This window comes from Alligator mississippiensis, chromosome 1, assembly GCF_030867095.1.
Source record: "Alligator mississippiensis isolate rAllMis1 chromosome 1, rAllMis1, whole genome shotgun sequence".
NCBI classification, from domain to species: Eukaryota; Metazoa; Chordata; order Crocodylia; family Alligatoridae; genus Alligator; species Alligator mississippiensis.
The window spans coordinates 372,161,361-372,233,449 of NC_081824.1; the positions used below are offsets into that span (position 1 = coordinate 372,161,361).

A 72,089-nucleotide genomic window follows, 5' to 3' on the forward strand; every position below is an offset into this window, starting at 1 on the left:
GGTTATAGGTGCAGGGGTTTCTGGGAAACTGCACCTCAAACTTCTGACAAGCAAAACTTATAACGTAGGTGACATTGTGTGTGTTAAGACACAGGGCAGTAAAAACTGCAGGTCTGCTAGGGCCTGCTGCAGCCACAAAGCTTGCCAGATGTCAAGGAGATAGGTGCAGGGGGAGTCTGGGTTTTGAGGCCCTGCACCTTTGGCTGCATGCAGGCAAAACTTGTGACATGGGTGCTTGTGGGACTGTGTGTATTTTTAGGTGCACCCTTCCTAGCACTGGGGCCTCTGCACAAAATGGCAGTGTGCCCCCATGAGGTCTCCTCCTCCCCTATAGCCTCAGCCTGGTCCACCACTGTAAATGACGGCAGGTCAAAATAACTTAGCTGGATCAACACCAATAGCACCAGCAGCATCAAAAGTACCCAGATGAAACTGTTACAGAGCCTTTCTTTTTATAAAGGAATTAACAGCAAGAAGTAAAGATGTTGTGTTGGATATATGTTACTCATGGTATGTGATGGCTTATCTTGTGTTTTTATGTTCATATGTTTATTATGAAAAAAAATTAAAAAAATATATCTTAGGAAGCTTTCGTGTTCAAAAACCCTTTGTCAGAGTGAGGAAGTACCTGCAGTTGGTGTGTCTCCTGGTCCTGGATGGAAGGAATAGTAAAGAAGCCAGAGGCTGTCCTGGCACTCAATACAGTCAAGAAAGCCAGTCAGTGAAAATGGAAATGGAGGCGTCAGGGGGTGAGGGAAAGGGTGGGGTGGAGGGTGGGGGGGAAAGAGATATAACAGCACAAGTAAAAGTGCAGAGGTACCTGGGGAGTCAGATGTCCAGCAGGTTGCAGTGTGTCAGAATTCCACTGTGTATATTGAGTCCATGAGTTTGTGAGGGAGGAGGCCTCCTGGGGTTACACTGCTCTGTTGTGCAGAGGCCCCAGCACCAGGAAGGGCACACCTGAACATGCACACAGTCCCACAAGCACCCATGTCATGAGTTTTGCCTGCCTGCGGCCAGAGGTGCAGGCCCCAGAACCCAGACTCCCTCTGCACCTATCTCCTTGACAGCTGGCAGGCTTTGTGGCCTCAGCAGGCCCTAGCAGGCCTGCAGTTTTCACTGCCCTGTACCTTAACACATACAGTGTCACCTATGTCATGAGTTTTGCTTGTCAGCAGTTTGGGGTGCAGTTCCCCAGAAACCCCTGCACCTATCTCCTTGAAACTTGGCAGGCTTTGTGGCCTCAGCAAGAGCTACCACTCTGCAGTTTTCACCCTGCTGTGGCTTAACACACACGAGACGTGAGTTTTACACTCACGGCTTTGAGGTGCAATTTCCCAGAAACCCCTGCACCTATCACCTTGAAACTTGGCAGGATTTATGCCCTTATCAGTGGCTACTACTCTTGCAAGTTTCATCCAAATCAGCCAAAAACAACAAAGTTGTTCATTGATTCAAATTGTTCATTTTTTTTCATTGATTCGTCATTATACCCTATGGCGAAATCTCTGAATCTCTCCAAATCAGCTCCAAATCTTTTCCGAATCAATTCATCCACATCAAATTAGAAAAACAATTTAAATCTCTGAATCAAATTGGCCGTATCTGAATCGGACAAATCCAAATCTTAATCAAATAGTCTCCTATTCGCATAGGCCTACCGAGCAACAAAGAAAAAAAAGGTGATGACCGGTCCTAATGAAGAGTCAGGTTAGTCTGAAGACAAAAAAGGCAGATGTAGAGGGTTTGGGATTTGCTTAGTTCAAATAGTTTGTAAATGCAGCTCATCAAGCAGTGACTCACAGTCTTGGGGTCTCTTTCCAGCCCCTGAGAAGGTTCTGTAAGCTTTGTGCTGTGTCTTCAGTGCCACAGTCCAGTTGTAGTATGGATTTTTGCATATTATATATCATGCTTAAATGATAATAATATTGAATTGATCAACCTCTATAATTGTTCTTTAATTGTTCTTTATTATTCTTTGTCTTTTATGAACAATTTTATGAACAACTAAAATGCCAGTTTGTGCTTGTTCCCTGCTTGACATAAGTAGATGAGCTTTGTATGCCCTGTGTATGTGAGTGTCCTTGTGAGAGGGTGAATGGTGAAAGAATGGTAACTATTTGCATGAAAACAGAAGATTTACCTGATTGTGTAAGCAACAAGGTGCCAACATATGAGTTACCAGACAGTAAACTAATTAAGCTACTTAATGTATGGCTGAAGAACTTGTCTGTGATCAGGTGCAAAGAAGAAGGGATTTTGAATATCCTGCTATTTGAACCCCACAATACTTCAAGGCAGAGATACCAACTACAATGCTTCAAGGACACAATGCTTCAAGGCAGAGATCAAGATTGAAATACCAACTCTGAAATACCAACTTTACTGGAATGACCTTAAGTTGATATAACCAGAAGAAACAACCTCTAATTAAAAACAGAGCATGGAATAACCCCAACGTTGAACAAAGACTTGAAATCCCTATAAAAGTGGGATGCAGACAAGCCAAGATGGGGAATCCACTCTCTGCAACGTCATGGAGCACAGGCATGCATGCCTGTTCTTCCCCCACTTCTATCACCCTCAATAAGCCTGGACCCAGCCATCCAGTACTAACATTGGGTATCTTCTGCTGGTAACTAGTACATCTTACTGGAGTGGTTTTATCTGTATGTCTGTCTAGGTCTGTTTGTATGTATGCTTGTGTATGTCTGTTTGCATGACAGGTGTGTCCAAGCTTATGTATCTGCTTCATATAACCAACAAACAAGGCATTTTGCCTTATCCCCCTTTATAAGGTCTTGCTCTTAATCTGAGCAACTGGCAATTTTAAGTAACATAGTCTCTCCCCAAATCCATTTTTCCATGATTTAAATGAAAATCACTAATATATACATATATGAAGAGTGGTGTTTCATTTTAATGACAAAAAATGTGGATTTTGGGTTACTTTTTTTTAACCAAAAATTGGGGATTTTTTAAAGCAGGGAAAAACCAGGATACTTGCTGATAACCAGCTGTCTCTGACCCAAGCTTGGTCATTGTGGCCCTCCATGCTGGAAAATATTACCGACCTCTGTATTAAGAGATCTGTGTTCTAGACCATCCTAAAGGAGAAATTCATGAGTTTGCTTATTAGAATACTGTGTGGGACAGTGATTAAAAACCCTTACCAAAGTCAAGCATCATGACTATTGTCCCCCTTCACCCTGTATCCTACCAAAGTAGTAAATTAGATTGGTTTACCATATTGTATTCTTGACACATCCATGTTCATTTTTTAATCATTTTTTCATCCACTAAGTAACTACAGATTGAATGATCAATACTTTTTTTTCCAATTTACTAATTGACAAATGATATATTTTATTTCCTCTTTCTTATATTGTATTTATAGAGTCTTTTCTTGTACTAATTGAAGCTAAGTTGGGGTTTTACCTTTCAAATTTTATCCTTACATGTTTCTTTGCTGTTCTTTTTTATTTATCTTTAGACATGTGCTCTTGTTTTCACACATTTTATATGATTCATTTTTGATTTTCAAGGCATCAAAAAGGTCCTGATACATCCAAAATGACCTACATTTTCTATCTGTCCTTCACATAAGGATAATTTGCTGTTGTGCATTAAATATAGTCTATTTCAGTAACTGCTGACTTTCCTGCTCTCTTTTATCCCTTACATTGTCTTCTCAAGGGACTCTCCCAGCCAGTTCCTTGAGTTAGCTGAAATCTGATTTTTGAGACCAATTAGCGTACTCTGTTGCTCTCAAAGTTTTCTTTCCTTTGAATAGGGAACTCTGATCACTTAGGTTCATCTGAGAATATTTAAAATTGTTCATTTGGTTAATTCATTAATTTCCTGCCACAATAGTACCAAGACATTCGTAGTGCTCCTGCTTTTTACCTGTTGCATGTTGTAAAGGTTTTCATACAGTGCTTTGAGGTTGGGATATGTGAAAATGATTTGAGTAAATGCTTTTGTGGCTTCTTTTGGAAAACTGGTTATCTGTAAACACAAGGGACTGAACTCAGTAGTCTAGGGTGCTTCTCCTAGTGTTCAGTTCCTATATTCACAAGCAAGTCACTTGTTACCTTCCACCTGTATATTCATAGGCAGAGCCCATCAACATGTAAGAACCAACTTAAAATTGGTAGCAACTCCCCCACTAGCTTCCTACACTTTTTGAAACAAAAGAGTCATCCTCAAATTATTCCAAGAACTTGTTGGACAGACTATGTCTTGCTGGACTTTTTCCAACAACTACCTGGGAAATTAAAGCCCTTCATTACCATCCTCATTCTCACTAAATCTTGTCCTTTGGATGTTTGTGATTGTTACTCAAGGAAAAAAAAACAAACAACTTCTTCCACCTCTTGCTCCTTTCAGATGGTAAAAAAAATACCCCATTATATAATATTGCCTTTATTCTTTTTAGCTTAAGACACTGAATAATATGCCTGTAACCTCTTCCTGAAATTCAAAGCAAGCATAAACATTTTTAATGCATAATCCCTACTTTTCCTTTACCTGTACTTACTAGGCAAGAAATACCCTTCTATACTAATATTTCCATCCCATAAATGCCATTTTAAAGTTCTGGTTGTGTAAGAAAATATCTGTTTCTTCCTGGTTCATGTTGTTTTCTATTATATTTCTTTGATCCAGCCACCTTCCAGGGTGGTTCTTCTCTCCCCGCAACTACTATCCCTCCTGGCTTCCCATCCAGGCTTCTTTTTCTCTTCTAGCATTTGGGAATCTTTTTTTTTCTGGCCCTGGGCCCTCCACCTTTCCAGTCACCTAATCCCCCTCCATTCAGGCCCACCTAGGAGGTCTTCATTAACAGCTTGCTTCCACCAGAATGGGTGGGTCCATGGCTTATCCTCAGCTGTCCCCTTCACCCCTTCTGTCTCTAAAGGCATTTATACACATTTAATTTATTCATCAAATGAGATTTTGTTAAAGCACCCCCACTACCATTTTTCAGTGGGGGGCCACTGATACACATGACACTGGAGTCTGCTGGAGCACAGTAATTTCCATGTTTCAGCAGGCTGAGTCTGGTCCAACATGTTGTATTTGTAGCATGTTGGAGCAGCCTCACTGCACATGTATAGGCACCCTTAAAGTCCTTGTCTTAAAGGGGCTTAGCCCGGTGGTCTCATCCCATGCTGCCCCCTCAGTAGCACGGGTGTGCACCCTCCTACTGAACTGTTGAACACATGCTAAGTGGGTAGCCAAGCATGGATGATTGTCAAGCTAATAGGATAGCCCCTCTAGCCTAGTGGTTATAGCACACACGGGAGTTGAAAGTTCTGGCATAAACCACCTGCTTTAGTGTTATTTTACCTTTCTTAATAAATCTATAATCAGTCAGCAGGGATCCTGGTTTTCCATGATAAAAAATCACAAATTCTCTGATAAAAAATTTCAAATTTTCTGTTGAAATCCTAAATTCCATGGTTAAAATTAAATGCCCCCCATAGCCCTTCTGGTGTTCCTCACTCCTCCCCCACACAGCCCCAAAGCCCTGATTGTGCCCCTAGCTCCCTATGCACAGACCCTGCACCCCAGACCTGCTGAACGGGGCCCCCAGCTGCCAGGTCCATGGGACCAGGGACCCAGGTCCACAGCCCCTTGCCCCCAATGGAAGGCAGTGGCTGCTACAGCAGGAGCATGAGCTGGCTTCCCCACCCCCATAAACTGCCTGCTGCAGGCTTGGGCAGGGCCAGCTTCCAGGGGCAGCATGCACTCCTGGGGGATGGGGGGTCCTGCGCCCCCCAGATCTGTGTGGGGGTGGGGGCAGGGCAGATGTTCACCGCCCCCTTGCACACAGAGGAAGTGTGGTCAGGATGGCATGGAGCTTTCAGTGGCAGGAAGCATTCATACATGGCCTTGCTGTGCCCTGCCATGCCAGTCACACATGTTGCGCTCTGGAGAGCCTGGGGGAGGGCAGCAGGGCGGAGAGCACAGTGTTTGTGACCCAGAGTTTGTAGCTGGCCAGGCACTCTGGCTGGGAGGGGGTTTCCGACCAGCCGAGCACTCCAACAGGGAGGGGGGGGGCTGTAAACCCCGTCCTGGCTGCAGTGTCTGGCTGGCTGCAAACCTCCTTGTTCCCTCAACCCATAGCCAGCTTCCCCTCCAGCCCTGCCCCAAACTCTCCAAGTCCCACTTACATCCAGCAAGAAGAGTGAGCCAGAAGCAGCCTCTGATAAGTGTGAGTGTCAAACCCTTCCCTTCACCCCTTCCTTCCCCTTCTAGCAGGGTTGAGGGTTTCCCTGCCCCTTTTGCAAACAGCTCCTGGAGGCTGGAACTCAGCCAGCCTGCAGAGATCTTTGTAAAAGGGGGAAATCCATGGACTTCTCTTCTAAAAGGGAAAATCTGTGTTTTCTTTGATAAAAATGGGAAATCCATGGTTTTCTCTGTTTTTTTCCGTGGGAAACGGAAAACCAGGATCCCTAAAAATCGGAAAGCAAACAATACAGAGCACAGCTATACCTTAATAGTTGGTGCATTCAACTGTGAGGGTAGAATCCAGGATTTTAAGTCAATCACAGTATAATCATTCATTTACTCTAATATTGTCCTTTGAGAGCATTGGAAATGTAATACATTTCAACAAGTCATCACAATTTTTTTGGAAACTAAGGAAAGGTAATATTGTTGAGTGTCACCAAATTGTGCTAGCTGACTTTGTGGGCAATTTGACTTTAAAAGTAGCACAATTGTTTTTAGACGCCATCTACATACATATGTAAGTTGAAGGTGAATGTCTGGCTCCATTGAAACTAAAAGAATTTTTGCTATTGACGGCAATGAAACCAGAATCTGTGTCCCTGTGATTGGATTATTTTTAGATGCAGAGAACTTGTCTACAGAATATACCCACAAAACCAAAATAGGTGCATTATTTGGTGTCAGAAACATGAAAAATATGTTAAAATACCTCTTTAATTTCTTTTCTCAAAGTTGAGGGCTTTATGGATATGTTGCGCACATTTTCTCTTTCACATACAGAAGACAGATACATTCTGATAAGGATCACAGTACTTATGTGACTTATTTCAAGTATAGTTGAGGTTTTTATGCTTCACATATGAAGGTACTTCATTGGAGAGGTAACACACAGATATATAATCTTAATAATGACTCTCTCCATTATTAAGCCCAGTGAATTAAGAGCATGGTGGCCTCACTGCTATTGATATCTTTTCAGAACCAACACTTAGACGCTCATAAAATAAACATAGATCATTATTAAACAGTATTGCTCTTTTAATTAGCAATGACTTAAAAAAATAGGGGTAGTGTAAATATTGATTTTAATACTGATTTTTAAGTATAGTATAATTCTGACAATGATAGTCATGTAGTATTTTTCCTCAGAATAATCTCTAGAGATAAATTCCTTGACCTCTAGTCTAATTTTTTATCCACCTCCAAACTGAAATATTGCTGATTTAGAAAAAGCAGAAGGTTAGTATTATCTTTAATCATATCACTGATATGCCAGATCCTGTTATGTTATAGTCAGTGTGTCATCACATGCCATACAGTACATAGCTTCAGCTGGTAGATTCTTTTATGGCATCTGGCAGTTTATAAAACCAATAACATTCTGTCCTTGATGATCTAGATGTCATCCCTTTCCAATACATTCTTTTCAACAAAATAATTCCTTGGACATGAACAATTTTCTACACCTCTTTCTTGATTAGATGATGAAAGCACATTTCAGATAATGTTCCAAAATGCTGCTTTTAATATGAGGATAACTGTATATTTCCATTTAATAAAATTGTAGATGAAAATAAACTACCATCTTACTTAGGACATCATAATTAGAAAATAGACGCCTTGAAATAAGACTTTAGTTTTGAGTAAAAGACAGGGCTCAAAATCACACACACAGATTGAATACATTTGGTCCAAACTACATTTTATTGTTCTCAAACTGAGAGTCACTTTTCAGTATCAGTGGGTGCTGTGTCTACATGGATGCTATCTGTGCAGTAGCCAAATAATATAGTAGCATATCACAGCACCAACAGTGCTAATACATTACTGCACAGTATTATTAGCCTACTGAGCAGTAGCATTACTTAAAAGGTGTTTGCTGGTGCTATTGCACAGTAACTCTGGTTACTAGAACCTTTATAATCAGGGATCCTGGTTTTCTCTAATAAAAAAAATCTCCAATTTTCAGATTTAAAAAAGTAACCCTAAATTATAGGGTTACTTTTTTAACCCCCCTAGACCAGTGCCCGATAGAGGCATTACTTTTTTAACCCCCTTAGACCAGCGCCCGATAGAGGGAAAGTATCACCACCCCTATTGGGAGGGTGATACTTCCCCTCTATCGGGCGCTGGTCAGACCTCAGTTGGAATACTATGTGCAATTTTGGGTGCCACACTTCAAGAGAGATGTGGATAACCTGGAGGGGGTCCAAAGAAGGGCCACTCATATGGTTAAGGGCTTTCAGGCCAAGCCCTATGAGGAGAGACTAGGGCACCTGGACCTCTTCAGCCTCCGCAAGAGACGGTTGAGAGGTGACCATGTGGCTGCCTATAAGTTAATCATGGGGGCACAGAAAGGAATTGGTGAGGCTTTACTCACCAAGGCGCCCCTGGGGGCTACAAGAAATAATGGCCATAAGCTAGCAGAGAGCAGATTTAGACTAGATATTAGGAGGAACTTCTTCACAGTTAGAGTGGCCAAAGTCTGAAATGGGCTCCCAAGGGAGGTGGTGCTCTCCCCTACCCTGGGGGTCTTCAAGAGGAGGTTAGATAGGCATCTAGCTGGGGTCATCTAAGCCCAGCACTCTTTCCTGCCTATTCAGGGGGTCAGATTCAATGATCTATTGAGGTCCCTTCCAATCCTAACAACATCTATGAATCTATGAATCATGTGGGAGCTGGTGATGATGTTTCAGGTCCACTTCATGGGGATGATGGACAAGAATGGGCCAGTGGGAAGGTGACAGTGCTGAATTTGGAGCTTTCCTGGATATTGCTGGCCTGGGCATTACTTGCAGATACCTTAGCCATGTTAGCATGGGAATGGTTATTTGTATGTTGCCAACATGTAGATGCCACTGGAAATTTCATGGCTTGGAAAGGCTTGGCCAAATGAGTTGTTGCTGGCACCTGGATGCCCCTGGAAAATTCAGGCTTGGAGGGCCAAGTGAGGTGAAGCCAGCAAGTGGATGGCCCTGGAAGGTTTTTGACTGGGGAGGGGCATGACCAGCCATCTTACAGGTATCGGAAGCCCCTGGAAAGTCCAGGACTTGAGGGAGAACTGGGGTTACAGCACAAGAGGGCCAAGAGGGGACAGGAAGCAGCTTTTGCTGGTCACCAGCATTACAGGAAAACCAGGGTTACAATGCTGGTCCCTGGAGACAAAAAGGAACTAAGTGCGCAGGTGCAGCTGGAGATGGACTATAGTCCCTTGAACTCTTCCAGGAAGGAAATAGGCATGTTCAGCTCACAGAAAAGAAGTGCTGAAGAAGGAACATAACAGCAGCCCTCAAATACCTAAAGGGCTGCCATAAAAAAGAGGGAAAGCACCTTTCCTCTCTTGTTGTAGAGTAGGACACGGACCAACAGCTGAAAGTTGCAGCAAAGCAGGTTTAGATTGTGTATTAGGAAAAAAACACTTCTTCACTGTTAGAATAGTAAGGCAATGGAATGGATATAGACTGCCTATGTAAATTGTGGCCTCACCATCTTTTGAGATGTTCATGTATGTGTATGTATGTGTATATACACATACATGCATATATACATGTCTATGTATGTGTGTGTGTGTATATAGATATGTACATAGTAGTGTTTCATTTTGACCACAGAAAAAAGTGGATTTTGGGTTACTTTTTAAAAATTAATTCCACCAATGTCAGTGATTCCACTAAATTCAGTGATTCCACTGATGTCAGTGGTTCCTATCACTGTGACTAAGCCAGATTTATTTTCATTCTTGTTGGCTGAGGAAGGTTTATATACATACATATATGTATGTATATAAGCCATATATATATATATATATATATATATATATATACATATGTATATATATATATATATACATATGTATATATATATATATATACCTTCCTCAGCCAACAAGAAGGTTTATATATATATATATATATATATATATATATATAGAAGCTTTATATAAAAATCCACTTTTTTCTGTGATCAAAATGAAACACCACTATGTACATATCTATATATTAGTGGTGTTTTATTTTAATCAAGAAAAATGTGGATTCGGGGTTTCTTTTTTAATCCAAAAATTGGGGATTTTCTTTTATCAGAGAATACCAGGATCCTTGCTCATGAAACCCCCAGCAAAAGAGTGTCTCCATGAACTCTAGAGAAAAGAAAACGGAGGCAGAAGCCACATGGTGGACAGGTCCCCCTATCAAGGGTGGAGCTTAGCAAGCTAGGTTTTTAAGCCTCATTATGATCTCAGGCGCTACTTCTCTGGGGATCACCACAGGCAGTCCAGAAAATAATCCACCATGGCTTCCTTGATCAGGACTCCCTGCCATCTGGGAAATATTGAGTATGCATATTCTAGCAATTGCATGTTATGACTTTCCCCTGAGTGCCACACATCATTGGTATACCACACTTTGTCAGTACACTATGCCTCCTCCACCAAGACTTTCTCCCTCAATGACCCTGGCCTTGCAGATGTTCAGGATGCAGGTAACTGATATAGTATAGCAAGTACTCCTCCGGCATGTTAAAGTGCATGCTTAGAGCCATCTAGCATGCCTTCAGGTTGCTGAAGATGCACTCAATACTTGTGTAGCACCTGCTGAGGCAGAAGTTAAAGTGTTCCTTCTTGTGCTCTACATTCCCCATGCAAGTCTTCATGAGCCACAGGAGGAGAGGGTAGGTCATGTCTCTGATGATGAGGGATGGGATGACAACTCCACTGACTTTGATGCTCAGGGCTCCAGGGGCATAGCATCTATCCCCCATCATCTGGGGGGAAGGTGGAGTTGTAGAAGACCCTGGCATCATGGGCTCTTCCCACCCAGCTGGCAAAGATGTGGGTAAAGTATCCAAGATGGTTGATAATGCCCTGTATCATGACAGAAAATAATCCCTTATGGTTGATGAACTCCATGGTGCCTTGGGATGAATAGAGGATTGTGATGTGGGCACTACTTACAGCCCTGCCACAGTTGAACAAACCTCTTTGATGAAAGACAGCTATGAACTCCTCTGGGTTGACAAAACACATGAAGCAGTTCTCTTAGACTGCAGCCACTGCTGTGGACTTGCCCATGCTGACCTTGGTGATAGAGCAGAGACTGTGAAGGGTAGTGAGTTGGCAAATGGTGATAACATTTTACTTCTCCGGACACAGGTGTCAGTTTATGTTGATGCCCTGCTGCTTGATGTGGATGGCCAGTTAGGTGACAATGTCTGGCACATGGAATATGTGGATTGGCCTGGCATATGCATAAGTTCTGCAGCCCCTGCTTGTCTTCCCAGATTGTGGCAGGGCACTTGATGTGCTTGTCACTTTAAGAGGTCAGGCAGCCTGTTGCACCACTGGCAGGTGAGAGTCAGGGCTAATTGTTGAGTCAGCTGACCTAGGGGTGGATGTGGCTAGGCCTCATCAAAGGAATCACCTAATTGAAGGGAATTATCTGATTGGAGGAGGGCTGAGTGTAGACAAAGAATAACCCCAGATCTTGAGAGTAGGGCTGGAAGTAACATCTTGGGAGTTATTGTAGGAATATCACTGAATGCCAGCAAGAAGAATAACGCCTGGAGGTTTGGGTAGTAACTAAGGGGATGGGGGTGTTTACTGGGGATCAAATGTGGGCCTAGAGCCTGAAGAAGGAGGCTGATACTCTGTGGGCCTGTTGAGGGGCAAGGAGAGCCCTGAGAGAAGGGCTGACAATCCCAGATAGAGGCCGGACAAGCCCAGATAAAGAGAAAGGCTGGGTGCACAAGGGCCTAGTAAAAGATCAGGTGAGCCCTGAGAGAGGGGCTGAGAGTCTGTGGACCTATTTAGGGGCCAGGTGAGCTATGGGAAAGGGTCTGAATGCCTGGGCCCTGTTGAGAAGCCAGACATTCCCAGAGAAGTAAGGACAAGTACACAACGGCATAATGAGAGACCAGACAAGTCCTGGGAGAGGGTTTGAGAGTTGGTGGGCCTATTGAGAGTCTAAGTTGTGCTCAGAAAAGAAAGGGGCTGTATAGCAAGACCTATGGAAGGCTCTGAACTCACAGAGAGTGAGAGAGAGTGACCCATGGAGGGGCCTGAATTGGTGGATTCAAAGATACAAGGGGGCTGACAGCCAGAGGACTGAACCTGGGAATCTCAACTGGCCTGTGCAGGGGACTGGCAGAGATGGGTAGGTCTGGAGTTCTTGACTGCCCTTGAGGTGGGACCAGGGTCTAGGAGAGGGTAAAGTTTCTGGCATGGGGGGGTGGGGCACAGCTGAGAGAGGAAGGGGTCAAGGGGCATGCAGCCCAAGATAATAATGGCTGGTGGCCACAGTGGGGCTGAGAGAGGCCAAGGGGCTGGGAGGCCTAAAGAGGGACTGCATCAGCAATTAGCAGAACATCTGAAAAGATGCCATCTATCAGGCATAGGGCATGGTGTAGTGGAAGTACAGAGCCATGCAGTTGGCCCACAAGTCTATTACCATTATAGTAAGATGAGGGCAGCCTTCCTCACTCTGTATATTTAATAACATCAAGGCATGGCATGGCAGGAAAGATAGAAAGGTGGAGTGGGCATGGTTGTGAAGCTACCAGGGGGCTTCATGGCCACCTCTGGGAGCCTCACATTGTGACACAGATGCATAGGACAATCCAATCCCACCAGTTGCTGTTGGTTATTTGGACCCAAAACTGCTGGTCTGTAAGTGGTGCCAGAGCATCCTGTAATCAATGGTATCCAGGGGGTCCTCTGTTTCCTCATCCAGGTGGAAGTAGTCAGCTGATTCCAGGATGCTGGATTGCCATCAATTCCTTTAAGTTGCTCCACATGGGACACTAGGATCCTTGGTCCTAGGCAAGGAGCATGCCATTGTAAACATCTGCAGAATCATCTAAAAATGGAAATGTAATTTCCCACAGCCTCTGGTGGGTCATGTAGGGTGACAAAAAGGATATGCCACATTTCATGGGTTCCTTGACACAGAGTAGGAATCCATGGTAGGGTGATGACAGAGATCCTGACATACTTGCAATTAAGAGGAAAGGGGACTTCTGGCTTTCTTATTAAATCTTCTGGACTAGTTGGGAGGTCACTGTGAAAAGGAGTTCCTTAGGAGTGTGTGGTCCCTAGTGGCAGCTGGCCAGTCAGGATTGCCCTCCATGCTCAGCTGCAATAAGCAATCTCCAGGTCAGGGAAGAGAGGGCTATTGCTAGGGGCCAGGAGGTAGATTCTCCTCCCTCCTGGATGTAACAGTGAGATTCTGTTTGGTCTTGGGGATCATTGTAACTCATAACACTTCCTGCAGAGCATTTTCAGTCACATTGGGGAGCTGCATTTCTGTCTGCATCGCATCTGAGCAACACCTCTTCCAAGTGCCAAACACCTGCATGCTGTTCTATCAATAGGGGTTTAGGCTGCTCTACCTAGCCCGTGCCATTTTGACCCGTTCATTTGAGCACCTGCATGCACCCTATGTGGCTTAAGAACATAAGCCCCACTGGAGATCATTTAGTCGTTCTTGGAAATCCCCTCCCCATATCAATTATGGTGATATGATTTTAATGACCTCTTACTAGCAGTGTGCACAAAAGATGGGTTTCCCAGTGGGCGGGAAGACTAATTCGGAGGCTCAAGTCAATCTGATTAAACTTCTGACACACTATAGTGCTCTTAACTCTTTGTTATACATTCCTCTTTTTCCATGACCCCTACTTTTTGTGAGAGGGTGAAAAATATTCTCATTTTTCCACTTCAAGCATTTAAAGAAAGGTTATATGTTATAGTGGCTGTTCTTGGCAGCTATAATGCATTTGTTTCCTATTCTTTTCTATAATTAGTTGTTACAGACCACCCTAAACATTCTAATTAAACACACATGTGGGCTGATCTAGCAATTTGAAAAAAAAGCGTGTGGGTGATGCAACCAGTGCTTATGACATTTTGGAGTTTCCAAAGTTGGTAAGATTTCCCCCACCACTCTTGGACCCCTCTCCTCTCCAGTGCAGCATGTCCCCTCCCCTCCTTTCTCCTCCTACTTTCACCTCCATCTTCCTATCTTCCTAGGTCTTCTCCTGCCCTACTCCAGTCAGGGGCTCCTGCTCCCTGCCTGCCCCCTTCCCACTCCCTGGGTGCTCCTGCGGTACAGGATTAACCATGAGAATGGAGGGGATTGCCCACTGACACTGCTGTCCCCATCCTTGCCTGGACCTTCAAGAACCTGCTTCCCACAGCTGGAGCTCTTTGGTCAGTGAGGAAAATGTGGAGAGAGAGGGAATAGGAACCTGGAACCCTATGCAGCTGCTCTCAGTCCCTGGCAAGAGTGGGGCAGAAGCAGCCCTTGGGTTTTCCTGACCCTCAGGTCAGCTGGGAACAGCAGCGACAACTGTTGGGTTCCCACTTCTTTTCTGTTCCCCTTTGGTGTTCCTTTTCAGCCCAAGGCTCTAGCTATGCCTTAGAGATACTGCAGGAGACACAAGTATATAGGGGCCTGGGGAAACAGAGGCTGTAGAAGCATGGAAGCACAACTGCATCACCATATTCTCCAGATCTACCCTGGCCCCACATCATTATTTATTTTGGAACCAACCAAAAATCATCTCCTGCGCACCAACTTAAATTGGGGGTGCCATTTTTTGGCTAAATTAAACTCTCTGCACACATACACAAGTGGGTGTTTAGATTGACCTAACCCTGGCTAGTTTGATCTGAATGTAATGCCTGTACATACCCACTATTTAGCAAGACAAGAAATTATTTTTAATTACCATTTACTTTTTTCCTGGGAAACAAAATGGGCTGTATTCGATTTGGATTTGCCTGAATCAGGGACAGTGATTCAATTAGTTGATTTAGATTACTGTCCCTGATAAGATTTGGTTGAATCCGAATCTGAAGATTTGATGCTGATTCGGAGAATCAGCAATTCAGCCATAGACACAGCTTTAAATGTTTTTTCTACATACCTCAAGGTACCAGGCACAGCTCACGAACACTGTGATGCTGGGCAGATGGAGCATCCCACAGGAGCATGGGGGGGGAGGGGGGCGTTCCCCAGTGTGCTCAGCAGCAGATCTGGAAGTGGACCAGAAGCACTTCCGCTCCACTTCTGGGTCTGCCAGAGAGTGCACTGGGGGCCCCATCCATGCCCCTCCATTTCAACGATCAACCACTGTGGACCCTGGGTACCCACCCCCAGACCCAGGTGGCACCAGTCACTGAGCCAGTCAGTATGGGGGGGGGCCCATGCACTCCCTGGCCGAGAAGTGGACCAGGAGTGCTTCTGGTCCACTTCCGGGTCTGCTGCTGAGCACACTGGGAAGTGCCCCTGTGCTCCTGTGGGATGCCCCAACATCATAGCATTCACCAGCCTCCTGCTACCTTGATGTATCTAGAAAAAACATTTAAAGCTGTGTCTATGTCCACATCACTGAATCTTTCTGAATCTCTCTGAATTGATTCGGAGGGTTCTGATTCAATTCAGACAGATTAAAGGGTCTCCTGATTCAATTTGGATTCAGAGATTTGGCCACTAAATCAAGCCAAATCTCTGCTGCATCGAATCAGGAACCAAAACTGCACACGGCCCTAGTGCTCTTACACAAACTCCTAGGTTAGGGTGAATAAAAATGCTTTCTGAATGGGCTTGTCTTTTATTCTTCTTACATTCCTTTCTCATACTATCTGGCCTCCAGTAAAAACAGATACTGAAACTGCTTTAACTATTCCATTGAATATTGAACTTCCGATACTTAAGTGCTCTCTCTTTAATTTTGTTTTAGTTCCCTAGGCAACAAGTTAGAGTGAATAGATTATTTAACACTGCCTGTATCTCATAGCTATGATTTGCAAGATCAGCCTTTAATACTCTTTTTATAGCAAACATCCACTTAGTAATTCCTGTGAGATTTTAGTTAACATTTTCCTCATAATTTTTCCACACTTAATTCTATGAATGCCCTCTACTTTCTATTTATTTCTTAACTCCCTGTATCATATTTTATTTGTCTATAGATTTTATCTTTGAGATTTGAGCTTTAGCTTTTATCTTAAGTAGACATCATTCATGCAGGATTCTGTAAATCTATATAAATTACTATCAGTCTTGCTTATAAATGCTGGGAAAAGCTGTAGGCCTGTTAGGCAGAATTTTCTTTTTTCTTAATCTATTATAGCTAATAACTATAAGATTTTGTTACACCAATCCCTGCCCAACATCTCTATTCCTACCAGAATCATCCAACAACCAATGAGCTCTTTCTTTAATCTTTTCTTACTCAGAACTCTCCTAGGTCACATGATTGCAAGTTGGAGGGGAATGTTGCTGTCTAAAGGAAGAAGGCATTTCTTAAGATACCTGGGAGTGAGGCATACTTCCTAAGTCTTGATTAGGCTGAAGTGTTCTGGACTTTATTATGTTTTTTTCTTTTTCTTTTGTTATATATCCAGAAAAGAATGTGTTCAGTGAGTGCAGCTGCAAAACCATTCTCACCAGTTTGAAGACTATATTTGGCTGTTGGACAGAACAGAGAGTATGATTTGTTCCTTGAAAGGTGGGTGGGTTAACAAAACTATAAAGGATTTATTTGTCTCCATTGAATTAGATAAAGTATACTTACTTATTAAAGTATGCTTAAGAACCTTTTTTATTGTTTTAATCTTTAAATTTATATAAAGATGATGTTTATTTCCATATATTTTAGATAATAAAACATTGCAGCATTTAGTTGTACTCCTGGATACTTATTATTAGATCTGTAATCTGCATTTATAATTCAACTATTTACCTGCCATGTCATAGTTTACTTTTTGTTGCATGTGCCTCCAATTTCAATAATATATTCCTAATACTCTTTATGAATGAACTCTAATAACTTTCCCACCTCTGCTTTCTTTCCTTTACAAGTCAAAATAACTAATTTTGTTTAACATATGTCTTTAACACTGATCTGATTGCTTTATGCATTGCAGATTGAAACAAAAAGAATGCATTCGTATTAACTACAAAGGAGCAAAATACTAGCAAAATATATTATCATCATGCTTGTTTTCCTTCTAGCTGAACTGAGGAGACGCTAATGCAGATTAAACTACTTTGTCCTCCCCTGAACTTAATCATGACTATGTCTTCTCTCTGCAGGAAGAATAGTAGACAAGTAATTAAAAATATAGATAAAGAAAGAATATTTCAGACTTCTGAATCTTTTTCTCTACCTCTTAAATTTGACTAATCTTTTAATTTTTAATTATCATATTGACTTGGGGGGAAAAGTCCAAGGCTAGAGTAACCATGAGGTCTGGATAAAGTGTAAAGGATTGACAGATGTTCACTCCACTGCTCCAAAGTAAAAACCAGTGAAGAAAATTGGCTAGTGTCCTTGCAGCTGCTGTCCCACACCACAAGCAACTCAGGCTTTCTACAGGAGAAGTGCTGAAACCACCTCCAGATCACTGTCATCATAGCCTTCTGCAGGGGGGATCCAGAGAGGTTGCAGTGGTAAAGCTGCCCTCCATTTTCAGACTGAACTATGGTGCTGAAGCCTCTGAGGACTATTTTTAAGAACTCTCCTTCACCTCCGTCATCAGAGGCAAGTCCCTTCTCTCCCCTACCCCTGCCCCACCTGCCACAGCTGCTTTCCACACTTTCCTGGGAGCATGGGAATGTTTGGAGCTGTTCCAGCCCACTCCAGCTGGGCTGCACAGTGACTGGGCTTAGCTAGGGCCGCAACAGTGGCAGCAGCTCCCTGCACCTGCTCCTGGGATACCAGACAGGGTGGGTGAACCCACCCACTTCCCATTGCTGCTGCTTCTGTGGCTGCCCAAGCCCCCATGTAGCCCAGCTGGAACAGGCAGAAGCAACTCTGAAGCTTCCTCTGCTCCCAGAACAGCTGGAAATGCAGCAGCAGCAAGAGGAAGAGGGGGAGGGAAAGGGAATCTGACCTTGGGGGGGAAGTCAGAAATGCTTACCTGCTTTGAGAACTTTAAAAAGTTTCCAGAGGCTCACTCAGCATGATCTGCCCACACAAAATGATCCGTAGAGGGAGGAAGCTGGGAGTATGGGGTACAGCCACCCTTGCAGCCCCACTTTGCCAAATCCTGAAACTACCTCTGGTCTTCTCTTCTGCGTCATTCTATGCTTACTTGCCATGAAGATCTCCATGGCATTTGCAGGCCTACAGATAACTGCTGGGTTCAAAAACCCCTCAAATTAGAATTGGCCTTCCATATCATTGGTAAATGCTACCCTTTACATAGAGCAAGTATAAGAAGGTAGTAATGAAAGAAAGGGTCCATAGGGAATGCAGGCTTAACCTTTTTCATGACATTAATTCTGCCCCTCTCCCTCTCATGCATATGTGATCCCTCTAATTTGCAAACAATTCTTGAGATTGGAGAGTAAAAGTTTTAAAGGGGAGTCTGCAAAGAATCTCAGCTTTTATTCTGACTGAGCTATAAGGAATACCTGTACAAAAACTCCTGATTAGGAGAAGAAAGAGAGCTCAGGTCTGGAACTTTCACTACTTCTACAGAGCAGTGGGTCACCATGGGCTAGCTCTGCTGTTTTTACTTCTACTAAGTAATGACTTATGCTCCCAATTCAGTAAACCACTTAAGCACATGTTCAGATCCATCTCCACATTGGAAAGTATTCATGCACATCCTATTGATTAAGCATATGCTTAAAGCTAAGCCTTGCTTTCAGTAGTTTCCTAAATGCAAATAGACAGTGCAAGTAATTCTATAAAAAAAACAATGTGTTGGCTTGCATACTAAGGGTGAGATTACACATTACAATTAGACCATGATAAGAGCACTTAAAACTTGTTTGATCACAGGGTGAAGCTATACATTAAGGTTAACTGGTGCTAGTGACTAGTCAAACATTTGGGAGATAATGTGCATTGCACAGACTAGCTGCTACAGTGCTGGTGAGAAGGGAAATGGCTAGGAGATGCTAATCTACTCCATGCCTGCCCAGCTTGCCAGTTCTATAGCCACAGTATAGGCCAGAGAAGGGGAAGGGAACCATCTATCCCATACCTCCATGCCTCTTGAATCATCCCATCAGCTCCCTAAAATAAACCCACTGCTCCCCACTGGATCCCCTTCCACCTTGTGATTGCACCCCTCACCTCCATTTATGATTATTAAGTTTTAAGTGGTCTTAATATGATCTAATTTTAATATGTAATGTCACCCATACATTAAGACTCATTAACAAACCTAGGTGTCTTAAAGTTATGACACTTTGGGCAAGGATTTTCCTAGAACTGTGTTACCTAGCTTGAGTTAAATTCTGGGTGTTTACCTGGGACAAAACCACCAATTTGCAGGCCTCCAGCAATTTGCAGCAATTTGCAGTCCTCCAGCATCTCAGGAGACACTGCTTCCAGGTGGACTAGCTATCATCCATGACTCTATAGCCTTGGACTGACTGTTGGAACCACCTGGACAACAGATGGGTGGGGATGGGGTAAGCAGCAAGAGAAGGAAAAGGGGTGAAGGGAAGAGGTAGAGGACAGAATTGGAAGGGGGAAGAGGGAAAGAACAAGTAGGCAGGAAGCTAGTGCATAAAGAGCTGCTGGGTTTGTTTGGGACTGTTTGGGGAGAGAGGTGGAAGATGGATCTGAGGGCCAATGTGGGGCAGAAGGACAATTTTGGAGGTGGAGTGGGTGTTCCAAGCAGAATGGATGGCCTTTTCTCCCCTTTTGTCCAGCCTATGTTGTGCCTAGGGGCCTGGCAAGCAGAGAAACCATGGAGCAGACGTGCATCCCTTAGCCATGCTCCTGCTCATCATCCAGGAGCATGTGTGGCAAGTTTGAGCAGTGCACATTAGAGACAGTATTAACTGCAGGCTGATCACTAGCATTTGTTAACCTTAACACAGACTAATATTCCTTAAGAACTATTACCTGCTAACTTGAACATGTAATCTCACCCAAAGATTCTACTAACTATAAATAAGGGTGGTAGAATGGAGCTTTAAAATACATAGGACAGATTGTTTTCATTGGCACAATGGCTATTTTCGCCATCTGAGAATCTGCTCTCTGTATAAAATGTTGATTGTATTTTGAAATTAAAATGTGGGCACCAATTGCTTCTTCAGAAATAGCAACAAAATATGCCTTAAAAAATATAAACGGCACTGTTGTCATTGGTTTCCTCAGCAGCAGCAAGAAATTGGAAGTGAAAGCAGGTTATGTGACTCAGTTGACTTTAGGGCTTTTCTGTTTTACCAGAGCAAAAAGGAAATAAGTATTCAGCTAATCAGCATTCCATCAGGGCTAAGAAATTATCTTACAGCTATACCAAAATCTCACATTTCCTACTTTGCATCACTTTTATTTATGTATTTATTGGAAATGCTGAGAAAAGCATTATAGTTCAATACAGAAACTTTAATATCTGTTGAAATTAATTTATATGGGTCATTCATGAGTTGTCTTAACAAACTTTTAAAGGTAACCATGGGTGTCACTTATCCATGCCATTCACCTGGTCCATAGGGCAGGATCAGTTTGACTTCCCTGATGCAAACAATCAGATTAGACATTAGGTCCAGGTCCACAAAGGGATTTACTTGAGGGAATAGTTGATATCATTGTGCCTCACATTTAGGCCTCTGAGTCTACATGTTGACTTTGAAAACCGGACTTAGACTACAGATAAATATAACATTTAGAATGTTTCTAAATATGAGCACACAGATGTGTATGGTAGATAAAATGCTCCAGAAGTTGTTGAGAAAGCATGTAAGACATGTTTCTGAAGGAGCAAATACTAATTTTTCACGTGAGTATCTTTTTATTTGTGTACATTAGACTACAACACCACTCCAGCCCTCAGAGTAGTACAGGTAATTAATCAAGTGCTCTAGAATCTTGGAGTGTTGAATAAGGTAACAAGTTTTCATGGCCCTGTATTCGTTTTTTCTTTATTGTTGAATTTGAGCTGTATTACAGAGTGAAGTATCAGAGTTCTAGACTAAAATCCAACATTTTATGGTCATTGGTAGCTTTGCCAGTAACTTCAATGTGGCCATTTTTGGCCTATGATATGCACGTTGAATGTTAAGGCAGGTGTGATCATATTATTTTTGCTGACTTACTGTGATTGGTTTTAGTTGGTTTGTCTCACTCGATTTGTTACTAAAGGTTGGAAGAGTATCATTGCTTTTCTTTCCCAATTTCAATTTTCTAGAACCATGGTATTATAAAGGGAGGCAGAACAATAGTTAGAATGATAAAAGGAAGAGGGAACTAAAGTATGCATGAAAGAGGAAAGAGGAGGGGAAAAAGAAATCATTTAATAACAAGGGGGAACATGGTGGGCCAGTAGGGGGTGCTCCTGCACTGAGCCACCCACCTCACTGCACCCAGCTACCTTTCAGGCACCAAGTGCCTCCCAGGGGGTGCCTCACATCTAGCCGACCCCTTACTGGAGCACATCCACTAGCCTGGGGGTAGTGCCGCCACCACTCAGGGTCTGGTCTGATCCTGGCACTGTACCCCCTGGAAAACACAGGCCTAGTAGTCCTTGAGAATACTCCACCCACTTCAAGAACTTGGGGTGCGTCCCTCAGTCTGAAGCAAAAATTGTGGTCTCCCTCTGTTAGCCAAACCAAGGGGACCCCAAGGCATAATCTAGACCCACTCCCAATAAGTCTTCCATGCTAGGTACAAAGAAGAACTCAGAGTACCTAAAGAGATAGGATGTCTGCCATGTGTAGGTCCCATGGTAACCAAATTGTCACAGAGCAGAGTTTTTGGGGAGAGACAAAGGTGACATTCTGCCACTGGGAGAACTTGAGTTAATATTACAGAGAAAAAGGGGAGCATAGAAGGTGACAAGGGATTAAAAAAAGCAGAATTATTAACATGAGAGGGAGAATAAAAAAGGCAACTTAGAGGCAACTGAAAAAGAAAAGAGGAAAGTACTAGGACTGGAGAAAGGGAAAGATATTTTATTGTTATGATATAACTTGATTTCATATATTTTTCTAAGGTTTTCTGTGATGTACCTTTTTAACTTGTGATATAATTTTTAACTCTGCTACTCTAGGTCTGACTAAGGTAGCAAGACTGTAAGCCAAGGCTGGAAGAACTGAGGGAGGGGGAAGAGGGAGAAATTGGAGTGGCAGGGAAGTGATCTGGGGGTGGAGGGGTAATTCAGGGGTAGGGCACCAATTTAAGGGCAGTGGGACAGAAACCCAGCAGCTTTCCACATACCAGCTCCACCACCTCCTTGCTCCTTCCCTCTTCACCCCTCCAATGCTGTTCCCCACCTCTTTCTCACTCCTCACCCCATCTCCACCTATCTGTTGTCCAGGTGGTCCTAGCTGTCAGTCCAAGGCCATAGAGTCATAGATAATAGCTAGTCCACTTAGAAGCAGTCTCCTGGGATACTGGAGGACTGCAAATTTGTGGCTTTATCTCAGGTAAATGCCCAGAATTTAACTAAAGCCAGGTAACACAGCTCAAAGAAAATCCATACCCAAAGTATCATAACTTTAAGATGCCTAGATTTGTAAACTAGTCTCTTAATGAATGTTCCTACAGTATTAATCCTAGGGAGCATATTTCTAAATAAATGTGATTAATCATAGAATAATAGAAAATAAGGATTGGAAGGGACTTCAGGAGGTTGTTTAGTCTAACCCAGTTGTCAAAGAAGGACCATCTCCAACTATATCATCCTGATAAGGCTTTGTCTAGCTTGGTCTTAAAAGCCTCCAAGGATGAGGATTCCACCACCTCTCTGAATAACCTAAGTGCTTTACTACCCCCCTAGTAAGATAGTTCTTCCTAATATTTAACCTAGAGTTCCCTTGCCGTAATGTGAGACCATTGCTCCTTGTTCTATCATCTGCCACCACTGGGAACAGTTTAGCTCCATCCTCTTTCAAACCTCACTTCAGATACTTGAAGGCTCCTATTAAATCCCCTCCAGTCTTCTCTTCTCCAGACTAAATAAGTCCAGTTCTTTCAGCCTCTTCCCAGAAGTCATGTGACCCAGGCCCCTAGCCATATTCATTGACCTCCAGTGGACTATCTCCAATTTGTCTACATACTTTCTGTAGTGGGGGGTGGTAGGAGGGGGGTGGGAATGGAAACAGTACTCCAGATGTGGCCTCACCAGTGCTGAACAGAAGGAAAGAATCATTTCCCTTGATCGGCTGGCAAATGCTCCTGCTAATGCAGCCCAGTATCTCTTAGCCTTCTTGGCAACAAGGGCACACTGTTGGCTGATTTTCAGCTTATTGTTGACTGTAGCCCTCAAGTTCTTTTCTGTAGAGCTGCTGCTTAGCTCCTCTGTCCCCAGCCTGTATCAGTGCCTGGGATTGTTCCTTCCTAAGTGCAGGACTTTGTACTTGTTCATATTGGACCTCATGAATTTTTGGGGGGTCCAATCCTCCAATTTGTTGAGGTGTCTGAATCCTAGCCCTACCCTCCAGTGTATCAACTACTCTTCCCAGCTTGGTGTCATCTGAAAATTTGCTGAAGGTGCAACCCATCCCATATTCCGAATCATAAATGAAGATACTGAACAAAACTGGTCCCAGGACTGACTCCTTTGGCATTCTGCTTGATAGTGCCTGACAACTAAACATACAGTCATTGACTGCTACCCTTTGAGCCTGACAATCCAACCAGTTTTTTATCCACCTTACAGTTAATTCATCCAATCCATACTTCCTTAGCTTTCTTGTGAGAATGTTGTGGGGGACCTTGCTAAAGTCAAGATATATCACATCCACTGTTCTTCCCACATCCACAGAACCAGTTATTTCATCATAGAAGGCAGTCAAGTTGGTCAGGCATGACTTGTCCTGGATGAATCCATGCTGACTGTTCCTAAATACCTTTTTCTCCCCCAAGTACTTAGAAATGGATTCCTTGAGGACCTGCTACATGATTTTTTCCAGAGACTGGGGTGAGGCTGACTGGTCTATGGTTCCCTGGATTCTCCTTCTTCCCTTTCTTAAAGATGGGCACTATATTTGCCCTTTTCCAACTGTCCAGGACTTCTCCCAATCACCAGTTTTCAAAGATCAAAGTCAGGAGCTCTGCATTCAGGGCACCTATACACATGCAGTGAGGCTGCTCCAACATATGTAATTACAGCCCATCAGAGAAGACTCAATTAATCAGAGGTGTGTCACAGGGCACTTAGGTGCCTGCTCCTAGAAGAGCAGAAACTGCCTGGGGAGAGCCCAAAGAGCCAGACAGGAGCCCAGGTACAGGTTGCCATGGCAGCTAGCTAATGAGGAAATTAGCCTGCACTTGCCCCGGTGAGCTGGTCAGAAGGGCAGGGGCCTGGGCCCATATAAACCCCAGGACAGGGTATACGGAGGTCAGTTCTCTGCCAGTGCCCAAGGGGGAAGGAGCCCTCCTAGAGTGAGTGAAGCGAAGAAGGGAAGAGGTCTAAGTTTTTGTCCTAGTAATGTAAAGGGGCAGAGCACACCTTCTGCAGTTTGTTTTATGTGTTATGTTACAGTCCAGGGGCTTATGTTTTACTTGCTGTTTCATAACAACCAGTGGTTTGAGTGAGACTATTTGGGGAAGGAGGAGGCCTCATTGGGGGCCCACAGCAGCAGGGGGACCCTGGCGCCAGTGAAGGCATGGCATTTGGGGGTGCACAGACCCCGGTGCCAGTGAGGACACAACACGAGGGCACAGAGACAAGGGTTGTAGAGAGCCCAGCACTGAGGGGTGGACAGACAGGGCTGCAGAAAGCCCAGAGAGGACAAGGGGCCAAGTCGTAGCAAGGCTTGGGAGAGACAACAGCAATACCATCTGTGAGGCTTGAGGCATGGTAAAGGGGTGGTTGGAGCCACGCATATAGCCCAAAAGGCTGGGGACCCAAGGGGTCCAGGGAAGTCCATCAGGACCGTGTCCAACTGGATGTGAAGGCAGCCTCCCTACATTACATTTTACATCAAGATGTGGCGGGTAAGATTAGAGGGTGCCCAGTAGGCCAACTTGGCATGGTTGAGGGGCCTTAGGAGATCATGGCCATCCTTAGGGACCCCATCCTGTGACAAGATGCTGTAGTTAAACCACCCCTACTGTGATTTGTTCACCATGGAGACATTGATACATGTGAAACCTTGGGCACTTTAATTAGAACAGCTTTTGGAGCATCCCCCCCCTTCCCTCCATCCCTGGAGTACATGTATTAACAACTTCACATGACTTAATTCCCTCACCACCCTTGGATGCATCTTGTTTGGCCCTATGGGCTATATTATTGTAAATGGCACCTATTTAACTGCAAAGACCCACTGTTTTTTTAATTCTATTATATATAAGAATACTGAGGAGTGAAAAATAAAGTAAGAAGTACTTTAATAAATTTAGGGAATGTCTCACACTTAAGGAGTATGTTATCTGTTTACGAGTGTCATAGTGTTTTATTGATTTGAATCCTAAAGCTTTAAGAAAGTTATAACAGGCACAGAAAAAAATAATACAAGGAAGATTTTTTGTTATGTGAAATAGTATGTTTTCACAGAAATCAATGGAATTATTTTCAACTCCAGAAATGTTCTATATCTCATCCAGTGCACCAAATGCCCTGATGGAAAATATGTAGGAAAAACTGAACAACAGCTATGCACCAGAATGAACAGACACCAAAAATCTATCAAAGACAAAAATACCCAACTACTTGTGGGGTCACACGTGTCACAGGACAATCATGCCCTCTTTGATCTCTCATTCTAATTCTCAAAGGGAACTTACAAAACACCTTTTGCAGATGAGCCTATGAACTCCACTTCATAAATCTACTGGATATAAAAAATTATGTACTCAATACAGACATTGGATTTATGACACATTACAACCTGCCTGGCATCTGATTCACCTGGTACCTGCTAGACCTGACCTCTTTCATTTTACCCCCACCTTTTCTCCCCTCCCCTTCCCTACTTTTCTGCTCTTTGTCTTCTTAATTTTCAGCTCTTTCCTTTTTCACAGGCAGCTTCTTTTTCTCCCTTACTCACCTTTGGCACTTTCCTCCTTGTGCTCTCCCTCCCCCTACCCCCCCATTTCCTATTTCACTTTTTGTTTTTCTAATTTATACCTATTTACATTCTCACTGAAATCCTGCCACACCTTTAGCTTCTCTCATTCCTTGGAGTCTCACAATACCAGAGACACATTATGCCTGAAGAAGGGTGATTGTGCCTGAAAACTTGCTAAGAATTTTTTCCAACTACTCATCTGGTCTAATAAAAGATATCACATCTACTCAAAGAAACTTGCCTGCCTATGGAATTTTTGGAGGCAGATCATTAATAATTAAATACTGAACACATCTTGGGATCTGGTTTAAATTCAAAATAATTAACGAGGATTTGGAAATCTGGACAATTTTCAATTGGTATGACTGTGCTAAAAGTCAGGTCACTCATAATTTAGCAGTAACTCATTATGATTAGACAAATATAAACCAATTACATTAAAACATACCATTTTATGGTCTCATAACACAAAGATGTCAAAATGAAATATTCATAAAGATGAAGAACATGGTAATGATTACACTAATTATCCAAGTTAGCAGACAGTCTTGGAAAAGATACACATTCCACATGATGTATACTATTACACTGCAGTGAGTTCAATCAAGTTAGTTCCTTAATTTTAAAATTTTGAAATGTAATATGTAATTATGCACTTTTTAATATCTTCTATTTATGTGTTCCTGTAACTAAGGCCAGATGGACTGTAATTAGAATTTAAATGGAAACATTTAGCACTTTCAAAATTGAACTGGTTTTAAACTGAGCTAGAAAAGTGATAAAAAGTAGGAAAAAATTCTGAAAAGTCTCAAACAAAGGTTAAGACAGCTCTTCATTAGAGCCAAAGATCAGTAGGGATCATTGTTTACTCTGATTTAAAAACAAAAAATCCCCACTTTTCAGGTTAAAAAAGTGAACTGAAATCCATATTTTTCTGTGATTAAAAATGAAACTCCATAGTGGTGTTTCATTTTTAATCACAGAAAAATGTGGATTTTGGGTTACTTTTTAATAAAAAGGTAAAATGTGGATTTTGGGAAAAGGTAACCCAAAATCCATATTTGATGTTTCATTTTAATCACAGAATAATGTGGATTTTGTGTTACTTTTTTATTAAATAAATAAAATTTGCCTAGCCTGCACAGGAAGTAGGGGTATTGAAGTCCCACCTTAGATTGGTGGATTGAATCCTTGGAGAGGCTCCAATCCACCCACCCCCACCAGTGGAGGCTGGGCAAGCCCCAGAGCTCCTTCACCTCCCTCCTCTCTGTACCCATCCTGAGGATAGCGCTGGGAGAGACAGGAAGGGAATACAGGCAGCCTCTCTCTGCTTGATCAGCTACAAACTAGAGCTTGGTCTCCCTTCCCCCCACTCACACACACACACACACACACACACAAATAGTGAACATTTGTTGGGTCAGGGGGTCACTGTTCTTATGACACTTTCTGTGAAACACCATGAGTCACAGCAAGGAGTTGTATGTCTGTCAGCACCCTTATAGACTAATTAAATAAGATATATATTTAAAGCACAAACTTTCACAAGGTTAAGTTCACTTCATTGGGATCATCTAGCTTTTCTAAGTAACCTTTCAACTTTTCTTTCCCCACTTTAGGGTAATTATCAATAAGGGACCTACCCTTCCCTTGATTTTCCTCTTGCTTCTAAAGTACTTGTAAAATGTTTTTGTTTACTTTTATGTCCTTTGTTAGCTGTTCCTTAATTTGTGCCTTGGCCTTCCTGATTTTCTCCCTTCATGCTCATGTCATTGGATCCTCCTAGCATCATACAAAGTACATTGTTGTTAGCTAGCCTTTTTCATTAATATGGACATCTTGTAAGCTATGGCTGTTTGCTCACTCTTTTCTTTTAAAACAAAGCTGGAAAATCAGATTGGGCCATTATTTGTGTTTTCATAAGGGGTAAAATAATTGTATTAGGTGTAGTAGTCTTGCTAAGTACATGGATTCTATCATTTAAGTGAGCATTCATACTGTTTATTTCAGTATCAAAGTTCTGTGCCACTCTTCGGAAATATTGTCCACATAAATTCTTCATAGATGATGTCACTGACATCCACATGATTATTTGTGTGAATAAGAAATTGTAGGAACATATCCAAAATTTGATGTTTAGTTCAAATGTTAAGTTGCTCAACATCCCATATCAGTGATAATATTAAAAGGGAAAAAAATAGTTCTATAATTACAAAATTATAATTTACGTCAATTATAGAACAAACTTAAGAAATTCAAGGTATATTTATTCCATTAACAGAACATAACTTAAGAAAATGAATTCTATTTTAAAACAAAAAAATAGAAATTGTTAAATTTATTCAACTTAATATAACAAGATAGATCATCAACGACAATTTATTTGCAATTTCTAATTCTTATAGGGATAATATTAATAATACTTCAAAATATTTGGCCAAATTTAAATTTTATGTGGATAGTATATGTTAGTTAGTACACAATTTGGTTTATTAACTACTCTAATAAAAATGAATGCAAAGTACTAATCTATAATCTCTTTATAAAGTTAGAGCTATTTCTGGAATTTTAGTATATAATAAATCTTATTTTCTGAAGGGTTGAGTATCTGGAGTTCTCACTGACTTCAGCAGAATGACTACCTTAGGGATTAAAGGATGATACTTTTGCATAACTATAGTAAAATCTCCAGACTTTTTTTTTTTAATATAGTATATTTATAGTTCAGAAGAAAATATTGAATGATTACTTGCTAAACTAGATCAATTATAAATAAAGGAAGCTTTTTCAAAACAACAAATTGCTCAATGTATTGATCACAGTTTCTTTACATAATATGGAAAACATCATTCAAAATTTAATTCTACTCTGAGAATTCATGTTTATTGAGTTCACAGTAATTTTATTTGTTCTGAACTATGTTCACACTATTAGAAGTAGAAGTTGGTGTAGTTAGTGGAAATAAAGTATATTCAATGGAAACTTAGCTGTTCTATTCAGTTTCTCAAATATTATTATTGATCATTACAGAATTCACAATGGACTGTAAAATAAACTTATACATTAACATAAATAAATGTTGGGGTTCCCCAGTTTCCTGGGAAGCCCCTTCTTTCAAATTCTTTAAGAGAATTTCATTTTTGTTAGAATTATATCATTACAAAACCAGTCCTGGCATGTTAGGTTGATTTCTGGTTCTGGTCTGACATGCTAAACTCAGTGAATTATTTTGGGGAGTTGAATAAGAGATTGTAGCAAAACCCCCAGTATTTATTTGTGTGTGTGTATATCTATACACACACACAAATATATATATATATACACACAGGCCTAAACGAGATAGATATATATATATATATATATATATATATATCTATCTCGTTTAGGCCTGTGTTTGTAAGTGAACCAAAGTAATGTCAAGTGTCCATTTTGTAAGTCTTCATCTTGTGTGCTCTGCCCAAGCACCCCTGTGTTGCAACTGTATGAGTCATGTACGCGTCCCATGTAAATTGCTTCCCAGATGAATAAAAGTGATTGGGAATCATTGAAATACATTGGTAGCAGGCCTCTACTCAATGGCCTGTAACGACTAGGCCATCACCTCGCATTGATTCATCCAGGAACCACGGACCTCACCCAGGAACAGAGACAAGAACCCAGCATTTGAAAGACAAAAGACCCCGCAGAACCAGCAACTTTACCATTGTACCCCACCATTACAGACACTCGAAACTGCACATCCCTGCATGGAGCACACATGTTCAGTATGCCAGGGGCTGACCCTTGCCTGAGCATGCCTCCTGTCACTAGGGTCACACAAGGTCTGCCCCTATAAAAAGGGGCAGTGAAGACAGACCCAGTGGGATGCCCTCTCCATCTGGACCAGCACCATGCCACACCACCTATCCACCCAGAGGCCCTGCCGGCAACCCCCGCTCTGGACAACACCTACTGGACAAGGACCCCTTTCCAGCCTGGATAGGTAGCTATCACCCCTCCCACCCCCTCTTCAACCAAGGACTTGGAATCTGCTTCTCTTCCCCACCTCGACTCCAGCCCTTCCACTGAGTCTATTTCTCCTGCTGACATTGTGAGTGCGTGCATGCATGCGTGCGTGTGTGTGCGCGTGTGTGTGTGTGAACCAATAACTTCATGGGGCTGTGTAGTGTGTTGTCTGTGTAATAAAACTGTTATTTGGACCCCTAAGTTGGGTTTTTCTTTACTATGGTTTGGCCCTGCTCCAATCTCTGCTCCTCACCCCTCTAACTTCTGTCTCATTTCTCCCTCTCCTGCTTCTGGCTCAGTGCCATCTCCAACACATGTCCTGAGCTCCTCTCTGCCTCCAACCCCGTTTCTTAGCCACTGTCTTATTCCCACTGCCTTTTACTTTTTCCCTGAAAAAACAGGTTTCTGCCTCAGTTTCTTTCCGGGCTGTCTCCTCCTTAACACCACTTATCTGCCCCACCCCCCAATATCTCAGCTGTCTGCCTCAGTTTCCAACCCCAGTCTACCTTAAGTAAACCTAAGCCTCAGTTCTTTAGCTAGCTTCCCTGTAGTCCACTGGTTCTAATCCCAGTTCAGGCAACTTTCACTCCCTACACTTTAACTCTCTCTCTCTCACCTGAATCTTCCCCCAAGTATCCCGTGTACCCCAAGCACAGACATACACACTGTACCATCCAAGTTAGGAACTTACCTGCGTGTAAGTGGGTTGTATGTGTGTGAACTGGTCAGTGTGTGTGTGGGTGTGTATATATATATATGGCATTGTGTCCATGATATATGAATTAGTGATCTCTGTTATTTTGGGGGTGTATAGTGTATGCACTTGAATTGGTGATAGGTATGCATGTGCCTAGGCTAGTTTGGATGTGTATGTGCCTGAGCTGGTAGTGTGTGTGTGTATGCACCTAATTGATTTGTGTGTTTGTGTATGTGCAATTGTGTCACACCCTCCTGTCTAACAGCACAATATTGAGATCCTGAGAGTTGGCCTGACCCCACACAGCTACAAGATGGGCTAAGAAATGTAGCACTATCTTATAGCCATCTCAGTTAGGATTATAATTACTCAAAGTAAAACAGATTGGTACACTTTTTATGACAAAGAAACAATATCCTAGCTTTTGGGGTTTCTTGCAAGTAATGTTTTCAATACTTGTGATATTTACACATTCCATTTATTCAATTTAAGACAAAAACTAGAAAAAATAATTTTAAAAAATGTTCCCTATTCAAAACCATAAGAAATACAGATGGTTTTGGAATAAATTATTACTATTACACATTCTGTGCATTTGTTAAGAGAATAATATTTTGTAATACTGAATCTTCTCAATTCCAAGACCAGTTCCCCCTCCCCCAGCCTCCTCCTCACCTTCATTTAACATAGTGGGTAAAGTCCCTTGTCTTGGAAGCAAGTACAAGGCTGTCAGAGGGTAAGCAGCTGCTGCTTCAACTCCAGTTCTGGCCCCATACCCAGGGTTTGGGCTGAAGCCACAGCTGCTGCCTGTCCTCCTACCACCTGCTCCCTCATCTGCTCCCTCAAGTTTCCCCACCATTTGTCCTCCTACTGCCTGCCCCAGTTCAGCCTCCCTTATCACCAAGGATCCTGATTTTCTCTGATAAAACGTCACCAATTGTCAGATTTTATAAAGTAACCCAAAAACCATATATGTCCATGATTAAAATAAAACACTAATGTGTGTGTGTGTGTGTGTGTGTGTGTGTGTGTGTGTGTGTGTGTGTGTGTGTGTGTTATCACCTGCTTATCACCCGCCCCTGGATAAATAAAATGCTAATCTTGGTTTTCTCTGATAAAAAAAATCCCCAATTTTCAGATTTAGAAAGTAAACCAAATCCATATTTTTCTTTGATTAAAATGAAACACCACTATATATCTATACATTAAAAGTTAACTATATATATGGTTTATTTTTAATTTGAAAATTGGGGCTTTTTTTATCAGAGAAAACCAAGTTCCCTGCTTATCACCTGCCCCTCCAATATCTGTGTTTCTGCTACTGTTTCCCCCACTGTAGTTGTGGGGGGAAGGGGGATAAGTTTAAGATGCCCCTCTAATAATTATATTTTGTACATGGAAATTAATAACAAATTTATTAATTCTGCATGTATAGAATCACATTTTTGGAGGGTCATCTGAAATTCAGGATCATCTTGGATTTCAGTAAATATGGTAAGTGTAAGATAAATTTCTAAACATAGGGGAAATGTGATGTAACAGGGAAATATAAAAAGAAATACCAATAGAGTTTTGTTTTACCTTTAATTTATACTGAATAATTAATGATTATTATTTAAAAATAATTTTAATATGACTCAGATGGGACCTGATCCAGTTCCCCAAAGTGGCAATAGATTTTTTTAAATGCTGTTTGAATTTGTCCTACTATGGAATTTGGCTTTTTCATACTGATGAGTGGACTTTAACCCTGATAAATTAATGAAGACTAAGAGAAGACATTATATAAGAAAGAAGGTTAAAGATTATATCAGACTGTAGCATGCATAATATAAACCCAGCTCTTACCCCTTATTTTGTGTCTTGTTGCCTTGAATACATTTCCATTAAGGAACTATTAAGATCAGGTTTAAAAAAAATGTTTTGTTTTAAGCAATCAATATGCAAAAGATTTTGAAAGATGACAAAACATTTAATCTTACTTTTTTAAAATTAATTTGTCCATATATTGTCTGTCATTTTAACCACCATAATCAATGGTCCCCTTTCAGTGCTTCATGTTCACAATACTCTGCTTGCAAACTGAAAAAAGACAATGAATCAATTACTTGCTTCAGTGTGATACATTTATAACTATATAATTCTTAATACTCTCATTAAAAATGCAGTACTCTTCATAAAAAGTTGTCAAGATAGAAAAAGGAAGGTTGAGGCAAAGTAAAGGTTATTTGAGAATCCTTGGTGGTTCAGTTTACACCTTCCAATTATTATTTTTAAAGCTTATCTTGAGGTGACAATTTTCTCTATATTTTAAACACATCAACATTAGGGCTGTGTGAGGCAGTACCTTAACATACTGTGTGTGTTAAGGCCTTTTCAGGGTGAAAGCTGCAGGTATGGTAACCCCTTCTGAAGTCACGACCCCTGCCAGCTGTAGAACAGATTGGTGCAGGGGGGTTCTGGTTTCTGGGGCCCTGGATCTCTAGCTGCTGACAAGCAAAACTCATGACATGGGTGCTTGTGCACTGTCTCTGCCTTGGGGCATGGGAGACACTACTGCAGGCCTGGCTGCTAAACTACCAGTTACCAATCAATCATGATTCACTCAGAGACCAGCTCAATACACAGTACCTAGCTAATGTAGCCAGTTAATTACCATCAATTAACACCTACAAAAGCAGAGATTAAGGAGAGAAAATAATCAATATAGACAATCATCTGCCCCAAAATAGAGACAGTCAGTTGCACTATCGCCCATGTCACCAGTTTTGCCTGTCAGCAGCCAGAAGTGCAGGGCCCCAGAATCCCCCTTCACCTATCTCGTCAACAGCTGGCAGGCTTCATGGCCACAGCAAGGGCCACCATCCCTGCAGCTTTCACCCAGCTGTGCCTTAACACACACAGTATCAACCATGTCATGACTTTTGCTTTTCTGCAGCTTGAGGTGCAGTTCCCCCCAAACCCCTGCACTGATCTTCTTGAAACTTGGCAGGCTTTTTGGCCACACCAGGAGCTATCACTGCTGCAGTTTTGACCTCCCTGTGTTGTAATACATACATGTGTTATGAGTTTTGCTTTCAAGAATTTAGGGTACAGTTTCCCCCCAGCCCCCTGCACCAATCTTCTTGGTGCTTGGCAAACTTCATGCTATTATCAGAGGCTACCATCCCTGAAAGTTTCATCTAAATCAGAAAAAAAGCAAGAAAGTTATAGATATTTCATTGATTCTCCATTATACCCTATGGCCGGATCTCTGAGGCCGGATCAAAGCAGAAACCCAGTCCGTAGCTCTGGATCAGACCCCTGGCATCTGAAGCGGCCAGATCCAAAGCTGGATTGGATTGCTGCCGACTTGCACAGGCCTAATCAACATTATTTTAACACCCCCTCCTCCTTTTTTATATTATTTACAGTTATAATTTCAGCTTCAATTCATTTTTGCCAAAGAATGTCCTTGGGCTTTTGATCAATTTATCAAAGAAAAATCCTGATATCTTGCTATATGGAATGATGAAGTGTTTTCCAAGAAGTATATAAATTAGATCACATTGTAGATGGCAGCTGTGTTGATTAGCACATGTTGGCTTGCTGTTTATTAGAACAGAAAAAATTCTTTAGAGCTACAGCTGCTGGCTGTTTAATATTCTTTAATTTTATTGGTTGTATTCAGCAACTTAGAAGAGGTACTTGCTGGGTTTGAGGTTATACAGCAGAGAAGATTTGCAAATGGGGTAGATCCAAGAAATTGCATAGTAGGCAAATGAATGCTCCACTCCCCTGTAAACATGTCACAGCTCTTCCAGCTGGTCAGCAGCTCTTACTACTCTTTCCTTCTTTCTTGATGCCACAGTCTCATCAGGGCAGGTTTGTTGCAGTCTAGAATTATGCTTAAGATCCCAGAGGGTGTATCTACATATGATGCTACGTTACTGTACCCGTGAACTACAGTGACATAGCATCTGCAGGTGTCTACACATGACCAGCAGCTACTTCACTGTAGTGACATGCTACTCTGGAATAGCGCAATGCTACAGAAAAGTAGCTGCTAAAAATAACCGGATGCCATGTGTATGGCACAGTACAGGCTGTTAGTGCGCTGTGATTTAATATTTCCAAAAGGAAGTACTAAATTATGGCACAGTAAAAATGTTGCCATAGTGACACATGTAGATGCATCCACAAAGTCTGAAGGCCTGTCACAAGCTGAGTTTGTTCTGCCATATCACATGTAGGACTGTGTCAGCAATGTTCCCCTTCCATGTAAGATGTGCTGAAAGTATCAAATGGGAAAGTTTTTATGGGGTATTAGTGAGAGACTGAAAAGACAAAAGAGAAAGAAACTTTATACAGAATGGACACAATTATCCACTGTGCATTGTTACCTTAAAATGTAGTTTGAACTTTTTCCAGCTCACTGAGAGCATTGATCAGTTCACCTCTGATAGTTACCAAATGAGCCACTGGTCCATTTTGGCATATCATTCAGGATATGAAATTCTAGTGCTATAGAAAGTAAAATATTACTCTAGGATATATCAATTCACTACTGAGAAAGACTTTTTCTAGGAAGAACTAAGATGAGGAAGATAGCAGAGGTATTTCAATAAATGGTATTGATATACTCAAGACATATGACTTTGTGAGCACCTGAGGAAAAATCTAGATTGGTAAACTGTGCACCTAAAATGCTGCCTAAGTCCCAAGAAGAAGGAGTTCAGAAATACCCTTGTGCTTAGTGTTTCCTGTTGGGTAGCTATAACTGTCTGCCAGCTCAGTATCCAAGCTTTGAGAATAGATACTTAATGTCTAGGCCCTGTGGGAGCATCTACATGTGCATTTGATCTAAGATCAGTTTACTTTTGAGTGAACTAGTTTTGAGTAAGTGCTCCTGGGAAAGCATCTACACATGCAGAAATGTGGGACCAGACTTGCTGCTCCTAGCAGCAAATTGCTACCATTTCCTGTGACCCTCCAATTGGTCCCTACCACCACCAGAAGGAGCTCAAGGCTCCCCCTAGGTGCTAGTCCAGGGGTCAGACAGCTGTCTTCTGCCCAGGGCTGGGACATTGCTCCTGGTCCCTGGGGGCTGCCTGCTGTCTGGCATGAACAATGTCCCCCTGCCTCAGCAGCAGGAAGCATCCAGACCCAAATCCTGATCAGGGCAGGGGACTTGGAAACAGCTGCAGGGGAAGAGCAGATCCCTCAATCACCCAAATGGGAAATGGGGCTGCGACTTGCCCCTGACTTGCCCTTGACTTGCACCATGATCACAGGGTGAGGGCTGGGGATCCTGTTCCCTGCTCTGCTCCACAAGGATGGATCTGGGTGGGAACAACCTAGGGATCTTGTTCCCTGCTCTACAAGTGTAGAGCTGGCTGCAGAACAGGCTGGGGAGCTTGTAGCTGAGCATGGAGCTGGTTAGGGAACAGGTTGGAAACAGGCTTCCCAACTCCTGCCAGCAGGGAGCTTCCAGTGCCAGCTACATGACCATGGAGCTGGCACTGGGAGATCCTTACCAAGGCCCACATTCTCCCAGCACTCCACTCTTCAATAACAATGTTGAAGAGGGGGTTAGGAGATAAGAATCTCCTAGAAGCAGGGAGCAATCTCCTGCCCCCTGGTGGCTGGCTAACGCAGAGCAGATTTGTTCCTGGTCAGGCATCTACAAGAGCACTACTGCACAGTAACTACTCACAAGTAAATTTGCAACTTGCATTTGCAGGTATCAAATTTACTCTCAATATTAGCAAGGTTTACTGCACAGTGGGTGCAACTACCTATTCATTAATGCACCATAGTTACTGTGCATTGCATTTAGTACTTGGTTAACCAAGTACTAAAACAGTACGCAGTAACTTGTGTTACTAAGCAGTAGCACCAACACACTGGTTTTAGTGAATTTACTGCACAGTAGCCTAATGCTATTGCACTGTAGTGTATTAGCACATTTTTTGCCTGGCAAACCACTGCACAGTGTTATTAGGCTACTGCGCAGCTCACATCTTGTGTAGACATGTCCAGTAAGCATATGCATGTGTATATGCATATGCTACTTCAGCATATGAAGTAGCAACTATGCTACTTCACAGTAGCAAATGTAGCTACTTCACAGTAGCTACTTCACAGTAGCAACAGCAATGAAGTAGCAACTATGCTACTTCACAGTAAAGCATCTTGTGTAGACATGCCCTGTAATACCTAAATTGCTGATGCTTAAAGAACCAGTCTGGATTTTGGTTTTATCTTTCACTTCTGTGGCTTCTGTCAATATATTATAAAGATCATCAGTCCAATAGCATATGCATTTTTATTTAATTAGCTTGCTTCTATTTTTAATTTTGTGAGAAATTATTACATAGTTATAAGTATATTGATTAAAAATTAACAAAAAGAAGTGTGTATGTGCATAAGTCTGTGGGCATATTTGTGCGTGGCTAGCGGTAAAGGATTAAGAAAGAGAAAGTATTAAAATTGTATGAACATTGTGCAAAAAATTAAAATATTGAAGAGAACAATATTAATAATTTCTATCTAGCTACATGTTGGGTGTGTCTACATGTGCATTTGAGCTGGGAACAGTTTACTTGTGAGTAAACTACTGACAAGTAAATGGTCTTGCGCAGGTATCTATACATGCAGGGATTTGGGAGTAGATTTGCTGATCATGGCAGCAAACTGCTCCATCCCCGCTAGTCCTACAATGGCACCCTGCAGCAGCCAGGGAGGGAGCATGGGTCCAGGAGACAGCTCTCTGCTGGTGGGGGTTGGGACATTGTCCCCACCTGGGCTACAGTGGCAGAGCCCATCCCAGCATCAGGCAACCCCCAGGGGCAGGGAGCAATGTCACCCTGCTTTGGCAGCAGAGAGCCCCTGGCCCCAGCTCCCCAATCAGAGGTAGGGGACTTGGAAACAGCTGCAAGGAAGAAGCAGGTCCCAGTCCCCTGTCCCAATCCTCCAGTGGGGCAGCTAGCAGCTGATCCTGGTCAGGTGTCTACATGAGTGGTACTGTTCAGTTACTAATTGCAAGTAAATTTGCTAATGATTAGCAAAGGTAGAAACTTTACTCATGATTAGAGTTTACTGCATAAGCGGGTGCATATGTAGACATGCACATTTATTACACAGTAAACTTCTCTATTGCACAGTAAAGCATCTCATGTAGATTTACCCATTCTTCATGAACAAAAATGGATATTTGAAGAAAAGCCAGAAGACAGCATACTCAGTGCTTAGATATGCTATAACTGGAATTCTCTACTGCATAACATTCTAGTCCTTGGTGACTAATGACAAAGTCTGGAGCCAAGTACTAGCTTTTTTGTTCTTTTAATTAAACAAATGGGATGAGGAAAGACCATTCCCATGAAGTAAGGAAGCAATCTTTTATCCATGATTCAGCATGATTTCAGTAAAAAGAATATTTCTAAAATATTTGTACACCTGTTTAAGACACTGGTAGCTTTTTGTCCAAATTTCACACAAGAAAATCAATTAAAACCTAATTTGTGAGGATATCTGTGTAATTGAAATGCCAGATTTTTTAATAAAGAAAAGGAAAGTTTTAAGATGGTTTGTGTGGCTTGTGCATATAAGTTCATTTGCTCTGTGATTTAAACATGATCTTTCCAACACATATCTGCTGTTAACACTAACATTAATGAATCTAAAGAGACAAATCCCTGTACTTGATAATGCATCACTTATACGTCAATGAAAATTCATGCAACCAAAGCATTTATAATAGGGAAGAAGTAGCTGTACTCTTTAAGGTCCACATTCTTCATTTTTTTTATTTCACTCAGATTTTAACATAAAAGATGTCACATTTCATAACTTCTGAAATGCAAACATATTCATGCCACACAGAATTTGGTACGTAGTTTGATAAAAGTTCCAGTTACAAATGATCAAACAGGAACAGAAAACTTGGAATAAGAGAAGAAGCTGCTTCAGAAATTATTTTAAATGATTTTTCCTTTCCAAAATCTTATGGGGGCATGAGGTAAATATCATATTCAAATAGTGGAAATTTGGCCTGGATAAGATATTAAGACTTGGAAGCAGCTTCTGAATATCTGCATCTTGTTCAGTAACAGTGCTATTTTAATCTTCCTATTTTATTTATTTTGTTGTTGGTTGGCATGACCACATAGTTGTTCATAGTCTCTCAGGGATATGCATTCAGGAATAGCATTCATCTAGGTATGTAAGTTCCAGAGGTACCCAAAAAAAGATGACCAGAAAAGAATATGTCAACATAAATACTTTCATAGACTATGGTACTGAGATTAAGTTTTCTATGGCTATTTTGTAATATAGATGCAAGCACAATCACAGTAATAAACACATTACTGACTGTAATAATTTTCCCATTGAAATTTTTTTTTCCTGTGACATAATATGGACACCCCCAAATTTTGGATTAGATCCTCAGATGGTGCATACTGCTGTAGCTACATAGAAAATATTAACATCGTGTTACAACCAGCAATCTTTTAGGCCCAGATTCTATCCTACCTATTAGGCATGTAAGTGGACTTTGTTTCCTAAGTGTAATTTTATTCTACACTGATCAAGTCCCTGAAAATAAGTTAATGAAAAGGGTGGGTGGGTTCTCCTCTTCCTCATATTTGTTTTGTGACTTAGTTTTAAGGGTACAATGATGGTGTACATTACAAAATAGTTGGACTACTGGATTTTCATGCCATAAACAGGGTGAAACAGCATCTTGCACTTATGCCCACTTAGGTGCTTAATAGGTGAACTAGAATCCGGCCTAAACTCCTGTCAGTCAATTCCTATGCCAAAACTAGTATTTTATTTCCCTACAGGGGACTTCTTAACTTCTAAAAAAATATTGATATGGACAGTGTTCAGATACTAAGGGATCAGACACAAAACCTCGGAAAAGATGGATCAGTGAGGACGTATCTTAAGATACAGTTTGTGTAAATTAGAACAAAGATTAAACAGGGGAAAGGACTTTATGCTTGTCTGTTTTTGGAGAAAAATTTGTTAGCATTTTCTTACTTCAGGCAAGAGTGAGACAGATACAGGACAGAAAAAAATAATACATATGTTCTAATACTTTGGAAATAACAGTATGCATTTAATTTCGCTGGTAATGGTTATCAACTATTGCACTTATATAACATTGACTGACAAGTATGTTCTCTCTGTTCTGTGCAAATATAAAGAAATCCTGAAACATCTGCTTTTTATTAGTAGCCATTACAGGAAATTTGAACTGAAGAATAACACATATATTTCATAATCCAGTTTGCTTAGAAATTGTCCACTATAAGTATTATTTCTATAATTTTGTATTGCCTATACAACATTCAAGATTCATACTTGGTTCATTTGGTCACAGTATATTGTTTCTGTCCTTATCTTGCTTTTAAAACAGAAGGCTGGTCAGAGCATTATATGAGACCATTGGGTTGAATTGTATTGATAGATCTTCAATTTTAAAATAGATAGATTTTAGATAGCTAGATGTATTGATAGATCTTCTTTACTGCTTGTTAGAGGAAAATACAAATCACTGAAAATTATAGTTTAAAAAATATATTATCTTTCAAAAAGTATATTCACTTTTCTGCCCTGAGCCTTTGCCAGGAATGGTGGAATACAAACCTAAAAGGGAAAGACATCTATGTGCAGTACATTGATTAACTTAAGTGACTCCAGTTACTCACTACAGACATCATTTCATTATTTAAATTATTCATTAATCACATATACAACTGTGGTCCTAGTTTCACAATTTGCAACTACAAATCTTGTGCGATACAACTCATCAAGACTCCAAAAAGATTTCAGGTTACATGTACAACTTACATCAACTATAAAACAGCTTTAAAAAATGGTTGAAAGAGAAAATATCCAGTATGTGTTTCTTTCAAGGGAAAGATTCTTGTTTCAACTTTGTTTGTGAGGTTTTTATTATGTTCTCTACCAAACACATGAACATGAACAGCAGTAGATCCAGTTGTGCTTCTGTTCAGTTATTTATTTATAAAGTAGTTCAAATACAGAGGTTCTCCTTGAAACGCATCGTTGAAGTTCAGTAGAGTTTATATTCCCAGTTTTTGAACATATGAAACATCCTTTCTTCACAGAATTCCACGTGAAAATATAAATTCCATCATGAAAACAATATATTACAATCATGGCATAAATATGGAGCAATCTCTTAACATCTATATAATTTAGAATCGACTTCTATTTCTTTAGAAATATGTAATATAAAGAATGCAAAGTTCTTCTTCCTATTGATATATATGCATTAACATGAACTATATATGTATTAACTTTAGGTATGATTTTAAGGACTGCTGTCAGATAGCCTTGTCCTTAGAACTCTGTGGGTGTGTCAAGATGAGCGCACACGTGCCTCTTGCAACTTCTCAAAGCAGTTTGAGTTGCTACAAAAGCATGCTGGGAACAAAAAAACATTCCCCGAGCTGCATATTTGCAGCACCGACTCTAAATTTGTTACCTGGAAATCCAGGTGTTTGGATTTGGAGATTCAGCCACTGAATCAGGCTGAATCTCTGCCGAATCAAATCAGGGACTGAAGCTTTGTGCAGTCCTAATGCATATATAGTGGTGTTTCATTTTAATCATGGAAAATTGTAGATTTTGGGTTACTTTTTTAAAACCAAAAATTAGGGATTTTCTTTTTTTATTAGAGAAAACCAGGATCCCTGCTGATAACTTGAAGTTGTAGTGATTGAGACTAGCAGACTAGCATGGTTTTATCTTGAACATGGAACTCTGAGGGGAGTTGGCTGACAAGGTTCCCCTTCTGGCACCTACCCTTAGAATGCCCCCAAGAAGAGATGTTCAAAAGTAGTGCATCAAATTACATTAAATGTTATGATAGTTCTTTACTGCTTTCCGTTATGTGTATGTGTGCTAGTGAACCAGTGTGGAGTTGAAACGTTTCTTTTACATCCTCACTCCACAAATCCATTCTTTATATTGTATTTGTATATATAGTTAAATTTTCAGGAAGCCCTCAAGTGGGGTCTGATTCAAATAATACAATGTTACAAAGGACTGAAAATCCAGCTTTGTGCAGGAAAACCTCACTATTCATGAATCCACTATTTGCAGATTCTAATATTCACGGTGCACCGTGCCAAAGGGGTGGGTCAGGGTGAGCTGCACCAAGCTCCTGCCTCTGCATAAGCAGGCACGGAGTGCTGTGTGGGGTGGGGGAGGGAAGAGATAGGCAGGTAGAGAGCAAGTGGTGAGCGGGACAGAGAGGGAGATGGTGGCGGCAGTGGCGGTGGCAGTGGCATCTTCTCCCCTGGAGGCACTGCAAGGGAGCCCCACGCTTCCAGCTTCTCATAGGGGTGGAGCAGGAGGCACTTGTGGGGTCTGACAGGGAGTCCTGTCAGTATTCGTGGATTTCACCATTCGCAGGGGGCTCCAGAATGGATCCCCGCAAATGGCAAGGGTCGCCTGTATATCGAATGAAACTTCCACATGCTTATCCAGGGAAAAAAAAAATTATAGCCAATTGCTATCATATTCTATGAAATCACAGAAAAGTGATACTGTTATGAACATATACTGGGACAGAACCTCATCTCATGTAAAGTTGCATGGTTGTCAAAGATCAATGCACTGTGCCTGTTTATACCAGCTGAAGATCTGGCCCCATGAACTTATTCTGCTCTTTTATGCACAAGTGCCACCTTTCAGTAATCCAGTTAATTTTTTTAGAAAATGTACTGTAGATTTAAGAGAAGAGACCTGACTTAATGTGAGACAGTATTGGGAGAAGATGACCTATAAGAGATGAAGATGGAGGTGCATCACCAAGGAGACCAAAACACTACAAATACCGGTCAGCTATTGGAAGTAAGTGGTAAGTACTGTAGATTTAGACCATTGTGAGCAGAGTGTGGCCATGAACTATGCACTGGGTATACTTACGGGTGGATATAAGCACATTTGCTAATGCACCAATCTGTTTTCATTACACACACACACACACACACACACACACACACTCCAGATGCAGTAGATAGAGTATCTCTGCTTCTAAATATCTGATTCACAGCCGATTTCCAATTATCTTGTCTCCTCCCATTACAATTCTTCTTTAAAATCAGATACATCAACATTAACAAGTACATTGTGAGTTACTTAGAATCACAGTATAATGATTTGTTGTTCTCAAAGATTACAAAGACTGTAGCTTTTAAATGTTCCCTTGAGTTTTATGCCTTTTGATATCACTCTCCATCTATGTACATTTTCAAATGATATGATGTGCATTTTGTTTTGTACTGATCAAATTGGCTATCTCAGCCCCACATTCTGAGATTAAACCAGGGTCTGAAAAACTGATAACCAGAAATAAAGACTCAGTTTATCTTCTGAGTTGCAGAGATGAAAATCAGAAATAATTCCACCAAAGGAAATGAATATATATAGTGGGAGATTATGAGAGAGAGAAATCAGTGTAACCAAAAGGATTATTGATTTAAATGCCAAGGATTTGGAAAATTGGGAGAGACAAAATAGCTACGAGGAAGTTACTTCATTCATTCCCTTTTTTTTATCCAAACCTTGCTCATTTAATCCTTATGATGTGGTTTCTTTGTATAAAGTATCTGGACCTAGCTCTTTCTTGGGGTTGGGACAATGGTCCAGTCTAATATGGCAACTCATATGTTCCTGATAATAGATGACCTCCATGTAGTGATTTTCTTCTTGAGAACCCTTAGATGGTTTACAAAATGTGCAAACTGCTATTGAAATTAGTGATGAACCTGTGGAGGCTGGATTTGTAAGATCATATCTAATACCAGATGAAGTCTCCTAAATTGTACTCTGGTTTAAGGTTTATGGGTGGGCTGCAGAGGGAAGCACTGGCCCCTGCACAGCTCAGCAGTTGGGCAGGCTCTGGGAGAGGGGAAAAAAAAGATCAGGCTCCTGACCCCCCCTTTTTTTTTTCATTTTCTTCAGTCAAGTCTGCCTGCACTTGCTGCTGCTGGGTCAAACAGACCCTGAGCTGCATGGGTCCCAGTGCTTCCCTCAGCAGTGGCAGCACCCCCAGGACTGCCCAGGCCAGATGCCAGTGGGCAGGTGCCTCTTGGGAGGTGCCATCACCATGGAGGGAAGCACCATGGTCTCCCATAGCTCATGGTCCCCGCACTTGGCCTGTGAACAGCTCAACCCCTACCCCACTCCAGGAGAGGCTGGTAAGCTCCAGCACCCTGTGCACCATCTTCGCTGCCTTCCTGCCATCTGGGACTGCCCAGGAATGACTGGCTTGCCCCAAGGCAGAGCAGCAAGGTGGCAGGAAGGCAGTTGGGTATGCTAGCAGTGGGAGAAGGTGGTGGGGATGGTGCATGGGGTGCTGGAAGCCCGCCAAGCCCAAGTTTCCCTGAGCACATCAGCTTCCAGCACCCTGTGCACAATTGCAGTTTGTTACATAGCAAACTAAAATACCTTGGATGGGTTTTACCTTGCTATGTAACAGTCATTTAAAGTGGAACACACTGCTGAGTATGTTAATAGCAACACCATTGAAGGAGTGCAAAAGGTCAATTAGCTGCTTTAAAGGCCAATTATGGTGTGTGAGCACAAAGGCCCATCCTTCAGCTCTCTTTAGTGTGTGTGTGTGTGTGTGTGTGTGTGTGTAAGTATAATGGTGCTTCATTTTATTCATTGAAAATGTGGATTTTGGGTTACTCCTTTTAATTAAAAAACTGGGGATTTTTTTTTTTTTTTTTTATCAGAGAAAACAGAATCCCTGATAATAATGGTGGTAGTGGTGTTAATATTCTTAACTTAATAGATGTGGAATTTCAGAGAGGACAGATGACTAAAGACAACCTAAATGTTTCATATATGCATTCCTCTTTTCAGCTGTCCAAAACATTTCAACTATATAGCTCAAATTTCCAAGGCCCAGTTTTTCCAAGAATATTTTTCCCCACTATTGACCAAGAAGGGGTCATCCACTTTCCGGTGTGAGAAAATTTCCATGCCAGATGTAATATTAGATATTAGATATCTATTGCTGAGTTTTCTTATTTCGAAGAGTACGTATTTTAAAATAGCAGCTCTGATAGTTCCCTCACTATGTAGAGTTTCATCTTCTAATTTAAATGATACTTCTTTCATATCTAGGGCAGTAGCAAGCCCCATCTAGTTTTTATAACCAATGATGTGATGCCTATGAGGCATTTACAGAATATACTGACACCTTAACATTAATTTAGGTGGCAGTTCCTAAAGCTTGCATCATTTTATTTCTCTCTGGCATTTCACAGGCTTGCTATTTTTTTTTTTTTTTTTTGTAATGATTGGACTGCAGTTAGGAGAATCAGATAAATTTATTAGTTCCTAGGCTACAGATTATTCTTTTAAAATACCTTAGGAAATATATGAATCTGAATTTTATAAAATATTTAAGCTGCCATAAAGAACTTACTTGGCCATAATATTTTTTACCACATTAGGGATTGCAGAGACAGCCAGAACAAGCATTGTTTTGTTTAATTTAATTTAATTTAAAATAATTTAATTTCTTTTCATTTAATTTCTTTTCATTTGTTTTCTTTTTGTTTCCTGTCTTTTTTGAGGTTTGCAGAAGTAGTCAAATCTTCTTTATGCAATAACTTCCCTTGTAATGAAATGTCTACAATACCACAAATAATTCTATCCGTGGGTGGATCTAGAATTTTGAAAAGGGGGGTGCAAATGGCGAGGAGCATCATCACATAAAAAATAGATATTTTTCTCCAGTTAAAAATAAACTCGAAGCTTTACTAATATGCTAGGGACCTAGGACTGTATTACTCCATTTAAGATTGAAGAAAAAATACATATAACTTCATGGAATGAGTTCAAAACATTCTACAGAGCTGAACTTCATTATGAATAGCAGCTAAAAGATAGCAGAATTGCAGAACAAATCATAGCTTGATGGATGGAACATCAAAACAAAAGATATAACAAAAAATTAGAGAGATTCATTTAGACCTGTTGCATGAAGAGTATAGAAGGGATCAGGTAGATTATAATGAGTCATGAAGTCAGTTGACTCCGTTAGTACTGCCTGACTGCTAGGCAGTTAGTTTTAAAGTTTGAGTGGAAAAGGAATCAAAGGAGGGGTGCAAGTGTATCAATGTTCCCCCCTCAACCACCTCTGCACCTGCCGCTGATCCTCTCTCTAATCAAAGATTTTATCAGGTTCCCAAAAGCACAGTTTTTACCCAATCTCTTTAATTCATTAAGAAATTGATCTAAACTTTTTCCTGTTGTTTGTTTTCAGGTAAGTAGCCTGTGTCTTTCAAGAATTTCATTCTTTTCTATCTATTCACTAGATAGATAGATAGATAGATAGATAGATAGATAGATAGATAGATAGATAGAAGTATGTATATGTATCTAATATAATAAAGTGTTATGTCTGTCTGTTTGTGTGTATCCCTGTCTGTAATGCTTTTCAGCAACTGTGCATGCTTCACCAAGAGGGCCAGTGGTGATTGGCTGCAGGGGTTCTGCCTCCTTAGGCAGGGAAGGAGACCCTGCCACCTCAGGTAGGGAAGTGGGAGCCCTCTGCTCTGAGGGAGGAGACGGAGGCGGGTGGTGGGCAGGGGGGAGGGAGCCATTGCTGCCACTGCTGCCACCACCTCCTCAGGTGGAGGGAAGCCCTGGTGCTCTGTGGGAGGAGACAGAGGTAGGTGGGCTGTGGGGAGGGAGCCACCACCACCATTCCTCTAGTGGAGAGAAGCCCTGCTGCTCCACAGGAGTACCCAATGGTGGACTTTCACCCCAAAAGTCCTGCCCCTATCTGTGGTAGAGGCTTGCCTCTATCGATCTAGGTGTCATCAATCTTTGGAGCTCATCACCTGTCTGAGCGGCTTTTTTCCTTTTCCTCCTTTCTTAATCTATCTTCTACATCAAGACAGCTTTAGCATCTTGGCTAACAAACTGAAGTCAACCGCAACATCTTGCTGGCCCCTCCTACATGTCTGAGATCTCACCTGCCATGACTTGTTGTTATGGGAGAAAATAGAATGCCGGGGCATGTGGGTCTTGACGCTTTGGCTCTTGCAATTTGTCTTAGTGTAGTGAGGGCTCCACCAACCCCTACACCCTCACCCATTCCACCAGGTGGTAATTCAGTTGTCTCCATAATCTGCCTTTGAGTAGTACAAAAAAAAAAATGCTCCTTGGGTCTCTAGGTCTGGCCAGTCAATATCCCCAATGGGCCTATTTGTACCTCGCCTAACTGGGACCTGGCACAGACCTGCCAGTAATCCTAACCAGTCTTTTTCCCAGCTTATGGTCCTGATAGTTGTAAATGCACTATCTGGGGTGACTTTCCTCTCACCCTAACAAAAAAGAGAACAAAAAACAATCTGGCACTTCTTCTGCCCTTATAGTCCCAACTTTGCAGTACCCTTTTTCTTCAGCCCTGCTATTGGGTCTTTACAGTACCTTCTAACTGCCTCCCAGCAGTTTCTGTTTTTCTCCAGGCCTTTTCTTCAGGGTTCTCTCCCTGGGCAACTCCCTCCACAGAGTTACTTCTCTTAAGCTCGGTCTCCCTTGCTTCCTCAGCACCTCTGACTCTCCCTGCCATCTTGCTGCCTGAGTCAGTCACTTCTGGTTTCCTGTGTCCCCCTTTTTCCTGCCCCACCTCTCCTTTTATCCTAGAGTTTGTGCTAACTCCCCCCCCCCGAAACACCGGGTGAAGAAGGGGCCCTGCAGAGTTATTTGCAATACAGGTGGGGCCATTTTACTTCTCTGGGGCTCTTCTCTTTCCTCACAGGAAGAAGTCAGAGGTACACAAGAGGATGAGGAGGGAATCTGCCGCTACCTCCACCACTGCCTAGGTGAAGGGAAGCCCCACTGCTCCATGGGAGGAGGTGGAGGTGAAGGTGGAGGCAGGCAGGCTGGAGGGAAGGAGCCACTGCCACTGCTGCCACTACCTCTGGCAGAGGGAAGACCTGATGCTCCACAGGAGGAGGTGGAGGCAGGCAGGTGGTTGGGGGGGAGGGAGCTGCCACCACTGCCTCAGGTGGAGGGAAGCCCTGTTGCTCCATGGGAGGAGGCAGAGGCGGAGGCGGTCAGCGGGGAGGGAACTACTGCTTCCTATGCCTCAGGTGGAGGGAAGCCCCGCTGCTCTGTGGGAAGAGCTGGGTGGGTGGGCAAGGGGGGAGGGAGCTGCCACCACTGCCTCAGGTGGAGGGAAGCCCCGCTGCATCATGGGAGGAGGCAGAGGTGGGCAGGCTGGGGAGAGGAAGCTGCCACTGCTGCTGCTGACACTTCTTTGGAGGAAAGCCCCTTTGCTCTGCAGGAGGAGACAGAGATGAAGAAGGGCAGGTAGAAGGGAGCCGCAGTGCAGTAGGATGGTGAAGGAGTCATTGGCGATGGATGAACTGTTTACATGGCTGGCCCTGAAGGGTGAGAGGGGGTGGGGGCCATGTAAACACTCCCATAAATACTGTCATTCATGACAGGCAATTGGTTAGTGTATGTGTGTATATGTGTCTCTCTCTCTCTCTCTCTCTCTCTCTATCTATCTATCTATCTATCTATCTATCTATCTATAGATAGATAGATATATCTATAGTAGTATAGATATATAGATATATGTAGACACACACACATATATATACATACACATATATATATATACATATGCATGCACACACATGCATACATTTATACAGATATACATATGTGTGTATGTGTGTGTATATGTGCAGGAGGGTGAAGGGAAGCATTTCATTTTGATTGCAGGAAAATGTGGATTTGTTTTTTATCAGAGAAAACCAGGATCCCTGGGTATTATAAACAGCTAGAGTTTCCCCTATAACAAGCAAGAACATTGATAATTTGACTTTGTCATTTTTCTCCTCTGCCCCGTGGTACCAATTAAACTCCTGTCTAAATGCCTTCTCATCTTTTGCAATATTATCCAACATAAGAAGGGTGGGTGGGAGTTGTAAAACTTCCATGATTAACTGTCTTTAAACTATAACTGTAGGAAGATCACTTATAGAAGTCCTTGTCCTTGCAGCATTTGTACTCTCAACCTCTCTTTTCAAAACTCTAGATCTACCCATGGAAAGGATTATTTGTGGCATTGCATTACAAAGAAGGCTACACCAATAGGGAGACTTGACCTCTTCAAACCTCAAAAAAATCACCTTTTGTTCTGTAGAAGGGGAGTAGAAGCTTCTCTCAGTCCCTCTTCCCAGTTTTGTGGCTTGGTGGTTAGAATATACTGACACCTTAACATTAATTTAGGTGGCAATACTAAAAGGTTAGGTCACTCTTTTGAATCAGCCAGTTTCCCACAGGTGGAGTCGGCTGGCAACGTAAAGTTGAAGAATATTGGATCCTGTTTGTTTCTGGGTTTTATTGTTTTTCTGAATGAAAAGTCGGAGACTTTGAGGTTTGCTCTAAATAGTCCGCAAGGCTCTCTTTTCATTCCTTTAAACACGGGCACATATTCAGTCCTGTTGCAGATTTTTGATCATGTCTTCCAAGAGGCCTCTCCTATATTGACTACTGTAATGAGAGCTGCCACTCAAAGGCTTTCCGAATGGCGCAGTCTAGACATCTATTCCAGCCACTATTATTTTCCAGCCCTCATATCCCTGGCTCAAAGACTTTGACCTGCTCTTGCTTGACTTCTTCTTTCTGGTGATACTTTCCTTCTTGGCTGCCCAGAGGCTTTGTTTCAACAAAAACGTGCTCTCAATTTTACATGTCCTGTGGAATGCTTTAGGATGCTATCCTGTAAGAAGTGATAGACCTAACACCTGCGTCTGTCAGGCCTCTCCTGTCCTTAAGTGCTTCCAAAAGGTGGGCACCACCACTACCACCCCATGCTGGTATCAGTTCTTACTCTTAATTTTTTGGTTGTTTATGATTTTAAGGGGTTGTACAGCACTTCTATGGGTAAATAGAATTAAAAGTTTGTGAGACTGCACTGAATTACTTCTGCACTAATGGGACAAATATAGCTGTATAGAGCAAACTTTTAACTTCAAATGAAAGTATGATTTAGGACATTATGCAAGAGGAAGTAGAATGTTGTTGTTTGCTCTAGACCACTAGAAACTTAATAAGAGATGCATATACATTTTAGTCATAAAATAGAAATCTGTCCTTAAATCTGCCCTTAAAACCTTGTGTGAAAGCCACTTCATTTGATATTGGAGGTTGTAAAAAATCAAAGTTAAAAGGAAATGAAACCTTTACCAGAGTAAATACCCTTTCTTCTTTTTTCCTTATTCTGAAACATTTTAGTGAACTAATGCACACACAAAAAAATGTAAAACTGAATGTATTAGGTAGTAACTAACTTAAAGTGGCCTCCTTAACTTATAGCGTCCTTATCAATATATTTGGAGATAGGGATTTCCATGAAACCCAAACTGAAATCAAGAAGAGTCCTTTTTGGTTATAGGGATCTGTCTAGACGCATCTCATTAGAAGACTGGGGTCAACATAAAAAGGTTACACTCAATCCTGGTTGGTTCTTGTAGTATAGTTCATCTAGAAAAAGTGCTGAGTGACCTACACTTCTCTGCTAAGTACAGATAGTCAAAGAGCCTGAGGCTCAATTGATTCAGTCTTTGAAGGTTAGTCTAAGCTGCAGAGATTAAATTGAAACAGAAGTGAACAGACATTTACCTTTGATGCAGGAAATGCAGCCACATGCCTGCAGTGGCAAAGGCCAGAAGCTGCGAGGCACTAGACCACAGCTCTCTGACTCTGTGTTCACTTCCTCTTCCTGCTGCCCCTGAAGTCTCTGGGATATACAGCCAAGACTTATAACAGCAGTACTCTGCAGGGTTGCTCATCACTTCCTCTTCTTGCTTCCAGGTGCGTCTCAGATTTGTAGTCCACAGTTGCAGCCAGCAGTAAATTTGAGCAGGGGAAGGGATGTTTACCATCCCCTACTCTGACCCCAGACCCCAACCGGGGTTTGCCTGGGAGAGGCAGGCAGCCAGTTAGGCTTACTCTCCTCCACCCCTGCCACCCTGCTCTGTCAGCCAGCTGTCACTGCTCCAGCTAGGAAGCAGAGCCAACCCTGCTCTGCTGGTGGTCTCTGATTTAACTTGAACACTATCCAGCTGAGTAGCTGTGCATGCTGACCAGAGATGGGGCTGGGGAGGTCCTGTCAGCAGGCGTTGGGCAGGCTGGATCTCAGCATGGGCTGCCCTGTGCAGAGCAGTGTGGGAGCAGCCATGGGCCAGATACAATTAACTGGTGGGCTGGATCAGCCTAGGGGCTGTTTTTTTCCATTCCTACCTTATTAGATACTGGGGCAGGTCCAGCAGGGGTCAGTGGCATGGATGCCTCCCTCCCCACTCCTGTCCTTTCAGATTAGAATGCACCAGAGGAGCATCCTGGGACTTTTAAATTCCCTAAAGCAGGTGAAAATCTCCCTCTCTTCTTCTTGGTGCTCAGAGGCAAATTTGTTCCCCTCCCTTGCCTGCTGAAGGGGCAGAAAGAAAGGGGAAGGGACAAGCCTATGAGCACAGAAGGGAAAGGAGAGAGGAGTTTCACTTGCTTTAGGAACTTTAAAAAGTCCCTGGAGGCTCCCATGGTGTTCACACTGGTTGGGGGAAAGAGGGCTGAGAGCCAGGAGGTACAACCACCACTCCAGTGTAGGATTCTGTTCTCACATCTCATCTTTCATTTTACTTTTCATTATTATTATTTTCATTTTAGGTGCATAGCAAAGAATTGGCATCTGTTGAAATGCCATAAGTAGATCTTGAAGTCCCAATTGTGCTTATGCTAGCTTAAATATCTATGACAAAAGCAACTTCTGAAACAACGCCCTCAGTGAAACATTTAAATTCCACAGAACTGCAGAATAGACAGTCATCACAGAGGAGATGATCTGAATGTGCAGAATGAGCGTAACGTTGGATTTTATGAGTGCCAGACACTGGCAAATGTCCAAAAGAAAATAATCTTAACAACCGCATGCATGTGTTCAGTCCTCAAAGTGAAACATGAATTTAGGCAGCAAACAGCAGTCATTCTGACACTTCTGTCCTTCTTTTTTCAAGAGTACAATTTTGTGTGATACTCTAAACATCTTTGTGGAGTCCCCTGAGGATCTTGCTTTGTTTTCAACAACAGTAAGGAGCTGTGTTTGTATCAACACTATTGATATACTGGCCTAATGGGAGAAAAAAGCTCACTCTCACACACACACACACACACACACACACACACACACACACACACACACAATTGCTTAGGCACAGCAAATTGAAAGCAGATGGGAATGTCCTTGCTAGGCTGATGTATATAGGTTTATACATAATAGAAGACAGAATAGCCTATTGATCTCTGCTGAATCAGAATTGTGAAATGGCTGAAAGCATAATGTGTGCTTTGAAATTCCTTATCCTTTTTGGGAAGAATAAAATCACACCAAAAAGAAGGCTTCAAGCAAGTGAATATTTCAATGCACTTTTACACTACTCAGCTGAGTTGCACTGGCTCTTCAAATAATAATGGGATTTTAAATCATGGAATGCATTATACATCTCATGACAAATTCAGAATGAGCTGATGCATATGGCAGACCTTCACATTCAAAACAAAATTCTGGTGCAAGTCAAAATGGCAGATTTTTCAGTATGACTGCAGAGCAGAACACTGGTACCTCTGCAAAAGAGCAAATAGTACTGGAGGTGCAGTGAACTTGTGATGGAAATGGAACCATGGAAGTATGAGATTTTATTGTGTTTGTGAAAGCATTTAAGACAACTAGGCAAACACCTATAGAGCAATTTTTTAAACCCAAATATAGCAATTGTTCATTCCTGTTCAGCACAACAAATTGCAAGCATGTTAGGCACTTGCAGGTAGATAACAGAAGCACTGAAATCCACCATAAAGTACAGGTATGTATATATCATGGAAATGAAGGAAGCCATGTGCTTTCTGTGTGACTGGGAAAAGAAGGGAGAAGACCCTTCTTGCTTTGGTACAGTCTTGCTAATATCAGGTAATACATACTGGATAAGTCAAAAAGATTCACTTTGGAGCTTCAAAGAAAAACATGTTGTAATAATCAGTACCTTGGAGAAAACTGCTAAATTCAAGGGGATGCCAAAGGTTTCTATTTTCTATTACTGAGTTTGATTTTCTTATCAGCTCAGTATATGTGGAGTCTATTTTAGAATTCATGAAACGTCTTGATTTATACCTGTAACATATATATCTACTTCATTCAAGCATGTGAAGAAGCATTTCAGTTGAGGCAATCAAAACCATGAGAAAGTATGCTGATGAAAGATTTCCTGTATTTTACGACTAAATGAAATTCTGAGCAAACTGCATACTTGTTGAAAACCCTGTGCCAGAGATGTGTGGAGAATAAACTCAGAGGAGCTGTGTTAGTGCACTGATTCACAAAAATACTACATAAAAATACCTTCCTACCCTTTTTGGACCATGTAATTTCTGAGCTGATACTGCCACTGTGCAAAGCTGATTGAATACTGCCCAGGTTTTCTCACTCAGTTATTTGTTACCACATAAATTGCATGTTATGGACAGCAAGGGCATGGTGACTGCTGGGTATAATGCATACAAAGGTGACCTCTCCAGTCTGGAAAGATTTCAAACAGAAATGGTTATATGGAAAGCAAAGTAGAAAGCAAAATTGTTCCAGATTTAAAACAATTTTCCATGAAGCACCTTATCTGCATTCTCTCAGGAAAATTCTACATTATTTTTCTCATATATAACATGGTTCCTTGTTGTTTGGCCAGCACAAAAAAGACAGTTAATATACTCTAAAGAATAAAGTTTGGTCATTGTCTGAATGAAATTTGGCTTGGAGGGTTAGTATTCCTGTACATCAACATTTCCCAATAAATGTCAACCAACTACCGCAAAATTTTACTCCATGTAATCATGGTTGAGTTCATTTTGTATTTATGTGAAAACTAGCTGTGGAATTAGGGTGTTTTCGCATAACCAAATACATTTATTACAACTTATTTTTTACTAGGGCAGTTCCTTTCACTTCGTTATTTGACCATAGGCATGTTACTGTATTTTACATGTTTATTTGTTAAAACTTACTATATGCACCACAGCCGAAGTGACACTGTTAGGATGAGGAAAAGCGTAACAGCCCATTGTACAAAGCAGAAAACCTTGCCTATATCCTGGGACAGGGAATCTTTTTTATGAGAATCTTCTCCACCACACTTTTCTGAGACCTATCCTTTTAATCCTTGTAATTGATCATCTGATATACCAAAGTATCCCAAAAGTACTTTACAAATTATCATGAATCATTTCATCCATCACTAAAATACAGTAATTTTGGGGGTGGAATGCTCTAGGTGTTTACTGAACACAGCACATTTTAGACAAAGTTGAAAATAAAACAATTTAAAAAATAAAATTACCAAGAAAAGTCAGACAGATTGAATATTGTTACCTATATTGAAACATAGCTAGGACATAAGATTAAAATGTATGGTCTTTTGAGAATTGTGACACACTAATCCAAACACCAATTTTATTTTTTATGCACAACTAGAATCTAACACATTGTGCAGAGGCAGTTCACTAAAGAAGTCATTTTAAGGGGGAAAAAGTCTATAGATTTTATTTTCCTTTAGGGTTTTTTCTCAGATTTATGACTGAGTGCTTTTACTAAAGGAAATATGGAAGAAAATGGACTCCAAAATATGATTTTACTGACTTCCTATCATAACCTCTATCATCTAATTTATTGGTATGAAACATTATAGTAATGAATATATATCCAAAATGTAAATCTAATACATTTTGTAGCAAAATAAAAATCATCTTGGAGCCAAAATGCTTATCATGCATACAATGTAATGTATCTGTTTGCTTCAGTCAGCTGGGAATCTCCAATATACAACCAGATCTTAGCTGAAAAATGTAACACAAATTTCATTTCATAGCTGTCATCCCAGCCAAACATGGCTGATTGAGTAATATTTACATGGATTTCTTTTTTCTTGTGCTTCATTTCTTTGAACTTACCAAGAAAAGGCTTAATCAAGCACATTAAAATGTTTGGTAAAGACCTAACCAGATGCTATTATATTTGAAAAGACAGCGGCAAAGGGAAACTCTGTTAAATTAGATTCAAGATTTCTTCCTGAGATTAAAAAAATGAAAAAAACAAAAAACAAAAACTTCAAATGAGTGTAGATGATCAGAGTGAAAATTTAATAGATTTTGGAGGACTTTGACTAGTCAATATCTAGGAGTCACCTTGAAATGTTTAAGATTTTTTAATTATGTGTCTCAGATACAGTAAATTTCAGAAATAAAAACATAGAATACCTTCTGATATGAAAGCAGAGACATTTTATACCTAGATTGTTGTTTCTGGGCATGTTAGCATGCCTAAAGAACATAGGTACCTCATTTCCATTGAATTTCAGGAGTTCAGTGTTCAACTCCTTAAGACTGTTTTAAATAGCCTAATTCATATTTTAGAATCACAGAATCATAGACAATTATGGTCGGAAGGGACCTCAGTAGGTCATCTAGTCCAACCTCCTGTTCAAAGCAGAACCACCCCCAACTATATCAATCCTGGCCAAGGCTTTGTCTAACTGGGTCTTAGAAACACCTGAAGATGGAGATTCCACAACCTTTCTGGGTAACCCAATGATTTACTACCATCTTAGTGAGAAAGTTTTTCCTAGTATCTAACCTAAATTTCTCCTGCTGCATTTTGAGACCATTGCTCCTTGTTCTGTTATCTGTCACTGCTGAGAACAGTCTAGCTCCATCCTCTTTGGAACCACCCTTAGGCAGTTGTAAACTGTTATTAAAACCTGCCTGTTTTCACTTTTCCAAACTAAATAAACCCAGCTCCCTCACCTCTCCCCAGAAGCCTTGTACCCCAGCCTCTAACCATTTCCACTGCCCTCTCCAGGACTTCCTCCAATTCCTCTACATTGTTTCTGTAGTAAGAGTCCCACTACTGGACACAGTATTCCAGTTGTGAGTTCAGCAGTGCCAAACAGAGGGGAATCAATCCAAAGGCTGAATAGGGGGGAATAAGCACTTCCCTCAATCTATTGGCAACACTTATACTAATGCAGCCCAGTATGTTAGCCTTCTTCACAACAATGGCACACATGATAAATGATGATGCAAGGCTGGGATGCACTGTATACATGGAGGACTGGAATATTTTTCAGAAAAATGTATTGATGACCCTGAGGGCTGGAAAGAGAAAAATAGGCTGAGATTTAACAGGAAAAAAAACAAAACAAAACTAAGTTAAATGTCTGGAGCCAGACCCAGGTCACCAAAACACTATCATGTAGGTTTTATTAACATCTCCAAATTTTAGGTCTGGGTTGGTGCAGGAAAACAATCTAAACAGATAAGGCTGGGTATATGTACCAAGGTAGGTGCAAAAGAGAACTAGAAGAGAGAAAGGGTGACTCAGATCACTGACCAAATGAAACTCTAATCTCAAGTGTCATATTTAAACTTTTGCCCCTCTCTGGAACTTAGGTTCCTGCCTCCAGACTGTACATTAGGCCCTTCCATTTATTTGTGATTCAGAGCATCTAGCCTTCTTTTTGAAGGTCACTACTTGACCATTGAAACTATAATGCCTTATGTAGTAGCTTATTGGGTAGAGTACTTGCCTTTGAACTGGAAATCTAGGTTCCAATATCTCCTCAGCTTCCAGAGAATCAGACATGCAGATTGCCACAAGACAGCCTTTATGACAGCTTGTAGAACAAGGTAAGGACTGCCTCTTCTCTTACTATATATGCTGGACCATTGACTCTGCACGGGTCATGACACAGTGAAGAGGAAAGGTGACCCTGTAGTCATGGATAAGGACCTTTCCCTGGGAGCTTGGAGTCCTGATTTTGGTGCCTGCTACCAGGGAAGTTTATACATTCTGCATTAGAGGCATTGGCTAAAAATATTAACTCAATTTTGCAGTAGATAGCCCATTCCCATAGAATACATGTATAACTGCCCTAAAAACTAATCTATGGATCCAGCATTCAATTGGCCAAAGATTGAGAAGTACTTGCAACATTTTGGCATTTTCATCTTTGGCTGGATGGGCTTGGACATATTTTGTAACATGATCAGTAATGATTATTCCTAGTATCTATATTATCAGGCTCAATAGGTAAAATATCAATGCAGAACAATTCCATTGGTTTATCAACCTGTATATTTATCAGTCCTACTGCTCCTTCTACCTTAGCTTCATGTTAATCTTAGAATCATAGAAAGTTAGCACTAGAAGGGACCTCAGAAGGTCATCTAGCCAGCTGCCTGCTCAAAAATAGGGCCATCCCCAACTACATCATTCCAGCCAAAGCTTTGTCTAGCTGGGTTTTGAAAACCTTCAAAACCTGGAATGGTGCTTCCACTACCTCTCTGGGTAACCTGGTCCAGTGTTTTATTACCCTCTTAGTGAAAAAAAATTCTTCCTAATATCTACCCTAAACTTCCCTTGCTGCAACTTGAGATCATTTCTCCTTGTTTTGTCATCTGCCACCACTGAAAACAGTCTAGATCCATCCTTTTTTGAATAACCCTTCAGGTACTTGAAGGCTGCTATTAAGTCCCCTCCCAGTATCCTCTTCTTTAAACTGAATGAGCACAGTTCCCTCAGCTTCTCCTAACAAGTTATGTCCCCTAGCCCCCCCCCTCCTTTTTGTTGTTCTCCACTGAACTCTCTCCGATTAGTGCACATCCTTTCTGTAGTGGGGGACCCAAAACTAAACAGTACTCCAGATATGGCCTCACCAGTGCTAAATAGAGTGGAATAAACACTTCCCTAGACCTAATGGAAATACACTTAACCAATACAGCCCAGTTTGCCATTAACCTTCTTGGCAACAAGGGCATACTGCTGGCTCATATTTAGCTTATTGTCCACTGTAAGCCCCAGGTCCTTTTCTGCAGAGCTGCTGCCCAGCCAATCAGCCCCCAGCCTGTACTGGTGCATAGGATTATTCCATCCTAAGTGCAGGACTTTGCACTTCTCCTTGTTAAACCTCATAAGATTCCTTTTGGCCCAATCCAATTTATTTAGGTAACTCTGAATCCTAACCTTACCCTCCAGCATATCTATTACTCCCCACAGCTTGGTGTCATCTGCACACTTGCTAAGCATGTACTCTATGATGAAGACATTGGTGAAGACATTGAACAAAACTAGCCCCAGGACTGACCCCTTGAAGACTCCACTTGATACTGGTTGCCAACTAGACATCTAGCCATTGATTACTACTCTCTAAGCCCAATGCTCCAGCCAGCTTTCTATCCACCTTACAGTCCAGTCATTCAGCCCATACTTCCTTAGTTTGCCTGCAAAAATGTTGTGGGAGACTGTATCAAAAGCCTTGCTAAAATCAAGGTACACCACATCCACCGGTCTCCCTGTATCCACAGAGCCAGTCTTCTCATCATAGAAGGCAATCAAGTTAATCAGGCATGACTTGCCCCTGCTGAATCCATGCTGACTGTTCCTAATCACAAATTTCTCCTCCAAGTTCTTAGAAATGGATTTCTTGAAGGTACACTTCATGACTTCTCAAAGGACTGTGGTGAAGCTGACTAGTCTGTAGTTCCCTGGATCCTCCTTTTTCCCTTTCTTAAATATGGGCACTATGTTTGCCCTTTTACAGTCATCTGGGACTTCTCCTAATCAGCATGAATTTTCAAAGATGATGGCTAATGGCTCTGCAATCACATCAGCCAAATCCTTCATCACTCTTGGGTGCATCCCATTTGGCCCTATAGACTTCTACACATCCAGCTTTTCTAGGTGGTCCCTAACCTGTTCTTTGATCACTGAGGGCTGCTCACCTCCTCCACAAAATGTGCTGCCCAGTGAAAACTTACTCTCAAGCTTGTTGCATTTCATCTTAATGTCTTGTGTCATTTTTGGCAAGTAGAACAGGTCATGTGCTTATTCCAGCATCTGCTTCACACATGTGTGTACAGTTTCATCATGGTTACCCATTAAAACTTGTGCTCAGTAAATTTAAAGCACAACAAGTTGGTGGACATTTTCACCATTCCTTTGAACCACATAGTACAATACTCCCCCTTCAAGCTATAATGCATTTCTCTCCTTCCACATCAAACATACTCCAATTTTTTCATTTAGGGATTAACTATTCTTTAGAAGTTTTATTCCTTATGAAACCTACCTTTCTCTTGAAATTGCCTCCACCCATTGTGTGAAATTTGTGATAAGCTGTGGGTACCTGATCATACTATACTTCCTGACCATACCTCATATTCTTCTGGTGTGGTTTCTCATCTGCACAGCACAGCCTGTTCCAGGTCGGTAGACCCTTCATGTGACTCATCCTTTGGTCTCTTTTCTTGAAGCACTCTAGATTGTACTGCTGCCACAAAAGCCATGTTGGATATTGCCTCAAAGTCTTGCCCTTTTGATTGAACTCTGGAAATCATATTTTTGATCCTCTCTTCCAATTTCCTTCAGCCATAGTCACCTCTAATTTCATGTGGAATCCTTGACTAACCATCTGTATCATTATTCTGGCTTCCAGCATTATAGGTTCTATCAAAATCATACAATTGCAGTGCTACCAGCCATTAATGGTTTACTGCATCTAATTTGGCTGTAGTAAGGACATATATTAGTGGGTTGTTGTCACTATGTCTTATATAAATCATCATTACACTTTTCACATACTGCCCATTTCAAATCAGTTTTGTGAAAAGGATACTTTCTCTCACTTTGAATCAGCTAATGGCTTGCATGGCCAACATTTGAATTTTGTCATCTTGCACTTGGTAGAGTGTGGCACCCAAACCCCAAATACTTGCATCTGTATGTATGTAGGATGTAGGGTAGCTTCTAATTAACAAACAAAAGTACTAGAACATAAATCAACTTATTTTTCAGAATATCAAAAGCCTGTTGACACTGTGCTGTCCAGAGATCCATTATATCTTGTTTGAAACATTTTCTTTTACCCTTTCCATTTGGGTGGTTTTGTCCTTCTAATAAGGCATTCAGTAGCTTTGCATTAGCTGAAGATGTTGGGACAAACTGCCAGTAACAACCAGCAAATATGCAGACTGCAGGCATACACTAAAAAAATAATAACCCATGAAAGGAATTAGACCTTTACCAGTCTCCTGTCACTAAAACCATGTCTCTGTCAGGTCTAATTCCTTGTTCTGAGGTTGTGTCCTGGATACCTTGACTGACTGTTAAAATAATTCGCATTTTGAGGGGGATAACTTTAAGCCATGATCAGCTAGTCGCTTTAGGACTTTCACTAGGTCTTCTTTGTGTTCCTCTACAATTACAGAAAAGATGATAAGATCACGGAAGCAGGCAATTACCTCTGAGATTGACATCTACAATTACTTTGTCCAACATGTATTGGAAGGTTATGGGGGCATTGGTTAGTCCTTAGTGTTGGCACTGGATTTATGACCCAGATACCTTGCTCCAGGCAGACCCAAACCCTCAGATCAACCACAACCTCTCCTTTTGATAATAGGCAAATTTTATTCATACACAGTGGTAGCGGATAAGAATAATGAGAACAACTCTATATCTACCAGTCCTAGAGCTTCACAGAGTCAAGGTATGTCTGGTCAGTACATGAGCTTCACTACAAGGTTTTCTCTTGAATGTCAGATGTCAGCAATCTGGAGGTCAGAGGCCAAGCCCTGCCCTCCCCTTTCCCCCAAGTGGGGTGGGTGAGATGGGCTGGGGGGTATGCCTTCTGTTCGTGGTGGCCTTGAGTTCCCCTCTCAGGGACGCTTTGCTGCTCTGAAATCTCTCCTTTTGTATCTTTTTCTCTCTGTGATGACTCTTCCTCTTTGGGCATCACTGACTGGTCTCTCTGTAGTTGTCATACTTGTCCACATTCTGTCCCATCAGTACATTCCTTTGTTCACAAACCCATCACATATAAACACCATAATTTGAGCTTTTTCCAGTTCTCCTTCTAAACTTCAAAACCAGAAATCCCAAGGGCTCTGCAGCTTGGCAGAGCACCTTATCTCATGTTATGAGACAGTGTGGTATATGTTTTCAATTTCCTAAGCTGTATGTCTGCTTGCTGCTTGCCTGTGTCAGACACAGTGGGCCTGGAAGGCATAAACAGGCTTTTAGAAATAAATTAACCCTGCTGTTGCCCTGGACCACTGCTCTAATGCATATCTACTCTACCTACAAGCCAAATCCCAAAAGCAAACCTCTGAATACCATTTTCTAGCCATTGCTTAGGGTATTATTTTAAATTGCTAATTCCCCAAGGGGGTAGTGAAAGCTGTCTTTCAACACTCATTCATATCCACTTCCACCTGGTAATATCCACTCTTTAAGTCCAACACAGAAAACCACTGAAGGCAAATATCTCTTTTATAGCCATATATCTCGTCTATGAATGCTAATGAATGGCATCTTTCTGGGTTAAATTGTTAAATTTGCACTAATCCAAAACCATCCAAAGTGTTCCTTTTGAACAAGAATCACTTAGATAAGGAATATCTAACTCCTTAATTACTTCTGCAGCTAATAATTCATAAAGATACTGCTACATGACTTTGCAATCTTCACAGGACACTTTTCTTCCTCTCTCCTTGAAATGTAAGTCAACTTTTAGCTGAATCTTATGAGTCAATCCTGAGATATGTCCATAATTTAGATCATGTCTAGCAAGAGAATTCCCAGTCTAATCCAAGATCATCTTCTCTATCTGCTGTCTATAATTAAGACCTACCTAAATCACAGAGGAATTTTGCAGGGCAACAGCACCTTTAAACTTATTTTTTTGTCACGTTCCCCTCCCACCCTTGAGTGATTGAGAGGCAAATACTTCAGTATTAATTGCCTCTCAGTCCCTCAACAGTGTGGGGGGCATAGGGAGTGCAGCGAAAAGAATAAGGTTGAAGGTACTGCTGCACTGAGAACATCCACTGCAATTAGGTACACCCCTATCTATAACTGGCAATCCAGAGTTGACTGTCCAAAATCCCTCTTCAAAGGTGTTTCTTTAGCCCTTCCCAAGGGTTTTAGTTCATGCTTGCAGTATGGATTTTACTCAAGTGAATATTTGTCATTTTGTGTTTACCTTCTGGGGATATATCCTGACATCCCTTTGGGATGCATCCTTAGCTTTACTAAAACTCTCATGAAGTTGGCCTTAGAAACTTGTGCAAACTGGGTTTAGGGTTCCCATCCAGATAATTATTTATCCATTAACCCTTCCAATAAAATATCTGTTTCTCATGGGTAGGATGTCCTCCAAACAACTCTTTGCTTTCTCAGTTCTTGCCTTCTTGTGCCCACCCAATCTCACCAACATTTGGGTTTGTGCATCTTTCCTCTGTTTCTCTAGGAGGATTAGTGTACTACAAACCTCTAACCAATCTTCTCTTAGTGGGAGTGTTGAAAAGTTTGGCCTTTTTGTGTCCCTGCATTCTTTCTCTAGACATTTGATTATGTTTGTTTCCACAGTCACTGGCACAGACTTACCTGGCTGTTGTTCAGGCCAAGTAAAGCTACTAAAGATACAGTAGTCAGTGATTTTTCAGCTCCACATTCATCTTCTGGAAATCTCACTTTTAAAAATAATACTCAGATAAGATGCATCCTGTCCTCCAGATCCTATAACTTCCAATATATCTGGCTAAGTTTGCATCTCCCTATGGAAAGAGTTCTGTTTATAAAATCTTTCTGACATATAGATTATTTGAGACCCAGTGCATGCATCTACATGAGATGCTACGCTGACATAGCTCATTGCTATGGCGTCATAGCATTGGTGGGCATAAACCATGATGCTGCCACTACTGAACAGTAACAAGAAGGTACTGCACAGTAGCTCATTGCTACTTCACAGTAGGGTCAGAAATGACCCATGAATCAGTGGGACTGTGCAGTACCAGTGGTTACCACACAGTCATTTAGTACTTGCTAAAGCAGGTACAAATGACTGTTTAGTAACAATTGTGCAGTTAGGGGCATATGTAGATGTGCCCACTATCTAGGAGACAACTGATTTCTACTCCATCTAAATAGACACTTGCATTTGTAGATTCTTCCAACATAAGCTCTGTCTCAGTGATCTCTAAACTACCATTTTGGAATTTTTAAATTCTTGCTTCCATTGCTATATTAGATCTAACGCCTTTATCCAACTTCTCTGCTCTAATAAGGTCCTGTTTCCACAATTTTTGCCAATGCAGCATTTCTTGCCTGGTCATTGTTCTGTAGCCTATGACCATCTTCTCCACAATTGTGGAAGGAATACCGTCCTTGTGGTTGCATTTTTTTTGTTATAATCTGTTTCTGTACACCCTTTCTCATTTGACAAGAGTTTGAAGTATTCGTTGCATTACAGCACCTGCTTTCAGCAACTTTTCTTCAGTTTTTCAATTCAGTCCTCTTGGGAGTCTTTCCACCTGCTTAAAACCTTTATCTCCTTGGAACTTTGAACTTTCCTGTGTTCTTTAATTTATATCATGTAAGTCTAACCACCAGGGAGTTTCTGTCCCATTCCCAAAATATTTGCTCTTTTCCATTCCTTACACTCTTTCTCTTCCTCCCAACTGTGGACTTTTAATAAGAGTTGTGAGTAAGATATTGTTTTCCATTGCCCTCATCTAAGTAGTCATGCTAGTGTAACTGGATGATTAGGATTTCATCTCAACAGCCACTCAAAATATATTGGACCATTTCCTGATCATTCAGACCTGATGGAAGAAAACTTTGCATTATCTTTTTCTTTCCAGTTGAAGTCAATTATGGATTGCAAAAAACCTGCTGAATCTGTAGCTTCTAGACAAAGTCTGATTTTTGAATAGGTCTAGGCTTAGTACCACTAAAAATTTGAAGCTTATAAGAAGCATAGTTATACAAGTTTGAAGTTTCACAGCATGTTCAACACTTATTCTCTGCACCTCGGAAGGGATAAGAATGGCACCAGAAGAGTGAACAGGTGGGATTTTACTGACCTACGGGCCTGTTGTTGAAGGGAAACTCTCTACCCTGATTTCTATCATGACCCCAAATTTGGGAAACAGCAGATGCAATGAAGCTATCTTCACTTTCTTTTTCCATTGTACCCTTATAATCATCACCATACCCTTTGGTGCCCTTTTCAAGACCCACACTGTGCAGCATTAAAAAAATAGTAATCGTTACAGGTAACCATTTGTCTTTTGGTCACTCTGTGGAATACCAGTATTTAATCTGAGAACCAATCTGGGCTCTAAAAAAACATATAAAATGTTTTCTGACAATTTACTTTTAAGGTGTTATAACTTGGTAAATTCATAGTATAAGACAAATAAATTCAATATATCTGACTTGGATCCACATTTACAACATTAAGCATAACATACCTTTCAAAACAGAAATAGTAGTATTTGCTTCTTTAAGGACAATTTCTGCTTTTTGGTCTTCCATTGTTACAGTGAGGAAGACAAATAGTACCCATTTCACTATTAATCCAATGAGGAAAGTTTATATATTTAAAAAAAAATAGTTCTAATATTCTCCACATGGTGGTGCTGGTCCCTGTTTGGGTGCCATTTTCTGTAAGTGGCTATGTAATATATAATGCCAAACCACTCTGGGCATGTCTACATTCATATATGTTTTCCTAAATTTACTGTGCAGTAAATTACTGCTCAGTAAGTGGAAATAGGCCACCATTTAGATTTGCAGACATTAAAGTGCATTAATGTTGTGTGTAGTATTACTGTGAAGTAAGGCATCAACATGTGCATTACTGTGCAGTAACTAATCATGGTAAATTTGATACCTGCATAATGCAGGTATCAAATTTACTCTCAAGTCGGTGTAAGTCACCATATTTACTGTGCAGTACAGGCATGCACATGAAGATTCATTTTCATACTGTGCAGTAATTTTAGGTACCGTGCAGTAAATGCACACTTGTTGATGTACATATATAAAGCCCAGAAGCACCTATTGTGGGATAACCTGAATCAAATTTTCCTCAGTGAATACTGTTAAATAAAAAAATTCTATATTTATATCATAATAACACATATACAACTGTCTACAAATGCATCTACACAAACCACCCACTGCACAATTGCTACTGCATAACAAAGTATAAAATGACTGCACAGTAACCAACACTACTGCGCAGTAGCATCCCAGTATGGTTGCCTAGTGATGCTTACTGCACAGTAGCTGATTACTATTGCACAGGAGCTAATTACTACTGGACAGTAGCATCACATCATGCTTTGTGCCCTGGTTTGTGCCCAGTGATGCTACTGCACAGTAGTGACAAGCTACTGTGCAATAAGTGTCTTGTGTAGATAGGGCCAGAGAGTTCTCACAACACTCCTCTCTGGGCCCATCTCCATATACACATGCCAGCCTGGCTTCCAGGACAGAGGGTTTTAGCATTTTTTTCCCCCTTGATCTCAGCAGTCCACTCAACATGGCCACCAGCTATCACAATATCCTGGCTGCGCATGCTTAGAACGGTCTCACTGAGCTTCTTAAGATGGTTGCACTCTGAAAAGTTTCTTTCTGCAACAGTGCAAAAAGGTTTACACCTTCACTTAAGCCCAGGCATAGGCATCTGAGGTGTGCGAGCCGGGCCCCGATCCCGCTGCCAAGTGCGAGTTGGGAGGGGCGATCCGCGGCCCGTCTTTGCGCACGCGGGCTGTGGCCAGCAGCCCGGGCACGCGGGGTCGGAGAAAACCGGTGGTGAGCTAGAATGAGTCACAAACGCATAGTGGTTGATTGAAAAGATTATTTACTTACACCCAAAGATGGTAGTGGTGTAGGCTGGACAGTTTTCCAGGTGCAGCTCCGCTTAAATCCTCGCTGGAGGACTACGACAAACTCTTTTCCATGGAGTTGTTTAGGCTCCGCGGGTTCAGCAATTCTTTCCCGCGGAGTTGTTTAGGCTCCGTGGGTTCGGTTTGGTTCCCTGGTCCCCCGGAGTTGTTTAGGCTCCGTGGGTTCGAAAATTGGGTTTACAGGAAAGGGATACGTCTTGGATTGCGATCGGCGATGGAGAGAGGTTAGAGGCAATTCGTTCTTTTGTTTCCCCTCCAGAGTAGTTAAAGCTCCATGGGTTCGATTGTTAAGCCTCTATTGCCTGCTTGAGAAAAGCGTTGGGTCCGTAAGGATCCACAGCGCTTAGAGATCTTCACACAGCGTGAAGTCTCCTCCTCCTGGTGTTCGTGGAGTCCTCCAACTTGGGCAGAAACCACTCAAGCCTGTTGTACGGCTAGCAAGCCAATAGCTAGCTGCCACGTGTGCCTACATTTAGAATCGGCCAATAATGTGGCGCGAATCCAAATACAAATGGCGGGAACTCCTTTGCAACGTGCATCACTAGTATGCAAAAGAAATGCACCCTGCAAAGAAGCTGCAAAACGGCTGGAAATCCCCCGTTGCACCAGAGTTCTCTCCCGCAGCAGAGAACTCTACCTTGCAAAGAAAGCTACAATTTAGGCGGGAACAATAATTTAGCGGTGCCGAAGCACACACAGACAAAAACCACAACTTTGGGTTGTGACATGAGGAGCCCAAGTATAGTACCCATTTACAATCTAAAATATTAGATACCTAAATTATTTTGGTGCCTCTGAAATGTACAGCCATTGGAGCAGGGCCATTCTAGATTGTTATTTGGATTTTTAATTTGTGTTTAGGCACTTAGAAGGGCAATCTTTTTTCTGCTACAAGGTAGAAGTTCTTATATACCTTAGTAAGATAGCTTGTATTTATTAGTAGATTTCAGAATTACTATGAATGACCAATGTGATGAAGCCAAGAAAAAAGGCAAATATTCCTTGGATGTATCAGGAAAAGTATTCTTCTTTAGAGATGTAGAATAATTAAAGTATTGTACAAGGCACTGGCAAAACCTTAATCAGGGATAGTGTGTTCAATTCTTCTCAACCATACTGGGACCACAACAGGTACAGTGAAGGGCTGGTTAAATGATTATGGTGCTGGAAGACTTACCATCAGGAATTCCAGTTTTCTTTGCTTTAAAAAAATCCCCAATTTTGGGTTAAAAAAAAGTAATCCCAAATACACACACACACACACACACACACACACACACACACACACACACACTGATCTAGATCTAGATCCAGCCCGGGACTTCTGCCCCTCGCCGGGGTCGCCGCGCTCCGACCGTGGGTCCCCGCCACCCTGCCAGGGCCCTGGGAGACGCCCCCGGCCTGCCCGCCCACCGAGCGATTGACCGGGTCGAAGCCGGAATCGTGGCCAGTCTCCTGGAACTCTCGCCTGGCCTGGCCGCCCGCTCTGTGCCCGGGCCGGCCCTGCAGTCAACATGGATCCAAACTCGGCGTTGACCCCCTCCTGCAGGACGGTCCTGCCCCGGAGGTTCCGCTGTCCGACCTCCTGGAACCGAAGATGGGCATCTAGGGTCCTGAAAACCGTGTCCCCGAAAATCTCCGCAAACCTTTCTTGGCAATACTGTAGATGTGGCACCCAGCCCAGCCACCGGGAGCAACCGCCGAAAGTGTCCGCCCTCTTGGAGCGATGTCCCGGGCAAGGCCCATTTGAAAAACCTCATACGGACTTCTGTGGCCAGAGCTCGGGCGCCAGGTCGACCCCGGGCCTCCCTCCCGGATGTTAGGGCGGCTCGTCTCGCCCGCGGGAGCAACCCGTTGCCCACCACGAAGGCCCCCGGGCTTGCCCGGGTTCCGGGCAGGGCACCGGGGTGAAGTAGGAATCGCGGCCGGGCTCCTGGAACTCCCGCCCGGCCGGCTTTGCGGAGGCCTGCCTGGGCTCCCGTCGCCCCGACCCGGGCCTTCCGCCCCTCACCGGGGTCGCCGCGCTCCAACCACGGGTCCCCGCCGCCTTGCCGGGGCCCTGGGAGACGCCCCCGGCCCACCCGCCCGCCGAGCGATTGACCGGGTCGAAGCCAGAATCGTGGCCGGGCTCCTGGAACTCTCGCCCGGCCTGGCTGCCCACTCTGCTCCCGGGCCGGCCCTGCAGTCGACATGGATCCAAACTCGGCGTTGACCCCCTCCTGCAGGATGGTCCTGCCCCGGAGGTTCCTCTGTCCGACCTCCTGGAACCGAAGATGTGTGTGTGTGGATTTGGGATTACTTTTTTTTAACCCAAAATTGGGGATTTTTTCTATCTATCTATCTATCTATCTATCTATCTATCTATCTATCTATCTGCATCACTCAGTATATATATATATATATATATATATATATATAGTGGTGTTTCATTTTTATCACAAAAAATGTGGATTTGGGATTACTTTTTTAGCCAAAAATTGAGGATTCCTGCTTATCATATAAAAAAAAGATTTAAACAGCTTTGGTTGTTTGGCTTATAAAGCAAAGGCAGAAAACTGAGATATATTTCTCTCTACAAGAATTTTAGAAGGGTAATTATGAGAAAAAAGTATTTAAGTAAAAGAATAATGGTTATCAAAGAATAAATGAATTAGAAGATCATGTATTTGAAGGATGTTTTTAGACAGCCATTTGGAACCCACTTCAAATTCTGTATGTTCTTTTTACATTAATTCCCTCCACAATTCCCAAGTACTTTTAAAAGTGAACTAAATTTATTTATGAAAAAGATTATATTAGTATTTGCCTGCAGTAGCAAGGAACTGAATTCAGGAACCCAGTCAGTCCTTTCCAAATCCTTTCCTAGTAATAAAATAAATTGTCCAAAACCATTGGTATAAATCAATGTGACTTCAAAAAGGTTCCAACTGCAATGATTCTAAATCAATTTATACCATCTGTAAATCTGGCAATATATGAGCAGCTTTCTACAACCTGGTTTCATTGAAGTCTTGTGGAGCTGTATTTATATTGCTCAATTGATTGTTTCAAACCTTTGCTTATTTTAATTTTGCACAAATAACCATTGAAATATTCTAGGCTTCTGTTTTTGCCTTTAAAGCTTTTCATGTCAATGGCAAATAATTGAGGAAAGTATGATTTAAGTTCTTTTGGACAGAGATTGTCTTTTAATATACAGAAAAGGCCAAACACAATATAGCTTCAACCTGACTGCTCTCCTGAGATGTTTTCAAAAAACTCATCACAGCCATCATTTCTTAATAAGCGATGTTACTTGCCACCTTTGATTGTAGGTAGAAATGGGTAGCTTTAAAAAATGTAATTTCCTCTTCCTCTAGGAGGGAAGGGAAGATTTTCTTTCCATGTTGTAGATGAATGTGTCGATTAAATTAATTTGTTTTTTTTTCATGCTACCCTTTGTGGGGTACAATATAGGGTACATACATGAACAATGATATAATTTATGCAACACTGTTGTATATTGTATCCTGTTTTCTCCTTTTCTGTCCCAACAAATTTAGTTCTATTCAAACCTACCCATTGTAGTGGGATAAATCCAGGAGGTTTCTAGAGCTATGGTTAATTAATTTGCAATTTAATAATTTTGAACTAGCAGAGAAATCTTTAAAGGGCTTTTAATTTTGGCATACAGAAAAAAAAAAAATCCTAAGGCTACTCCAAGTTAGGTTTCTAGTGAAAAGATGAAAGGGTTCCACAAACAGAAACAGACATTCTCTTGACAATAGTTTGCTTATTTTGTGATTCCAATAAATATGTATATATTTTAAAAATCTTTGATTTCCCTCCTTTACAGTTATATAATAATTATATGTGTCTCATTTAAATTATAATAATTCTATTGAAAATAAATATTTTAAAAATCCTTTTATTATGTTTTAAAATTCAGAATACCATAAAAACATTATTTCTTGTTTTGCATTCTTCCTTGTCCTTTTCCTCACAATGCCCCTCTTCTGATTTTCCACTTTCTCTTCCAGCTACACAGTTAGCCCAATATAAAATGTCACAACAAAACAAAATAAACTAAGAGAAACCATTATAGGAGAAAGGATTATCCCCTTGAAATGCACAGGTGCTCCTCCCCCCTGCCCCATACATCATAAAGCATGAATCCAAAGCAGGTAATCAAATCATTTCTTCACTTTAGTTACAAGCTGTACTTCCATCAGCCACTAGGTGAAATAGAATTGTGTTCAATGAGAATTTTAGTACCTCTAAATGGAATATTTGAAGTCAGACACTGTCACAAACAGGATATTGGAACAGATAGTTTAATCCAATAGGGCAATATTCAAAACCCTATGCCACACATCTTGACCTTAACTGTATAAGCTTTTCATTCAAGTGCTCTCAAGCCAAAAGTATGGTAACATGGAAAACAATCTGTTATAACACTTACATGATTGTCACCTAACAAATACAAAGCACTGTTCTTTCCTTTTTTTTTTTTTAAATGTATGCATTTCCCAGAAATTTGATATTGGTTATTATTTGGGTTTGTCAGCAAAGTAAAATATTTGACAATAACCCACAGGGATTATTTCTATTTTGAGTGGTTTCTGGGATTTTATATCAATAGATTTATATAGATATTATATAGCAGGGTTTGTTTTGTTTTAATAGTTTGCATCATGTGTCAAATCTCTAAGAAAAGTTCCCTTTTCCCCACCTCTGGGAATAAAACAGGTTAGTAAGAGTAGTTATATTTACTACTACATTTCAGATCCTACTGGGTTGCAAGTGCAACTAATCTAAGGAAAGGGCCTCCTTTTCAAACAAATAATGGATTTCTTCTCATCGTTCACTGCCACTCACAAGCAGCCCTCAATATATACTATCACATTCAAGACCGTGTTGGTTACACAGATCCGTAATATTTTACAGCAAGCAGTCTTGAAAAACAGGGCAATTCATTTTATATAGCTAACAGAGATACTGAATGATACTTGACACATTGTAAGGTGACTGAAATCACTTAATGGAAAAAAAGTTAAATTCTAATCCATGGAAAAGTTCCATAGTTACACAAATCCAGTGAATTGAGTCTATTAATGATAGCTCATATACTGAAAAACTATGCATTTTAAGTCTAGTTCTTCAATTCTTACACATAATTAATATTATTTAATCATATAATCATACAAGTATATTAATTGAGATCTATTTAATTTGTGATTTCATGGTTTTCATGGAAACTGCGAAAACCGGCAGTATCCACAAACACCTGTAAATATTCCGTTGGCTGTGATTGCCTGTGAAATCAACCCAGAAAACCCTTCCGAGTATATTATTTATATAATACGCTGTCTTAGTCTCCCAATCCTTACTGTGATATTTAACATAGCAATCCCTGCAGCCACTCTCATCTGCTTGAGACTTAGTAACTGTTTGCAGCCATGACAGGGTCTCGCCCCCATTCTGTGGCGATGGGCAGATCTGCTAGGCAAAACCTGCAAAATCGGCCCTTCATGTCATGAGCAAGCCAAAAATGTCTTTGTCTTGCCACAAGTTAAGAAGGTCCCTATTCATTAACCTTAGCTGGACTGCCTATAAAAACACTAGTCACATACAAGTAAAATCAATCTGTAATCAATTTTAAACTATATCTACCTGTGTCAAGTAAGACAATCAGTTGGATAATTCAATGAAATTAAACAGCTGAGTTAAATTAATTTTTAAAATAACCTTAGACTGAGATTTGAAAAGTTAAAAGAAAAATCCTCAAAGAAAATATTTTTATTCAAGTAATGTATAAACAGGAATCCTGGTTTTCTCTGATTTATAAAAAAAAAAAAAAATCAGAATTTTTGGTTAAAAAAACCCTCAGATCCACTAATATATATCTATATGTCTATATATAGATATATATATTTAATTTCAAACATGGAGAAATGTGGATTTGGGTTACCTGTCTGTAACCAAAAATTGTTTTGTTTTGTTTTTTTTAAATAAGAGAAAACCAGGATCCCTGCTTATAAGAGCTGCTAATATTCATAAGTAAAAGTGTTGGTTACTCTTCTATTTTTTTTAATTCAGGTATTTTACTTGAACTTATGTGATGGGGGTCATCTCAGGGGCCTTTAAAAACATTGGCCTACCCACCTGTCTAGGGAAGTCCACTCACCTGACTCACCTGCCATGATTTTCATGTAATTAATAAGTTGTTTCCAAGGCAGGAGGCTGCCCATTTAATGCCCAATGCCAAGAGCATAATACACAGCTCTACCCTTCCCTTTACCATGTCCCATGCCTTGCAG

The 72,089-nt window shown here is 41.3% G+C and overlaps 1 long non-coding RNA gene across 1 annotated transcript; it reads left to right on the forward strand.

The window, feature by feature from the left end:
• The first annotated feature begins 16,506 nt into the window (after window positions 1-16,506).
• Window positions 16,507-48,091, forward strand: LOC109283026 (uncharacterized). Its single transcript, XR_002090070.2, has 4 exons — window positions 16,507-16,746; window positions 42,667-42,811; window positions 46,413-46,502; window positions 47,738-48,091. It is a non-coding gene; the product is annotated as an uncharacterized LOC109283026 (long non-coding RNA).
• Window positions 48,092-72,089: the final 23,998 nt, after the last annotated feature.